This window comes from Lactuca serriola, chromosome 2, assembly GCF_051521515.1.
Source record: "Lactuca serriola cultivar US96UC23 chromosome 2, Lser_US96UC23_V15, whole genome shotgun sequence".
Taxonomy (NCBI): domain Eukaryota; kingdom Viridiplantae; phylum Streptophyta; class Magnoliopsida; order Asterales; family Asteraceae; genus Lactuca; species Lactuca serriola.
The window spans coordinates 190,743,461-190,815,549 of record NC_136409.1 but is presented as its reverse complement, the minus strand read 5'-3'; the positions used below and the strand labels follow the sequence as shown (position 1 = coordinate 190,815,549).

The following is a 72,089-nucleotide window of genomic DNA, read 5'->3' as shown; positions in this document are numbered from 1 at the left end:
GGCTGAGCATCAGAGGCCGCATGGCAAGCTGCAGCCTCTGGAGGTTCCCATGTGGAAATGGGAGCAGATTTTGATGGATTTCATCACCAAGTTAACGAAGACGACAAAGGGTTTTGATGCTATTTGGGAGAGTTCTTTATCCAAAAAGTTGGCCGATGTGTATATTCGCGATATCGTTGCTCGCCATGGGGTTACGGTCTCCATTGTTTCAGACCGTGATGTTCAATTCACTTCCTATTTTTGGCAGAAGTTCCATGAGGAACTGGGCACAAGGTTGCACTTCAACACAACTTATCACCCGCAAACCGACGACTAAAGTGAGCAGATTATACAAACCATGGAGGATATGTTGCGGGTATGTGTCATTGATTTTGGTGAGAGTTAAGACTCCTACCTACCCCTCACAGAGTTCTCTTACAACAACATTTTTCAATCTAGCATTGGTGCTCTGCCTTTTGAGCTCTTGTATGGGCAGAGATGTCATACCCCGGTTTTTCGGGGCGAGGTTGGTCATAGGGTTATGGGGCGAACTGAGGTGGTCCTTCAGACTACGGAGATGATTCATCAGATCAGACAGTGATTGCAGACTGCTTAGAGTCGGCAGAAGAGCTATGTCGACCGGAGCCGATTTCCAGGTATGAGAGTTATCTCATTTTTGCCTGTTTTCCTCTGAAACACGACGTGGTGAAGCCTCACCACGACGTCTTGAGGAACTTTTGGGTCGCGTGTTTTTTCTGGACCAACACGGCGTGTTGGTGGGAAAACATGGCATGTTGGCGGCTGGTTGTGGAAACCCTAATTTTCAGGGTTTTGCACCCTATATAATCTCCTTAAGTCCCAAGAGGTGGGCTTTTATCAGCATCTAACTCCCCATATCGACTTTGAGAACCCTAATCATCTTTCCCTCTCATTTATGAGTTAGTGTGGTGTTTTTGGAGCCAAAGAAGAAAGACGTTGGAAAGAAGGAAGTAAGAATCCAACAAGTAAGCCCTCATCTTTTAGTTTGGCACTCTTTTAGACCATTGTAAGTGTCAAAGATCTGATTTTTATTCCTTTATGTTGCTAGATCTAGAGTTTTGTTCCTTTTTCTTGTTGTTATTGAGTGAGGGAATGGTTGGATCTCATAAAGTTAGCAACTTTATGAATCTCCATGTCTAAGTGACCTTGTAGAGTCTTGGATTTGGGGATTTATGACCTACTCTCCATGCATGGCATCTTTTTGATTTTGTTCCTATTTAGTCAATTTTTTGTATATTATATATCATCTAAATTGTTGAAATTAGGGCTGTAAACGAACCAAACGAACACGAACAAGGCCTTGTTCATGTTCGTTCGTTTAAGTCAGCCGAACAACAAACGAACACGAACAGATAAACGCACAAGATTTTATTGCTCATGTTCGTTCGTTTAACAAATTACTTTGTTCATTTCGTTCGTTTATGTTCGTGAACATGTTAAACGAACATAAACGAACAAAGAGAAAAAAAAAACACAATTGAACATATATGAACATAAACGAACATATAATATAGCAATATAATAAAAAGAATTGAATATAAATGGATATAAATAAACTTAAACGAACGAACATAAACGAACGTAATAAACGAATGTTCACGAACATAAATGAACGAACGATATCATTGTTCATGTTCGTTCATTTAACTAAATAAACGAAAAATTTTGTTCATGTTTGTTCATTTATTAAATAAACAAACTTCCCGCCAAACAGTTCACGAACGGTTCGCCGAACGTTCAGTTCATTTATAACCCTAATTGAAATTATTCATACATTAGCTTTTGTAACTTGCACTAGGTGTCGATATGTACAAAACTTTAACTAGTTAGATAATATACATCTATATAATATAAAAAGGAATAAATTAAATATTAATAAAATGAATAATTATCCTTTCGAGTCATTTTTTTGAGTCATTTCCTTTACAAAGCAAATAAAATCACTAAAATAATCATTGATACAAATATGCAATCCAACGAAACCAAATATTTTTATATAATTTAGTTATGGCTATGACTAAAATAAATTAGTATATGATTTGATGCAATGTCATAATCGACCATAAAGATTACGTACTATTTATTTGTACATACTCGTTCATAATACACCGATGTCGATGCAAACCGTCCATTTCGAATTAAATTTTTGATTGATGACAAAATATTATTGTTTGATTGAAGTAGATTACATATCAAAAAATAAATAGGATGGTGTTATATTTACCCTTCAATTTTTAGAAATTACTCTTTGTATCCGTCTTTTTTTTTTTTTTTTTTTGTCTTTAATATTTTTTTATTAGACATATTTTATGTTTTTTTTTTATCTTTTGTTTATTATTATTATTATTTTAAAAAATTAATTTGATTAGATATCTCGGTAATAGTCTGAATGAAAAAAAAAATAACACAAAGATAGTCATAATGAAAAAATAACACAATGATAGTCTGAATGAAAAAAAATAATGTATGATCAGTCCGAACGGAAAAATTACACATAGATAATAGTAATGGAAAAACAATACAATGATAGTCAAAACGAAAAAAAAGTAAAACAATGATAGTCCAAGTAAAATAAAAATAACACAAAATAATCCGAATTAAATTTTTTAATAGTAATAATAATAATAATAATAATAATAATAATAAGTATTTATTAAAAATAATGAAATAACAAAAATAAATAAATAAAACATAAGGATAATAAAAAAATATGTTATATATTTATTACAAATATTAAAAACAAAAAACATTAAATAAAAACAATAAAAAAGACAAAAAGACAAAAAGATAGAAATAATAATTTTGGGGTACATAAAAAAAACCCCTAATAAATAATATATATGATTTGATAGCCCATTAATTAAATAAAAAACTGTGTATGGTAACTATAGTTCAAGAGGGATAGTTCATGTGACAGGTTTGGGAAGAAATATGTCACGAGTGTCATTAATAAAACTTGAATGCTTAATCTCAATGAAGAAAGAAAACATCTGATAATATGGCTGTTAGTTTAAATAATGTAAAATATATTGTATTTATATTCATCCACTTAAAAGTTAGATTTTTAATTTTATGTTTCTAATTTCATTATGATATTCATTTTAGTTATAAGTTGAAAATATAAAAATCAAAATACCTTATTTTTATAATGATGATTTGATGAATCAAAACCATAAATGAAAACATGACCAACATAAAATATATTTTTATGAAATTTACGAACCAGGCTTCTAACATCTAGACATTTTCGCTAATTTTAATTTAGACCCCTTGTGCTTATTTTGGGTTCGTTTAATTTCATTGTCTTCATGACTAGGAAGGTGTAAAGACTTGTTTCAGTTACCCAGAAGGTACCGAGCTTCTCGTTATCGGTTTGCAGTTCATACGATCTCTGTCTCCAAATTCGTATGATAGTCCTCCTTGTTTTTGATGGTTTTCTTTCATTTTATGGACTTGGTACTCGTTATTCACGTTATCAATATTAATTCTCTAAGCTTTTCATGGTGCACACCATGTGTTTGTAAAAATGCCTCTAACAGCTTATCGTTCGCTCGCCCAAGGAATAGAACTTATCTAGCTTAAAGGATTGGTTTCCGATACTTAGACTTGAATACTTATTAGATCAACCGAATTAGTTCTCAGTATCCACGCTACCAAGATTAGTTCCCCACGTTTTTCATGGTGCACACCACCTGTTTGTAGAAATGCCTGTAACAACCTATCTAGCTTAAATGATTGATTTCCGATACTTAGACATGAATACTTATTAGTTCAAGCGAATTAGTACTTAGTATCCACGCTACCAAGATTAGTTCCCCATGTTTTTCATGGTGCACACCACCTGTTTGTAGAAATGCCTCTAACAACTTATCTAGCTTAAAGAATTGATTTCCCATACACATTCTCAATCCTATCAGCACCATCTTTATTGGTTTCAGGATCTGTGAAAATGCTGAAGTCATTGGTTTTGAGAGCTCGTTCTACACAAAACGTTCTCAATCATGTGCAATTCATTCAACAGGTACTAACTACTACACACTCTCCATACCCCAAAACAATGCAACAATTTGAGTATTTGACTCTGACATATAAATTAATAATACTGTTTCACCATCACCATTGATATAATAATGTCTAAAATGCCCTTATGCAAAATGCAGCGAGGACTCCACAGTAGAAACAAGATGGCAATGGAGTACATTGCAAAAGGGTGGAATGCACTTAAGGAGGTTGATAGAGTGATTGATTATTGTGAGCCCAGAGATAAACGACTCATTCCTCACCTTAACACTGCAAAAGATAACTTTGAAATGGCTCTAGAAGTTGATAACTCAAACACTCATGCCAGATATTGGTTATCCAGATTGCACCTTAAATACCATGTCCCTGGCCAATGTAAAGCCATGTAAGTAACCACTTTAAATTATCTCCCTATATAAATATAAAATAATAATTTCTTGATTTTGCAACAGAGGAGCTGCTTTATTGGTCGAAGCTGCAAATATGGGTGATGCAGATGCTCAGTATGAATTGGGTCGTAATTTAAGAATCGAGGTTCTTTTTTTTTTTTTTTTAATAGTTATCTTCTTTTAATTAACTTAAAATTTTTACCATAAACTAATTTATAAACAGAATGAAGGTGTTGACACGGATCAAGAAGCTTTTTATTATTTGGAGAAGGCAGCAGACCAGGTATGTCACTAAAGACATAATTATTAATTACCAAACAATTTTGTTTTTAATTTTTAAAAATATATTTTTGTTTAGAACTTAATCGGGTTTGATGTGTAAAAATGTTGTAGTTGCAACCGGATGCTCTATACCTTCTGGGAGCTGTCTATTTAACAGGTGACTGTGTTAAGAAAGATGTTGCCTCAGCAATATGGTGTTTTCATAGAGCTTCAGAGAAGGTATATAATAATATAACAACTCATAAGTCATACCAATCTACTTTACTATTTCTACTGAGGTAATTAAAATGTATCCATATTTACCTCAAAAGTCAAACTATAATTTTTTTTTTTTACATATGTGTAGGATCATGCTGGGGCAGCAATTGCATATGGATCCCTTCTTCTTAGAGGTATCCCCCTTTTAGAGTTTCTGTTTTCTTTCCATTATTGTTTATGCTAATTCATATGTTTTTTTTTTTTTTTTTTTTTTTTTTTTTGTGTGTGAACAGGCTATGAAGTTCCTACATCTCTAACAAAGTTTAATCTAATAAAAAACGGGAGGAAACTAAGGAAGAAAACAGGGGAAGCTAATCCAATCCAATTGGCAAGAGAACAATTTGAAAATGCTGCAAGATTAGGAAGTGATCTTGGATTCAGATGGTTAAAAAGACTTGAGGAGGAAGAGAAGCGTCTCCTTGCTGCATAAAACATATGTACCTTATGCATAAACGCTAGTACACACATGTTTTGGAATAAACATAGTTAATGAATGAGAAGTATCTAAAATTTTGTATTTTATATAATCATCATTAACTATTTGCACCGACTGGGTTCATATGAATATGTCCAAAAGATCAGTTTACTTTTTTTGGGGCTTGAATTATTTAAAGATATGTTTGTTGTAATTAAATATTTGAAGCATTGCGTTTATGATATGGATTAAAAAAGATTAGGAAAACATTAGGATCTTTGGATGACAGCATGATAATGGTTACAGCCTGCCAATACTAGGGATACAGAATTTAAAAGTCCCTTTCTAATCTTATTTTTTTGTTTTTTTAATATTTTTTTTATCATAAATTGTCTGCAAATAACTTCCTGGAAGCAACAACAATAATGCACTAAGTGTTTAGTTTATAAGTTATAATATCTTTGACTAAACTAAAGCTTCATATTTTAATTATTAGTGTTTTTCTTGTTTTAAATGCTTAACCAAATCAAACTGGGTCAAAAGAAGCGAGAGGGTCAGAATGAAAATATCGTCGAAAATGACCATCCATCTACAGTTGACTTGCATATTGCATAAATTGAGAACTGAATTTGAGGAGAATTGAAAGTAACAAGAAACTGGAACTTGATAACGAGATAAAATTTGTCATTCTCATTGATAAGTTAGAAGAAGAATAAGTGAAACAATGACATACGTTCCCATGTAATCTAAAACCATTAGATTACAAAAAACTAAATTGACTAAAATAATGATGACAATAACATGATTTAATTATGAAAAAGAAACATAATGCAATTTTAATATAGGTACCAATTAAAACTTCCACTTAATTTATCTAGGAAAAAAATCAACATTCATATATATATATATATATATATATATATATATATATATATATATATATATATATATATATATATATATATATATATATATATATATATATATATAATATGTTTTCTTTTTAATATCAATAACATTTGTATCGCATTAGTATTACAACAATGGGGTTATTCAAATGTAACTAACATATGTAACTTTTATACCACCTCATGTGAATAACCTACAAGCGATAAATAAAAATTGGATATATAAGTTATTTATATGTAAATAATACACATGTCAAGATGGAATAAGTCTAGTTCCTATTAAAGTGAATGTCTTGTTCCTCACAAGTTATATGTGAATAATACCGGATGGAATAGTTTTATTCCTATTAAAGTGAATGTCCTTATTTGTAGGATTGTGATGGATAGGTCTCCAACTCGTTTGAATTTGCGGGATAAATGAATTGCTTTGGAGTTCATGCTTTGCTTTGTTTGTTTACAAATTTGGGGATTCTTCTAGTCATATTTTTGCTAATTGCACTTTAATCGCATCGATTTGGTCCCGAGTGGCTCTTTGGTGGCAAGTTTCATTGCCTTAGGTTCGGTCGGTTGATACTTTGTTATCTTGGACAGAGTCGTCTTCATTACCTACAATTTCTAAACAGACGTTTGAAGCGATTATTATGTCATCTTTTTGGGTTCTTTGGAATTTCCTGAATAAAGACTATTTTTGGAACGGAGAAATTATTTTTGATAGACATAGTTTCTTCCTTTATTTTGGGCTTGTAATAGGCGTAAAAAGTGCAAATTGTTGTGAGATTGTTAGCTTTGTAATCCACAATTGAGTGTAGCTTCCTTGTAACTTTTCTCTAGCTTCTTACTCGGCGTTTTTTATATATTTTACTCCACAGTTCAAAAAAAAATACACATGTCAAAAGAGAGTTAATGTAATATTAAAATTCATATTGTATATAAAAATGGTTGATGTGAATATCTATTTGTATAAAAGAAAAACAAGTCATGCTATACTTGAGTTGTTTGGATAACAATAAAGTGCCAGAGAGAAAAAGGAAAAAAAAAATTAGTGTTTTAGCATAAATTAAAGTAGCAATTAGCAAATATTAAGGAGTTTGAATGTAAATTCTAATAAAAATTATGTTTTTGATTGACAAAATCAAAGGAATAGGAACTTTTTAGATTACTATGGTAAGGAAATCGATCATTCTTTGTCTAAAAACAAAAATTTCAGATTTTATTTCATATGTTTTACTACAAGACAAAAATACATTCTCATCTCATTGTTATTTTAATCATAATTTCTCAATTTTAAAATATTATCATCGTCTCAAAGCCAATTTTCAATATTAAAAGTCTTTTTTTTAGACTACTCGGTACGGGCCCGTCGATGGGTGTTATTGCCTAGGTGGCACTACCTCCATGACGTTACCAAGGGGGGACCCCCCGGGTCGTTATGTGGTGCTTCGTTGTGGTTGCAACGGACGATTACGCGTTTCCATTTTTTCAATTTATTCACTTTATAGTTGACAAATGGTAATATTTAAAAAAAATCATATACTTTCAAAACATTTCAAAAAAATATGAATCTGTTCGATGATAGTGATGACGATGATATGTTTGTCTCTATGATGTACGAGTATTGCACGAACGTGCTACTACAACCAAATCCAGCTCCTATATTAACCAGGCATGCAACGTTAAATAGAGATCGCGAAGAAGGGCACAGACGTTTAGTTCATGATTATTTTGCAGATGATTGTGTCTACCAGCTACGCGATTTCAAAAGAAGGTTTCGTTTGCGGAAAAATGTTTTTGTTCGGATAGCCAACGCCTTGGAAAACAGGTATTGTTTCTTTCAAATATAGCTTTTACATTATTTACGTAGATTGTTTTTTTTTTCAAATATAGCTTTTACATATTAAATATACGTTTATGTATGAATTTTTCCAAACGAGAGATGCTAGACGTAAGCGAGGATTCACAGGGTTGCAGAAATGTGTTGCTGCAATTAAGCTTATGGAAATGAGAGAGTCGCCTCATTCGATTGACGATTATATGAGAATGTCTAAGAGAACTGCAAGAGAAAGTTTGTATAGATTGGTGAGGGGTGTTGTCGAAACCTTCGGTGACGTTTATTTGCGCAAACCTTCGTTGAATGATATACAACAACTATATGCGACGCATAAAGAAAGACATGACTTTCCGGGTATGCTAGGAAGCATTGATTGCACACATTGGGACCGGAGAAATTGTCCCGTGGCGTGGAAAGGCCAATACGCAAGTGGTCAGCATGGAACACCTTTGTTGGTATTGGAGGCCGTTGCGTCCCAACATTTATGGTTTTGACATGCTTTTTTCGGGGTTGCGGTTCGAATAACGACGTGAACGTTCTTGATCAGTCACCAATATTCGACGATATTTCGTCAAGAAAGGCACCAGATGCTCCTTTCACAGTGAATGTAAATGAGTATAAGTTTGGGTATTACCTTACGGATGAAATATATCCAGCATATTCCACATTCGTGAAGTCGTTTCGACACCCAGTAACATCAAGAGAAAAATTGTTCAAGAGAAAACAAAAAGGAGCACGTAAGGATGTGAAACGTGCTTTTGGAGTTCTGAAGTCGAAATGACACATAGTTGAACATGCAACACGACCATATTAGTTAGAAGTTCTACAAGATATTATGTATGCATGTATCATAATGCATAACATGGTGGTTGAAGATAAAGAACGGAACATTGCGGAGTATTCGGCTTTGGAGCCCAGACATATGTAATTTCAACCCGAGACAACGAAATATTTACATAGAGTCGTAGATATTCAAGACGCACGAAAACATAGACAACTTCGAGAGAATTTGGTTGATTTTATGTACGATGGAAATGAAAATGAATAAATTAAGAGCAAAATGTAATTTTTTTTAAATATTATGTTTTCGTAATGTTTTTTAAAATCTATGTTTAATTAAAAAAATATGTTTTATTTAAATAAGATGTTTTAATTAATTAATTTTGTTTAAAAATAAAAATTAAATCGAAAAAAATAAAATAAAAAAAGAAATGATGACATGGAAAGTTAAAAGATGTTATAACTAGTTGTCAATTTCCTCTATTTGGTATTATAAAACCACAATAACATGACATGTGAGGTGGTAATTTTTAGATGTGATAACACACTTTAACTAGTTGTCCACACTTATTAGTCTTAGCTTTCTTATACCAAGCAACAACATCATTTATCTTTGATAAATGATGTTGACAAGAATCCGACGACATTTACTAAAATCATATAGTTTTGTGTTGTCTTTTAATAAAAGCAAATAGTTATATACGTATTATAATATTAATCATTATATATTTATACATTGTTTTCAAAATATGAAAATTGATTGTTAACTATTATAAGACCCTGGCAAAAAAATAATAATTATGTTTGATATTTGGTGTTAGAACTTGCATTAGCTGATATTATTTGCGACATGACCCAATAATAATTTTTTTTTGACTTGTTTATTTATCACCTTTGGATAGATAAAATGAAGTCCAACATTATGGCATAATTTCTATAGTTATTTTCCGTGTTTGAGAATATAACCTATCTAATTGGGAGAACAACCATATGTCCAACCATAAAAATGTGTTGTATAAAGAGCTTCCAGTCTAATGGTATTTGTTCTTCATTGTTAAGGTCTTATAAGTAATTTATGAATAGTTTAAATTTGTTGTTTCAAAAAAATATGAGTAATTTAAGAGTAGATTAAATTTATCGTTTATAAAAAAATATGTTAGTGTTTTGATTTAGGCATTTAGTTTATTTAACAGTATTAGCCCTTGTTTCACATATTCTGATTGAGATCTTATTTCTTTATTTTTGAGGAAAACCTATATATTATTAATTTATTGCTTTTCATATTAACAGTTTACTGACTGTGATGTGGCTATGAACAACTTAATGATCACATTGCAGTTTAGTTTCCTTATCAATGTATCGTTGCTTTCATTCTATGTTAAATTTATTTGAAAATGGTACGTACATGTGACACTATGTGTGTATTATTTTCCGCACATGTTATCGAAGTTGCATATTTCACTAATGTATCATTAATGTAAGATTTTGTCATGTAACGGCAATATGGGAATTCAAGTTAAAAAGGTAATCTAGAGTAGCACCAAAACAATAAATGTGTGTCACATGTCCTTTATCATTGTTTTATTTCTAAGAAATATAAAATTATCCAACTGTCAAATCTCCAAAAAAGAAAAAAAATAAAATAATAACCATGTATCCTTTTTCCCGATTAGATTTCAAGGGTAAGTTGATGTTGATGATGTTGTTTTCCAAATTACACGTGGACATGATCATTTATGTGAAATAACGATGATGATCATTTATGTGAAATAATGATGACTCTACATTCGTAGAGACATGAATGACATGGTAATCAATCTTTTGTTACCCCATTTTAATCGAGATTACATGGTCTGTTCTTACTCTCTTTTTAATCTTTCAATCATCTTTATCATATATATTATCAATCTAACTCAATTTATTTATCAAACAAGAATTATTTAAGAAAATCTAAGAATCTTGACTCCAAGCCGATCATTGAGAATAAACACATTATGAGGCATACTCCATCAAATGGTTACACCAACATTACAACTTTCTTCGTAAATTATGTGGTCGCTAGGGGTGAGCCAAAATGGTCAAACCTTGTTCAATCCCATTGGAACCATGTTAACCCAAAATACCATCCGTGGGTTGGATCCCAAAGTAACCGAGTAGGAACATAGTCTTGTCCAATCAGAAAATATTGATTAGAATACAACCAATTAGTAGTTGGGCATATAACATAATGGAGGAACATGTCCTAGTAACCAGACCACCCGGGGGTCCATGCCATGCGACCCTGCCCTTTTCGTCTCTATCCCCAACTGCACTGATCGATCCATTGTTTCATTTGATTAGATTTGAGCATATCTTTTAAATGGTATGAAATGTAAGGTGTCCGGTAGTTATTTAAAAGAAACATAGACACATTATTTGCATATGTTTGCACACATGTGATGCAACTTATCATTATGTAGTATGTGTTGTTTTGAGTTGCTTATAAAATCTACCATTATTTCTTTTAGTTTCCGTATAACAAGTTTAAGGACTTCTTCACAAATACCACACTATATGACGGGGATTGTGGTTCATTGTTTTTTTTTTTTTTCAAAAAGTTCGTCCCTAATAATAAAAAAGAAACTCGAATTAAAAAAATGTTTTATCCTGAATTAAATCTATTTTAGAACAACAAATTACAATAGAAAAAAATAGCTAACATAGGGTTGCGTAGCCGTCCAACCCCATTAATCCGACTTCTCATGTTTAAAGACTTGAAACTTTTATTTTAAACAAAAAAACACATGATTTAAAAGTTACTTCAAGGTTAGAACGGCACTGGCGACGTCAAACCCATAAAGAGGGAGAGGGCGTGGCATTACTTCCATTGGCCTTGTAGCTTAGGCTTGCAATGTTACCAAATAGAGGTGCACAAAAGTCCGATAAATCCAAAAATGTTTTTTTTTTGGATCTAATACGTATTTGAAAATTTAAATTTAACCCCAACCAAATAAATTCTTGAATTATATTTATTTAACATTTTCTTCATGGGTGTATTCTTCTACGTGTGATCAAACTAGTCCAGAAACAATTTTGTATCATTTCAACGACATCTAAATAATTCTTTAACAAACACATACTGTCATTGATTCACTCGTGAGTCGTGAACTTGGTTTCGATATACCCTGCAGCTAAGAAAAAAATGAATTTCATAGCTACCGTAGAAGTCATGTGGACGATTAGTAAATCACGGGTCATGATGGCTAATTGGAAATTATTGTTTATTTATATCCACCAAGTCAAAACGTCAAGGTTTTAAAATTCCTTACCTCTAAAACGCATTAAAAAGTTTGATGTCATATGATATCTAGTTCGTTATTTCTTGGTGTTTACTAGCATTCTCCAATAAAGCATTACAAAGTTGGTAATTCGCATCTTGGTCATTTCTAATTCTAGATGATTTCCCTATCGTGCCCTTCCTCATGCTTGATTGACCATATTGGATTGAATAATGGTGAACTAACTTCTGCAAAGTTTTATTCAAAAAAGATATTTGTGTTTGGGATAATGACTTGATAGGGTAAGATACTTTTTGAAATGTACACATTTAGTCATTATTCTTTTTTTCTTGTAAAATAAACCCTTATACTTTATTAATATGTACACATTAGGTCCTTTTCACCGGATTCTACAGGTTTTGCTGACATGGAAGAGTTTATTTTACAAAAAAAAAAGAATAAGGACTAAATGTGTACATTTCAAAAAGTATCTTACTCTATCAAGTCATTTTCCCTTTCTTTTAATTTGTTGAAATGAAATACCCATATGGCATCCACATATCCACAACGAGATTTTTCCAACTTTTATTCATCATGAAAAAGAGGGAGAACCCCGATCTCCGGCGACTCCTTTGTGTGTTCCTACACATCACTGGTAGCAAGGAAGAATGATGGCAAAAACAACAAGGTTGAAAAGGGAGACAGGAGGAAGTAGAGACGGTAGTTGGCTGCGAGGAGCTGCTCTGGTAGCCCCCTCGTCGATTCTTTCTTCTTTTCTGGTAACATATCTCAAAGATGGAGGCAAAGAGAGACAGATCGGAGAAACATAATAGGTAAAGAGTGTTTGGCTGTTGTTGTTCGACCGGAAGGAAGAGAGACAAGAAAGAGAAGGGTCGCCGCCCTTTTCTTGTTGCTAGAGGATCACCCATCTCCGGTGACTAAGCTAATTAATTGCTATTTAGTGCCACTTGTGCTTCCATATCAGCAAAAACTGTAGAATCCGGTGAAAAGGACCTAATGTGTACATATTAATAAAGTATAAGAGTTTATTTTACAAAAAAAAAAAAGAATAAGGACTAAATGTGTACATTTCAAAAAGTATCTTACTATATCAAGTCATTTTCCCTAAAAGAAAATTCGTATATGACCGGTATACCGGGTATAGCCGGTCACAAGGACTGCATTGTTACAAAAAATAAAGTATAAGGGTTTATTTTACAAGAAAAATAGAATAAGGACTAAATGTGTACATTTCAAAAAGTATCTTACCCTGTCAAGTCATTATCCCTTTGTGTTTCAACAAATCTTGATTCGGTTTGGTCTATATTTAAATTCACGACGAAATTTGAAATTAATGTTTAGATACTGTCAATATTTATAAACGATTTAGGACGACACAAGTAAAAGCCAAAGAAAACTAATGCAAGTATTTTATTTTTTTTAGTTTCAAAATAGTGACTATATAAAAAAAAAACATGATATTATCTGACATTTTCTATTGGGCTAACTATTCTGTCACTAAAACAATTTGATTGACAACCAGAGATTTTGTAGGGTAACAAGCCCTTGATAATAACGACTATGTAAGAATAAGAAATTTCATGGGGGCTGTCCAAACATCGTATGTCAAATAAATGAAATGATTATTGTTTTTGAATCCGACAACTATTCAAGATTTTGCTTCAGTCCAAAATCCTTTTTTTTAATATCCCAAATGTCAAACCAAAATTTTCATCTAATACTAAAAGCATTTGTTCCAATTATAATTTCAAAGATCTAAACGAAACCATTTGATTCAAAACATTTATCATAGTATAAAACTCAATAGTTATTAAGTGTGGAAATACCCAATAAATATGACACATTCAAGTCACGCCCTTCCTTCAATACAAGAAAACCTAAAACAATTTAAACTTAAAACCGTATAAAGCTTAGTATGTTCTTCAAGATACAAAATAGAATACATAGTGTAACATCCCATTTTCACAACAAAAAAATTTTCATTTTTATTAAGGTAATGCCTCCCAATTTATTAATTTAGTGATTAAGAAAACCATTTATTCCGAATTACATTTATTAAAAATTAGAGTATTGTAGAAACGCGGAATCTTCAATGTTGTTGATAAGTGTGTACAGTCCCGCCTTTGCCTTCCAGCAATAACCAATGTTATCTGAAACCATAAACAACGGGGTAAACATATAGCTTAGTGAGTTTCCACCATATAAATAGATCACAAATACAATCAAACATGTTGGGTACAATCAACCATCGGGTTGGAATACCCCAGGCCCAGTCAACCTCCGGATCCGGTCATCCTCAGGATGGAATACCCCATGTTGGAATGTCAATATACAATAGGTCCAAACAACCATTGGGCTGGAATACCCAGGGTTTGTTGGCCTACTGGTCTTCCTGGGCCTCCGCGCCTACGATTTACAACCGACCTGCACCGGGTATCTTGACCTACCGCACAAAGCAGCACCGCCTCAACCCAAACCAAACATAGTATGTCATCATATAACCAATCAGGATCAAGTAGGCACATAATACATGCAAACAGTAATCATACAACTCACTACTTCCTACCAATCCTCTCACAACATGCAGTCCTGCTACCAGCTAATCCTCATAGAATGTGTAACCACAAGTAACCATAGGTGAGATAGCCACCCAAACAAATGGTCCTATTCTAGAGCCAAAACCAAACAAGGAACATGCAAGAGAGCCTGGACCAAGTGTTCTCAGGCTATCCTACATGACAACAAACAGTCCCTAAGGGTACACCATGAATGATAACCAGCAAGCACAGATAACATACAGTTCTACATGTTGTTACCACAAAGCTACATACTCAATACCAGGAGACAGTTCTAACCGATCACTACAAACATAACAACATACTCAATACCAGAACACAGATCTAACAGATCACTAACAACATAACAATATACTCAAGTATCAACAATCCATGGAATGCATGGTCGTATATACTCAGAGGTGAGATAGTCACCCGGACAGGGATCCTACTCTAGAACCACAACCAAACAAGGAACATGTAAGAGAGCTTAGATCAAGAGTCCTCAGTCTATCCTACATGTCCGATCATTGTCCAAATAGAGTTCCCCGATTCTAGGGTTTTTCACATAAAATGATAACTAGGGTTAGTGTTCCACACTTAACCCCTTAAGGACTTAATCCATTAAGTCCAATATTGCATTAAGTTAATTGTAGGGGAATTATTAAGTATTATTTAAGTTTAATTAATAGTTTTAATGTGGGTCCCGACTAACTACAAAATCAGGGTTTCTTAACATTAGGGTTTTCCAAACCCTAATTAGGGTTTCCAACACCTAAGTTATATAATTAGTTAATTTAATAAATATATGTGTGTTTATAAATCGGGCACCACCCACTGCTACCTCGGGCAGTGGTGTTCGGTGACGGTTCATGGTGGCAGGAGGCAGAAACCACCATTGTTATGGCGGGAGTTATAAGTTTTTAGGTCCAAACGCACACACATAAGCACACAACCACCTAAGGTGGCGGCATAACGATGACATGAGGTGGCAGTGAGGTGGTGGTGGTTGCGCGAGGGGGGGGGGGGTCCTTGATTTTTCGGCCATAAATCGCTCCTACAATCATCACACATTACACACACATATTTACACCGTATCACACACACAACCACCTCTCACGGTGGCTGGTGGCGGCTGAAGAAGAAGGTAACATGGCGGCAACCACCATGGTTGGCAGCCATTGTGGTTATTCACATATTCTGGCCATCTACACCCACCCATCGACTGAAACATGCATCCATACGCATCAAAATCACACACAACACCGAAACTCGAGCATCAATTACCGAATACGCACCTAATCTCAGCCACCCTTGCAGTGGCGTGTGGCAGTCGGACGGAAAGGCGACAACGGAACAGCCGTCGGAGCGGCAGGGGCGATGTAACACCGAAACAAAAATGGAGAAAGAGAGAGGAGAGGTTTGTACGACCTTAACCACGAATGGCAACAACGACAACCACAGTTTGTCGTTGGTGGCGGCAATGGAAGCAATAGTGATGCTACCCGACGGCTTGCGATAGCGATGTGGTTGACGACGGCGGCTAGAGATGAGGGGGCATAAGGGTGGTGGCTAGAGTCTTTTAGGGTTAGGGTTTTTTTAGGTGTAATGATGCTAAAATGAGGAAACACGGGGAGGGGGTGACGGGTTTTAGCCCCGGCTCCTCCAATTCAAACTTTTTGCCATTTTAACACTTTCAGTGCCTGCACCTCCTTTCTTTTCAAATTAAGCACATTAATTACCAAACAGGTGCTTCACAAAATCCTTTACATTTCAAGTCCTAATGTTACAATATAGACCCCAAATTCTGGAATTTATATCATTTAACTCCTTATCGCTAACACTGACAAATTACTAAGGATTTAGGCTAAAATAAAATAAAATAAAATATAAAATACATCTCGGGATTTTAGGGATTATTATTTATTTATTATTATTATTTTAACATCTACAAAATTCATGAAAATTTAAAACTTTTTCAAGCATCCAAAAACCATTAATTATTACAAAATGTTTTCAAAATAGTTTCATATCAGAGTATCCCAGAAATCAAAATCATAAAATGTGAGGAGGCGCACGATCAAGCCTTCGCCTTCCCGCGATCATCCGAAGTACTTGAAACAAAATCCAAAACTGTAAGCCCAAAGCTTAGAGAGTTCCCCCAAAATATCAATGCCATACAAACCATAACAATATCATAACAAAGAGCATGCATATAGAGTCTACAGTATGATTGGACCGCCCTCATTGGGCCTTCAGTCTGTCTGGCCCACTCTCAGAACCTTCAGCATGTCTGGTCCACCCTATCAGGCCTTCAGCCTGTCTGGACCGTTCTCCAGGCCTTCGGCCTGACTGGTATGCACCATTGGGTCTGCAGTCTATCCGGTCCGCCCTGGGTATGTTGGCCTATAACAAAAAGCAGGTCAGCCTCAACCCACCCCCAAGCATACAATCAGCGCATAAATTACAAATGCTAGCATGTACAAATAGTCAGACCAATCTAAGAGATCACTAATCATAGCATCATCCTATATACTAGGATACCGACCTAACATGTTACTAAACATAGCATCATCCTATATACCAAGATACAGATCTAACATATCACTAAGCATATCATCCTGCTATAACCAGGATAACAATCCAAAAGGGTCCAAGCACAAACACCTACAACCACCATTGATTTCATTCCATAAATTCCCAAATTACCAAGATACCCTCAGAAGTCAAACTTGGTCAACCCTTGGTCAAAGTCAAAGTCAACGGTCAAGGTCAACAGTCCATGCTGACCCAACTCGTCGAGTTCCTTCAGAACTCAGAAAATTGCGAAAACCCGAGTCAACTCGCCGAGTTACCAAACAACTCATCGAGTCAAGGTAGTGTCCAGAAGATTTGGGAAACACCTAACCAATCCGTCGAGTTGGCTATGCAACTCGTCGAGTTCCTTCAGCCATTTTCTCATTCAGATGCTTTTAAGAAAAACCAAGGCTCCAAACTGTAGATCTACCCTCCTAGGGTCTAGTTACCACGTAAAGTTTCCAACTTTACGTGCATGCAAGGATTTAAGAGGCTAAAACACCTAAAACTAGTCTTAGGAAGAGGTTTAGGGCATGGAGAAGGGCTAAAGCTTGATAAAGTTGAGAACTTTATGTCCATGAGGGCCTATAGGAGTCCAGATCTAAACTCCTCACTTCAAAACATGCTCAATACCAGAAATGCTTCAAGAATAAGCTAGAAATGACCCTAAACTCTTGAATTGAGAGATCTAACAAGAAAATGATCAAGGTAATGACTTTTTACCTTCAAATGAATGCCAAGGCGAAGTAGATGTTGGATCTTCAAGCTCCTTCTCATTCCAAGCTTCTCAATCTTCAAGTCTCTTCAAGAAATGCACCAAATACCACTCTTTAGCCTCACACTCAAAATAGGAGGTTAGCTCGATTAGGGTTTGTTTCTGGACGTGAAGGTGGTAAGGGAGGCTAGAGAGAGGACTTAAGGTCCTTTAAATAGGGTGCAAACCCTAAAAATTAGGGTTTTCAAGCATAGCCTCAACTCGTCGAGTTGGGTCCTCCAACTATAACACCCATAAATTTTACACCAATTTAAACTTTTTCAATCATAAATAAAACCCAATGGTATTGTTTACAGAAAATGTTTTCAAATCATTATTCAATCAGAGTGTCCCAAAAACCAAATCATAAGGATGAGGAGCAGTACGGTCACGCCTTCGCCTTTCCATGATCTCCTGAAGTACCTGAAACGATAACTGAAAACTGTAAGCCCGAGGGCTTAGTGAGCTACCCCTAAAATACCAATACCACACTGACAATACAATATGAGTAATAATCAATCAATCAATATGCATATTGGGCCATCGGCCTGACTGGACCGCCCTACAGGGCCTACAGTCTAACTGAATCTATACCGAGCCTTCAACATGACTGGACCGCCATGTGGGCCTACAGTCTCCCCAGACCGCTCATAGGGTATGTTGGCCTTCAACACAAAGCAAGACCGCCTCAACCCAACCAACGAGCAAATAATCATGTGCGCATAACATAACATATACTGGCATATACAGACATCAAATATATATATATCTTACTGATCATCAATCAGAGTAATCCCTCATAACTAGAGCACCGGCCCAGCATGCCACTAACATACCAATCCCTAAGGATCATAAGAACGTAATATATTGTCTATCCTGATTCCGATCTATCAGATCATAATCTCATACATATCATATCATAACCATAACAAGTAAAGGGCTGGCCTTGGTGCCTTAGATCCTTTTGATACAATGAGGATAACTCACCTTGCAGATGTCGACTCGATAGATAAACTCCAACTCTCGCATCCCTTGCCAAAGACTCCACCACCTATTACCATAATACGAATATACCCATACGTTCTCAACCTTAAAAAGTACTCCATAAACCAACTAGTCAACCCTTGGTCAAAGTCAAAGTCCTCAGTCAAGGTCATCCATGTTGACCCTAACTCGCCGAGTACCCTCAGCTACTCGCCAGGTTCCTTGAAGTACTTGCCCACTCGCGAGAGTCACCGGGGTGACTCGCCGAGTTTCCTTCATGCAACTCGATGGATACGCACACATATATAACTTGGGGGAATCTCATCCGACTCGCCGAGTTGTTTATACAACTCGTCGAGTCTATGGTAATCTCCAACGGACTCGTCAAGTTGTTCTTCCAACTCGCCGAGTTCATTCCTATCTTCATATGACTCGCCGAGTCCCTTCAATCATTTTTGCCATACATACTCATTTGAGTCATGCAGCGACTCCAAACTACAGATACAAGCTTCTAAGGCATGCTTTTCACGTAAAGTTGCAAACTTTACGTGCATGCATAGCTATAAAGGCTCCAAACGTCAAATACAAACCCGAAATGGGGTTTCCTACCCAAGGGAGGTTTCATTCACATCCAAACCAGAAACTTTATGACCCTAGGACTTAAGAAGGGTCCAGATTTGAAGTTACAACTTCAGATCTAGTCGATAGTCCACCTTATCAACTCAAAGATCGATAAAAGCCCTAGATCTCAACCAAAAGAGGTCTAGAAGAAAGATGAGGTAAAGGTGACGACTTAATACCTCCAGATGATACTATCTGAGGTAGACTTCTGATTTCCCACACCACTTTGCCCCTAGCCTTTTGTCCTCCAAGCTCTTCTTCCCAAAAGATCCCCTCTCCAAAGCTTTAAACACAAAAGAATGAAGCACCACACGAATTAGGGTTTTTAGAGCTCTCAATGGAATGCAAAGAGGCCAAAGGAGGCTTATCCTTCCTTAAATAGGGTGCAAAACCCCAGGATTTAGGGTTTCAACTGCCAGCTCCTACTTGTCGAGTCCTTTAATGAACTCGGCGAGTAGGTCACTAAACATGCGATCCCACCCCGCTGCTACTCGACGAGTAGGGCAACCAACTCGTTGAGTAGGAATTAAAATCAAAGAAATTCTTATTTAAATCAATACCTGAGAATCGGGGCGTTACACCAACTCGTCGAGTAGGTCCTGAAGTTCACACGGCCAGATCAATTTCTACACGACGAGTTGGGGCAGCCAACTTGTCGAGTAGGTCTAAAAATATGAATATAGCTTTAAATTTTATACCTGGGAGTCGGGATGTTACAATTATTATCCTTATTTTTTTATTAACTTATTTTATTTCATTTTTTTTATTTTTAAACGGAATGTTACACATAGCCATATACATAACAATAAAACCTATTTTAGCCAATGAGTCTGTTTTAACCCATGTGAATGTTGTGGTCCTCCCATAATCTTATAATCACTTTCGTTGTTGCAGTCCACCTACAGTCTTTCCTGCTATGGTCCTCCCATAGTCTTTCTAACAAGTTCCATGGTCCTCCCATAGTTTTTCATATAGTTGGTATAGTCCTCCCACAATTTTTTATATAGTTGTTATGGTCCTCCCATAGTCTTTTATGCAAAAGTCACAAAAACAATCTAGCATATTACATAACATAGTGAGAAGACTCACGTGAAATAAACAACATAAGCTTTATGTGACATCCCCAAAATCACGGCCAGAAAAAACCGATTTAATTTAATGTTTTTAAAATGATTTCAGAGTAATCATTTGATTAAAAGAGTTACGGAATTTGTTCCTAAAACAAAATATGATAAAAATAAGATTTACCAAAGCATTTCTTAAAGAAATGTATTTTTCATTATATTACAATACTCAGGATGTCATGTTTCGATAAACAGACCAAAAACATAAACATTTCAATGCAGACCTTACAGCAGTTATTTACAACAACAGGTCTATAATCCAAAAAAATAACTTGACAAGTCATCCAACTTATGCTCTGGCGCCACTACCTGTAATACAAAGAAAACTGAGTGGGTCAGGCTTGGGAACCTGGTGAGCATATAGGGTTTTCAACCCACAATAAATAATTATATTTAATTCCACCAACCAACAATAACCCAATTACCCATTCTCGTTTTTCTCACTTTACATCCCTAAAACAACTAACACAAGGGACCTAGTCTTAGAATATTTCATCGGGGCGACAACACAAGCATTCGGGGGTTTCCCAGCAATATATGTCAAATAAGGCAACCATGAGGGGATGGAGTACAGCGAATGAACACCCAAGTTCATTAATGTTGGATATAGTGTCTAAGTCCATAACTATATTTGGTATGTACTTGACCTGACCCGACATGGTCCATTTGGGTTGCACTTCACCCGAACAATTTATGGATAATCTTTTGAGAATAGTATAAGTTATGATTTATTAATATATTATAAGTTCTAATATATTAATATAAAATCATATTATTTAATTAGTATTGATCTATAATTAATTTAGAGATCACAAGTATGACTAATTAAATATGGGCTCTTGTATTTATATAGTGTGGGCTAATGTTTATTTGGAATGGGCTAGCCTTGCATGGAAAGTCCATGGATACTCCATGGAGCTTTAACCCATGGATCTCATGGAAATGAAAAGACAGGGGTATTAGGGTTTACATGGATGTAACCCTAATCCACCACACTATATAAAAGAGGCTTTGGTTCTTGAAATGACACTAGTTGTGGTGAGTAAAGTAAGAGGGCCGATTTCAAGAAAGGTGATTAATATTCTCTCAAAGTTCCAAGTTTGTGGTGACTTGTGATTTCCATTTGAGGCATCCATACTATTGGTGCCAGGCTCTAAAACTCCAAGCAATCAACTACAACTACAAGGTAAGTAATTCTACTAGCTTTATTTGATTCAAGTTCCCCATGCCATGCTAGATAGGATAAGAACCTTGGAAAAATAATTATTTGCATGTATCTTAGTCAAACATAGATCCAAGGTTTCTAGGGTTGCATGTACACCATAGGAGTCTTAGAATGCTCAAAACCTATCAGTAGTATCAGAGCCTAGGCTTGTTTACTTGATACTTGATGCAAATAGCTTAAAAATCGGATTTTTTTGTTCACTGCCGTATGAACTCGTTGAGTCCATGGAGGGACTCGAAGAGTCCATGAAGAAATGCATGCTACTAGTCGAGTCTGTTCATGCACTCGACGAGTAGAGGCTGCAGTGTCCAGTTTTTCGAGTTTTGCTGTTGGAAATGGACTAGAAACATTACCCTAAACTGTTTTGGTGTTATAAAACTTGTTTTAGATGGTGTAATGTTTATTCTAATCCATTTACAATGGCTATTATCAAAATTACAAGTTTTATGAGTAATTTATGATTCTTGAAATGTTCATATTCATGTTCTTGAACTTATGAAGATTAGATGATCATAGGAATTGTATGTAACCTACTTGGTAGTTTAATTCTTGATCATTATGTGTTTTAATGGTGTCCATAACTTGTCCTCAAGTTATGGAAAACCAAAGGTCATACTTTAATAAAAACCATTAAAAGAACACAAGAGTTAGAAAAATGAAGAGTCTTCATTTTTAATACTAAATTAAATCCAACCCTTAGAATTTTAAAAGTTAAAATTCAACCCTTATACTTTATAATATTATAAGTTAATAATATATATATGTATAAGATCAAGTCGTCTTACCGCTAGTACGCCTCATTCACGAAGCCGGTCTATAAGGGGGGTATAAGGTTGTTGCCTATAAAATGGCAACTTAATGGGTGTCCACTCTCACCCACCGCTTCCTTGATCGGTGGATGGTCATTAGCCTAACGGGTAGGACAAGGACTTATAAATTCTCATTAAAAGTATAATGATAATACTAAAGTAACTAAAGCTTATTAAATTCCCAATCTTAGTTATTTTAGGAAAAATGTGAATAAGGTGCTAATCCATGAAATTACACTTTACACTTTGTTTAAGTCGTTAGTGGAGCGTGTGTGGTTAACCAGCACACTAACTTGAACTTAACAAGGTAGGTAAAGGGTGAATTAATGTTTATCATAGTATCAATGGAGCGTATGTGGTTAACCGGCACATCGATTGAGGGGTAATACATTAAGGGTACCAAGTAATTTGCATGGTTACTTCATACCTTGTTTTGTGATCCTCGACATCCCAGTCACAAAACTTGAAGGGCACACTCGAGATTGAAACATGCCATTGAAGAAAGTTCAATGAATCTCAAATAATCTCAAAGAATCTAGGAGTTTCTAAACCAATTAAAACCTAATTAAATATTCCATTTTTTCATGGTGGAAATTGGTGAATTGTCATTCACCTACCTTCAAATATCTTATAGCTTAGATTACGACATCCCTCTTCTAAGTTATAAAAATATTGTGTTGGGTCCTAGCCTTAATATTACATTTGGGTGTTTTATTAAGGACTATCTCTATATCTAATCTAATCTATTCCCTCTTCTTTTCAGATGTCTTCCAATAACAATGCTTATGGCTCAAACCTTACTAGCTCCTTCTCTCTCATGAATCTGTGTGGGAGTGTCATCTTTGATGGGTCCAACTTTACTGATTGGATCAGAAACATCAGGATGGTCACTCGGTATGAGAACAAAGAATATGTTCTCGACAAGGAGCTGAAGGTACTCGAGCCAACTGCTACTCCTGAAGAGCCTGTTGAATATGAGGTACATGAAAGAGATGCTACAAAAGTAGCATGCATCATGATGGCCACCATGACAGCCGAGCTCCAAAAGTCCTATGAGGACTATTATCCTTTTGAGATGTACCAAGACTTGATGGACCGCTACTATCAAAGTGCTCGTCAAGAGCGATATGAAATAATCTCCTCCATGATAACAACCCGAATGAAGGATAGTGAACCCATCACTGGCCACATGAAGAAAATGCAAAGGTATGTGGACCATTTTCTGAAGCTGAATGTGAACTTCCCCGAGGAGTTAGCAATATACATCATTTTGCACTCCTTACCATCGTGTTATGATCAATTCCGCATGACATATCACATGAACAAGGAAGAAGTCACCCTCAGCAAACTTCAAGGACTCTTGAAGACCACCGAAAGTGGTCTAGAGGGTAAGTCGGTTGTTACTACTCCTACTCCTACTCCAACTGCGGCCAATGTCTTGGCAATCGTTCATGGAAAAGGGAAGAAGAGAAAGAACCCTTCTAAGGGTACCAAGGGTAAGACCCTTGAAGGATCCTCTTCAAGCAAAACCAAGAAAGGTTTTGTCACTCCTTATGCTAACCCTAATGAGGCTGAATGCTTCGATTGTCATGAAAAGTCGCACTGGAAGCGAAACTGCCCAAAGTACCAACAAGATTTGAAGGATGGGAAAGTAAAATCTAACCATGCAGGTATATACACTATATTGTCTAATAACTCACCTCATTCTAAGTCTTGGGTCCTTGATACAGGTTGTGGTATTCACATACGTTGTGATTTGCAGGGACTAAGAAGAAGTGATAATGTGGAGCAGGGAAGGATAAACTTGATCATGGGAAACATGAAAGCTTCACCTGTCACCAAGATAGGATTTTATTCCTTAGTGCTAAATAGTGGGTTTACATTAGATTTGAATAAATGTTATTGTAACACCGAAAATTTGAAAACAATTTTTCATTTAAAAATAATCATTTAATTCTTAAAAACACTTTGCTTAAAATCTCATTCATAATCTAATTACAAAACATAACTCCATTTTCACTTGCATAATAAACCAAGATCCTCAAAACATGACTCTTTCTCTGGTGTGTACAATCGAGCCGGTGCCGTCCCGTGATCCTGAGATAAACCTGAAACACATAACACAAAACACTGTAAGCACGAAGCTTAGTGAGTTCCCCAAAATACCACACATAACACATATTAGCCACTCGAGGCTATAACTCTGTGGGTCCGTGGACCCTACTCTATGAACCCTCTGGTTCTAACTCTGTAAACATGCACAACATAAATCACATAGAAATAATGCAGTACAACACATAGCATACAAATACTCTGTCACATAACTCTGGTTACCTACTCAAGGTAAAGTATAGTGAGAAGACTCACCTCACGTATCTCGATAACTCGCAAATCCCGGAAATCACTCGCGCTTGATCCTCCGAGCTATAATCCTCCTATAACACAATATATCTCTAATTAACACTTTCACAACTAAGGTTGACTACCCCTATCAAGTCAACACTGGTCAACTCTGGTCAACGGTCAACGGTCAACTTTGACCGGACTTGGCGAGTGCACTAGAGCGACTCGGCGAGTCTATATGTGTTCAATGACTCCCTAGGATCCTTTCTTGACACATCGAGTACTTCCCTGACTCGACGAGTTCCACCTGGCATGAATCGCGGGGCCACCACGACTCAACTCGCCGAGTCTCAAGAACAACTCGGCGAGTTCCAAATTGACTCAGTCCACCTGTCAACCCTCTCTGACTCTCCCTGAATCACTGAGTCAACCCTTAACTCGGTAAGACCACTCGCTGAGTGGTTATGGACAATCTTCATGCTACTCGCCGAGTCTATTCTTCGGACTCGGTGAGTCTAAGCCATGCATGAACTCAAACTCACTCCTGAGGTCAGATCTGTTCCAGTAACTCATAGATCCAGTCCTTCCAAGCACATTTATCACGTAAAGTTACAATCTTGGTGCTCATGCAATGGTCCAAAGGCCTTATTTTATGATATGGTCTCTAGAATGCTATTCTCGGCTCATGGCCTCCATTAACACTCATAAAGCTTGAGGGAAAAGAGTCTCTGGACCTCTTTGGGTCCAGATCTAAAGCATCAACACAAAAAGAGGCCAATTACTCCATGAATCATTCCACAAAGAAGCCCTAACTCTAAGATTTACACCAAGGGCTGAGAAAGGAACGAATGGTTACCTCAAATGAAGTCTCTGGACTCAGGAATCACTGGATTAACACCTTCTTTGGTCTCCTATTGCCTTGATCCCCTTCTATATGCAAAATCACCCACAAATAATCAAGGATCTTCCTCTTTTCTCTCACAAAACGCTCAAGGACTCTTTTAGGGTTCTCTCTGGGGTTGGTGGCCGCAAATGACGGCCATAAGCCCTTTTAAATAGGTCTCATACCCTAAAATTTAGGGTTTCATTAAACAGCGTGGACTCGCCGAGTCCGGACGCGAACCTTTTCCCAAACTGCGATGATACTCGACGATTTTGAGCTCCAACTCGCCGAGTCTCCTCACAAAACGCCAAAATTAAGAAGAATAAATAATACCTGGGAATCCGGGCTGTTACAATTCTCCCCCACTAGAAGTAGACTTCGCCCTCGAAGTCTCGCTCTGCAAATAACTCCGGATGCTGCTCACGCATCTCAAGCTCCGGCTCCCAAGTCATCTCGGACCCCTTATGATGCCACCACTGAACCAAAACCAAGGGTATCTCCTTGTTCCTCAGAACCTTGATTTTCCGATCTCTAATTGCCACTGGTCTCTTAGCATAATTCAGGCTCGCATCCACCTGAATATCCTCTAATGGAACCACTGCCGACTCATCGGCTAAACATTTCCTCAGTTGCGACACATGAAAAGTGTCGTGAATATGCCCCAACTCTGCTGGCAAATCCAAACGATAGGCTACCCAGCCTACCCTCGCGATCACTCGGAATGAACCAATATATCGGGGCCCCAACTTGCCCCTCTTCCTGAATCGAATCACTCCTTTCCAAGGAGAGACCTTCAGGAGTACAAAGTCACCGACCAAAAATTCGAGCTCGGACCGGCGCCTGTCCGCATAACTCTTCTGGCGACTCTGAGCGGTCAACAACCTCTGCCTGACCTGCTGTATCTGCTCTGACGTCTGAAGCACGATCTCTTTACTTCCCATCACACGTTGCTCTACCTCTCCCCCGCAAATGGGTCCGATACCCCCTTCCCTACAACAACTCAAAGGGTGGCATACTGATGCACTAATGATGGCTGTTGTTGTAGGAAAACTCTGCCAAGGGAAAATACGGGCCACAATTTGCCCCCCGAAATCTAATACACATGCCCGAAACATATCCTCGAGCATCCGAATCGTTCGCTCGCTCTGAAGTGTCCGCAGACATCACCATGGTAAACTCTAGCTCATTTCTCGTATTCATCTTCGATATCGAGCACCAGGTCAGCTTTTGGCCCCACAGCTGAACCCCCAAAGGTCACACATAACATGATCCAAAACATCTCACTAACTTCCTCCCCGTGACCACTGTCACGGCCCAATGACACGCAAGTCACGAAATTCTCTTTTCCTCATAAAAATACAATCCAATCGAAGATCGACTCAGCTCTAACCTATGGCATCTGCTGCACATATTTTCCCGCGCACCTCGCTGACTCACCCGACAGAGACCGAGACCCCAGTCTCGCCCCGATTTAACCAATAGGCTCCAAAAACTCAACACTAGGGCTACTCAAGCCTAAAACTCTTCTGCATCATGCACTTATCGGAGAACACTCCATCATCACACTCTCTTGCCGTCTAGTGGGTACTATGGCTTCCCGCAACATTACGACAACCTCTGACTAGTGAGTACTACGACTCCCCGTAGTATCACAACGCCAACTAACTAGTGAGTACTACGGCTCCCTATAGTACCACGACTCCCTACCTCTAACTTGTGAGTACTACGGCTCCCCGTAGCATCACAACACCCTCTAACTGGCAAATACTACGGCTCCCCGTAGCATCACGACTCTCTCTCTCTCTCTCTCTCTGACTTGTGAGTACTATGGCTCCCCGTAGCATCACAACACCCTCTGACTGGTGAATACTACGGCTCCCCGTAGCTTCACCCTATACTCTCATTCTCATTACAACGCCACACTATGTTCACTAACTCATGCACTGAAGACTATCATAGATAGTTACACACACACTTGCCCCGATATGCATTACAGACTCTGGCGGCAACCGCCATAACACAGAACCTACCTCTGCGGAGATCCACTTCCTTAAATAATCCCTCTTGATGACAATACACGATGGGCTCCCACTGGAACCGTGGATACATGATACATCACTGGTCATCTTAAACCCAAGACTCTAAATAACTCTGAAATCGGGACGCTATACGCGGAAACCACAGAACACCCTAACAGAGCATCACAATGTCCTGCCTCTACCACTGATTCCCTTACTCCCAGCACCATACACATACAACAATACATTTCCTCTGAATCCCATAATAATTTCTTATATCACTCGATGCGCAACTTCAGTGCATCCAAACACTCAATTGGAATACAAGGAAGGCGCTAACCCTTCAGAACACACTGATGATCTTCCGAAACTCTTTCCACTACTGATCAAAATCCAAGCGAGAATACACATCCCAGCCCGGGAATTGGCTACTCGACAATCTTCTACCCATATTTCAACCCTGAAGTTCTCAACTGCCCATACCATCATTACGAGTCTTCTACTTGAGACGACACTGACCACCACCAGATTCCTGACCATTGATCACCCGCCGTGGAGACACCCATCCTTCTTTCAGACATATACCACATGCATTATCTCGCCCTGCACCTTTCCTTGATCACCAATGACCCTGATCTCATGAATTCAAGCCGTAGGTTTCTGCATCCAACCCCTAACCACTCTTGCACAAATCTCTGGTTTTCTTAATAAACCACCCGGTTCTCCCCCACTTAGGGTTCGAACCATCACTATCTGACACATCAACAACCTTACGAACTATTTTCACCAGCAATAACGCACCTGTCCCTGGAAAGTGCTACGCAACGCCCGATAATCCCCTTTAAGGAAATCAATCGATCTCATAACTCTGAACCTCAGATGAAACCCTCAAGAACTTCTCGTCACGACTGCCTCTAGTCGTTCCAAGTCTCATACCAATCCAATACCAAACAACTCAACTGTCCAATAACATCACTGACTCATAGACTGGACCACGAAATCATCATACTCCCCCACCTCGACTCATCAACCGACGTTCCAACACATGGATCATCCCAAGAACAGGGACCCACTCCCATATTTAATACCCAACATAAATAGAAAAAACCACTGCACTGATTAACTCGACTGGACTCCCCACTGATACCTCTACAATACGCCCTACTATACTCAAATAGGTGTAACGTGGTCCTCGACTATCTCAGTCCCAACTGACTATCTGCTCATGGTAAATCACTGTCTCGCAGCACACATGCTACCTGATACTCTGATGGAAAATCATCATCAATGACAACATGCAGGGTTTTACCCCCAAACCCAAAACTTAAACATCAGGCCTCTCATGTTCCGCACACGAACATAAATAGCACCACTCAGGTCATAGAAGGTGACATCTCCTCTATCGACTGATTGCTCAACTCAGACCGAAATTCTCCCCTCCCTCTAACTCCTTACCAAAAATACTCTGATAGGCTCTCGACCTCCCTCTCAAGGGACGCCTCTTCGAACTCAATCATGGCCCACATGCCTAAAACCCATAGTGTCCAATCTCTACCTCATCAATCGTGACCGGATAACCGGAGAACCACAAGCATCATTCACTACGAACCATGGTACTCATCCCATGACATCTCTTCTCAATATGCTCCGGTGTATGGTACTCGAACCATAACATCACTCCTCCATCTGTTCCGATGTATGGTACTCGAACCATAACATCATTCCTTCATCCGCTCCGATTTATGGTACTCGAACCATAACATCACTTCTCAACCTGCTCCGATGTATGGTACTCGAACCATAACATCACTCCTTAATCTGCTCCGATGTATGGTACTCGAACCATAACATCACTTCTCAATCCGCTCCGATGTATGGTACTCAAACCATAACATCACTCCTCAATCTGCTCCGATGTATGGTACTCGAACCATAACATCACTCCTCAATCCGCTCATTAGAACCTTCAGAATACTCCCTGTATCAAGTATGGGTCCTCTGCTTTCAATAGTACGAGCCCATACTACCTGCCACATCTACCCATACTTTCCACACGGACTATCCCAGAGCTCCTAAGTAGCTGCTCGACCTTCTCGTTCACCAATTCCGTCGCGTGCTCGCTCCCCAGCGAAATTCTCTACTCTGCCAGCGCACTCATCTGGCTAAGGTTACTCCCTAGGCTCTTCCTAGATTCCCACACTTCTCTGCTATCAGCTGCTGAAGAGCTCCTAATGATGCCAGCCATTTACCTCCTGAATATCATCATATTCGCTTGGTAGCTGACTCCCATCATCGAGAGTTCCACAAAGCACAAAGCAAGCAGCATTCGAGCATCGAAGAATATATATGACTCACTCTGGGTTATAACTCCGCTTGCTCTGCTCATCCTCGAAAATACCACCGAACTCTGCAACTCTTCCCCTTGCGGGTTCTAACTATTCTTTCTCTAAGTACCACGGTACTTATCTAGGTATCTCCCCTAGGTTACTCCTCTACTCAAATCCCCTAAGGATTCCAACTAAATATTCTCACTCATCACATACTCAAAAGCACATCGCATATAACAGCAATTCCTAGGCTAAGGCATCACAAATCAGGCCACTCTAGTCCTAAGATCTGGAATACCTAGCCTGTATCTAGCATGCAATAATATCTCATAAAGTGCATCATAAATATCTCATAACACAAAAGTAAGGGTATTTTGGGAAATCACCGTTCGGGCTCTGGCTGATTGTACACACTGCTCTTTCTCGCTTTCTCTTTGAACTCATATTCGCTTTAGAAAATTATTTCTTTGAAAACTATTCTTACTTCCTCAGTTTGAGTCCAGATTTACCCGAAGGCGCATCCGAATCCCTCGAACCAAGGCTCTAATACCAACTTGTAACACCGAAAATTTCAAAACAATTTTTCATTTAAAAATAATCGTTTAATTCTTAAAAACACTTTGCTTAAAATCTCATTCATAATTGAATTACAAAACATAACTCCATTTTCACTTGCATAATAAACCAGGATCCTCAAAACATGACTCTTTCTCTGGTGTGTACAATCGAGCCGGTGCCGTCCCGTGATCCTGAGATAAACCTGAAACACATAACACAAAACACTGTAAGCACGAAGCTTAGTGAGTTCCCCAAAATACCACACATAACACATATTAGCCACTCGAGGCTATAACTCTGTGGGTCCGTGGACCCTACTCTATGAACCTTCTGGTTCTAACTCTGTAAACATGCACAACATAAATCACATAGAAATAATGCAGTACAACACATAGCATACAAATACTCTGTCACATAACTCTGGTTACCTACTCAAGGTAAAGTATAGTGAGAAGACTCACCTCGCGTATCTCGATAACTCGCAAATCCTGGAAATCACTCGCGCTTGATCCTCTGAGCTATAATCCTCCTATAACACAATATATCTCTAATTAACACTTTCACAACTAAGGTTGACTACCCCTATCAAGTCAACACTGGTCAACTCTGGTCAACGGTCAACGGTCAACGGTCAACTTTGACCGGACTCGGCGAGTGCACTAGAGCGACTCGGCGAGTCTATACGTGTTCAATGACTCCCTAGGATCCTTTCTTGACACGTCGAGTACTTCCCTGACTCGACGAGTTCCACCTGGCATGAATCGCGGGGCCACCACGACTCAACTCGCCGAGTCTCAAGAACAACTCGGCGAGTTCCAACTTGACTCAGTCCACCTGTCAACCCTCTCTGACTCTCCCTGAATCACTGAGTCAACCCTTAACTCGGTAAGACCACTCGCTGAGTGGTTATGGACAATCTTCATGCTACTCGCCGAGTCTGTTCTTCGGACTCGGTGAGTCTAAGCCATGCATGAACTCAAACTCACTCCTGAGGTCAGATCCGTTCCAGTAACTCATAGATCCAGTCCTTCCAAGCACATTTATCACGTAAAGTTACAATCTTGGTGCTCATGCAATGGTCTAAAGGCCTTATTTTATGATATGGTCTCTAGAATGCTATTCTTGGCTCATGGCCTCTATTAACACTCATAAAGCTTGAGGGAAAAGAGTCTCTTGACCTCTTTCTCTTTGGGTCCAGATCTAAAGCATCAACACAAAAAGAGGCCAATTACTCCATGAATCATTCCACAAAGAAGCCCTAACTCTAAGATTTACACCAAGGGCTGAGAAAGGAACGAATGGTTACCTCAAATGAAGTCTCTGGACTCAGGAATCACTGGATTAGCACCTTCTTTGGTCTCCTCTTGCCTTGATCCTCTTCTATATGCAAAATCACCCACAAATAATCAAGGATCTTCCTCTTTTCTCTCACAAAACGCTCAAGGCCTCTTTTAGGGTTCTCTCTGGGGTTGGTGGCCGCAAATGACGGCCATAAGCCCCTTTAAATAGGTCTCATACCCTAAAATTTAGGGTTTCATTAAACAGCATGGACTCGCCGAGTCCACCTTTTGGACTCGCCGAGTCCGGACGCGAACCCTTTCCCAAACCGCGATCATACTCGACGAGTTTGAGCTCCAAATCGCCGAGTCTCCTCACAAAACGCCAAAATTAAGAAGAATAAATAATACCTGGGAATCCGAGCTGTTACAGTTATTATTCGCCAGAAATGGCAAGAAATGTTATTTCCTTTCATGCATTGTATAAATAAGGTTTTACCTTTTATTTTGATAATAATAATGGTAGTATTGATGCTTTCTTTAATAATGTTTTTTATTTTAAAGCATTACCTTGTGATGGAGTGTATGAAACTATATCTGTTGTAGATAATCATGGAAATAATGTATTGTGTATTGACTCTTCCACTAGCTTAGATAAAGCATCTTTATGGCATTATCGTCTTGGACATGTAAGCAAGAAACGCATAGGCCAACTACAAAAGGGTGGAGTGTTGGAGTCATTTGAACTAAAGTCAGATGATAGTTGTGAATCTTGTTTGCTTGGTAAAATGACAAAGTCACCTTTTACTGGCACTTGTGCTAGGGGTGAAGGTTTGTTGGACCTTATACACACGGATGTGTGTGGATCCTTCAGAACCGCCACAAGAGATGCTAATCGCTTCTATGTGACTTTTACTGATGATTTTAGTAGATATGGATATGTCTACTTAATCAAGCATAAGTCAGAAACCTTTGAGAAATTCAAAGAGTTTAAGCAAGAAATGTAATGCCAGACTGATTAAAACTCTGAGTCTGAGTATAGAGGTTGAGATAGCTGAAATGAGTCGAGTACCATACGCTTCAGCTGTAGGCTCGATCATGTATGCTATGACTTGTACTCGCCCTGATGTTGCCTTTGCTTTGAGCATGGTCAGAAGATATTAGGGGAATCCTGGAAAGGCTCACAGAACAGCGGTAAAGAATATTCTCAAGTACCTGCGAAGGAATAAGGACTGGGTCCTTACCCTTCGTGGGAGTGATGACTTGAGAGTTGTAGGGTATAATGATGCTAACTTTCAGACTGATAGGGATAATTTCTGCTCTTAGTCAGGCTGGGTCTTTACCCTAAACGGAGGGGCAATTACTTGGAAAAGTTCCAAGCAGGAGACAGTGGCTGATTCCACTTGTGAATCAGAGTATATAGCAGCAAGCGAGGCAGCAAAGGAGGCTACATGGCTAAAGAACTTTATCGGAGACCTTGGAGTTGTACCGGCTATAAAGGAGCCAATGGAGATTTTCTGTGACAGCAATAGTGCGGTTGCCTTAGCCAAGGAACCAAGAGATCATGGGATATCCAAACACATTGACAGAAAATATCACTTCATCAGACATTGAATAGAATCCAGTAGATCCCCTCACGAAGGGACTGACTCGGGTTAAGCATCTCCAGCATGCTCGGAGCATAGGGCTGAAGGATGATATTAGTTTTAGTAGTTAGATAATCTTGAAATACGTAAAATGTAATTGACATTTGATGATAAATAAAAGCTGTTATTTATGAGTAAAGTGTTGCTATCTCTTGTCAATCGTTTACTGTTGTTTCTTTTTATATGTTTTGACTTCCAGAATAATTATGTTATGGTTTATATCATATTATTCAAACTCTCCATAGTCGGTCATATATGGGAAGTAGATATGAATCATGACTGTCATGGGTTGGCTTGTAGAGGTCTAAGATGTTAGACAAAGCGGGGCTACAACATTCATGAGTGCTCATAAGTTATGAGTATTGGATTCAACCCACACTCACTTGTATCACTTCATGGAATTTATCTCGAGTGATCGTGAGACGGTAATATCATATAAGTCTTCAAACCTAGAGATATGATTTGTTGCCTATGAGTTGTTATGCATTGATTGCACGAAAACGCATTGGTAACTCGATGTTATAAACCGTGCTTTTGTGTGTAATTCAACAAGTAGTAGAGCAAAAATATGAGTCAAAGTTTATCTGTTCCTGTTAGGATTAGAAGCGATATCTGGGCCCCTCGATGATTTTGTTTTAACCTATGTACCGGGCCCGGTCAGAACTAAATTGATGTGTTCAGTGAAGTTCTATGTCAAACAAATCGGAAATCGGGAAACAAATGTTGGACAATAAGCAAGACCATGTTCCATGTATTTGTCCGGCTGATATCTAGAACAGAGGATTATATGATCACTTATCTAAAATGGCGCTTCATAGTTCAACAGAGTTTAAAGAGCTACGATTGCTGATCGGTTCCTGAAGTCATACTTGCAACTATAGTTATTAGACTTATCCAAGTGGGAGACTGTTGGATATAATGTCTAAGTCCATAACTATATTTGGTATGTACTTGACCCAACCCAGCATGGTCCATTTGGGTTGCACTTCACCCGAAAAATTTATGCATAATATTTTGAGAATAGTATAAGTTATGATTTATTAATATATTATAAGGTCTAATATATTAATATAAAATCATATTATTTAATTAGTATTGATCTATAATTAATCTAGAATTAATTTAGAGATCACAAGTATGACTAATTAAATATGGGCTCTTGTATTTATATAGTGTGGGCTAATGCTTATTTGGAATGGGCTAGGCTTGCATGGAAAGTCCATGGATACTTCATGGAGCTTTAACCCATGGATCTCATGGAAATGAAAAGACATGGGTATTAGGGTTTACATGGATGTAACCCTAATCCACCACACTATATAAAGGAGGCTTTGGTTCTTGAAATGACACTAGTTGTGGTGAGTAAAGTAAGAGGGCCGATTTCAAGAAAGGTGATTACTATTCTCTCAAAGTTCCAAGTTTGTGGTGATTTGTGATTTCCATTTGAGACATCCACACTATTGGTGCTAGGCTCTAAAACTCCAATCAATCAACTACAACTACAAGGTAAGTAATTCTACTAGCTTTATTTGATTCAAGTTCCCCATGCCATGCTAGATAGGATAAGAACCTTGGAAAAATAATTATTTGCATGTATCTTAGTCAAATATAGATCCAAGGTTTCTAGGGTTGCATGTACACCATAGGAGTGTTAGAATGCTCAAAAAACATTAATTAACACCTATAGGTGGCGAGCCTGCTAGCGTTCCACAGGACTGTCTAGAAACGTCTGTGGTCGTCATCTAAACTCTGCTAGATGACTGAATCCAAAACAACATCGCGGCCTCTAATATGTTTATCACACATCAACTATATACCCATGTTCTACCCAACATATTAGTAGATAAAAATATATATTTTTATACATAGTTTAAAACCTGTATAGCATTCTCATTCAATACATATTCCAAACAACAGATGAGACACATACACATAACACATATTTCATAGAGAATAAATCATATCTATGAGATAGAAGAAAGTGAATATACATTCACACATATAACAACAAAATATACACATAACACGTATTTCGTATAAAATTCTTCATAATTATGTGTTAGAAGAAAGTGAATACACACTCACTTGATCAGAAGATGATCGGACAACACTACTGCTTCTAGAAGTAGTATTCTTGGTAGATCTTCACAAAAACCGGGCTCCTCGCGGGCAGAGCTTCGGCTCGGGATCTTCGGGGCTTCGGGACTTGCTTCGGGTCTCGGGAATGATACCGGGGCTTTGGGATAATTCTTGCACGAAAAACGAGGTAAAACGAGAGAGAGAAGAGAAAAGGAGCAAAAAAGTCGGCTGCCTCGCATCCTTTATATAGGGGCAGAAGCCTCGCATTACGCTGGGCGTAATGCTCGGTACGCGGGGCGTACGCTTCGGAAATAATCACTACTTACGTACTTCGGAGCACTCGAGTACGAGGCGGTTCATGTTTCGCTGTACGCTGGGCGTAGTTCGGATAGGATCAGTGACTCCTTCGGATATTATCCGAAATTCTTAATTAAATATATATTTTAATTATTTATAAAACTTCCAAAATTCATATCTTCCTCATACGAACTCCGTTTTCGATGTTATTTATATCCACGCGTAGGTGAGACTATGCTCTACAACTTTCGTTTAGACTCCCTCGGCTAATTTTGACTTTATTTGTTATTATTTATTTTTAGTAGGTCGGGACAGGAAAAATCCGTTATAAATTCATAACTTCTTCATCTGATGTCCGTTTTCACCTGTATTTTTATCGTTTCACTACTACTAACGAGATCTTTGATTCTCATTTAGATTGTTTTGGCTAAAACCGCTTATTCGGGTTGCATACTGCTAAGGCGAAACTTCGGAAAATCATAACTTCCTTATACGAAGTCAGATTTGGACGATCTTTTTATGCAAACTCTCGGTTTAACGAAATCTAGAACATTCGTTTATATCACTAAGGCTAAATATCGCTCTAACGTAAATTTCACTTTTTACGTCATTCAGCGTCGCCGGTTCTGTCGCTAAACTTCGACAGGTCATAACTTCTTCGTTATAACTCAGATTCCAACATTCTTTATATCTCTGGAATCCTTGTTTCAACCACTACATCTTCATGCAAAGATATCGGACTTATCTTACACTTTAATTTTGACGCTTATTTTATTCTTAATTCATTAAATTATAATAATTAAGAAAATAAACACATAATTCACATAATACTCAAATATTTTATCATTAATACTTCAAAAAGAGTTAGAAGGGTTAACCTAGACTATTACATCAACGATAATGCCTAGCCTGGAAACGCGAGCGTTACACTTTACAACAATCTCAATAACAGAATAGCTAACCCGAGCTAGCTAATTCCAAACCGAGACTAGTACTTAGTCAAATACTCAATTCCTCCAAATTTTGAACAAAAGTCCAATTGGCCAAAAAATTTAACGGTCAACCAACCATTAACCACCACGTTGCGGCCAATCCCTTTGGTCGAACGCCTAAAACAACACATTTCATTAAGCTTTAAACCACTAAGCCCAGAACCCTAAGGCTCATATTTGATTCTTCTAAAGAATCTCATGGTTAAATTTTCCTACTTTATCCATTCCAAAGGCTCAAAACAATGAGATCTCTAACCCTAACTCTCTAAGGGACCAAAAATATCACAAAGGCCATGCATGACACTCAAATAAAGATGAAGTTCAGATCTTAGAACCACAATGGGTCAAGAACACTTAAAGATTCGACCTTTAACCCTGGAGTTGTCCAAAATCTAACTCAATTCCATCAAAAGGGAAAAAAATATTATAAAGCACTAAAACTCCAAATACTCTTATATCCAAAAATGAAACATAATAAAGCAATGGTCTTTATAACTTACAAGGGTCCAAAAGAGTAGAGTTGGAAGAGATCCACAAGCTTCAAGCTTCCAAGCACAACTTTTCTTACTTTCTTCACCAAAACACCCAAAACATGCAACACAAGAGTTTTAAGGACATAGAAGGAGCTCAAACTATGAAAAGGGAAGCTCGGGTTTGCTCCCAATGAACTCTTGATGAATTGGAAGTTGAAAATGACCTAAAACATAGAAAAATGCCTTTAAATACGAAGAAAACCCTAATATTTTGGGCTTGGGCTGCACAACTCACCACGCCATGATGAACTTCTCACCATATCGTAGTTACGAGCTTTTACTCATTCCATTCCAACTTTAAACAACCATAACTTTTTCGTCCCCCGTCTATTTTCAGTGATCTTTATATGCACACGAAGGTATTAAAAAACCCAATAATCTTATCTAATTGCTTTTGAGTTAAAACATACCAAACTAGATTCATCAATTCATGCAAAGAGTTCAAAATATCACTGTTTCCCATTTTAACCTTTGGCTCCAATTCACACTTTCATGGGTTTAAATTACTTAACCAACATTATCAACATCTAATAAGGTCTAAAAATTATTCGCTTGAAGCCTAAGACCTTCACTTGATCAAATTACGATTCGCTATCTCAAAATTAGAAACATTATGAATTGATTAATTATTATACTTTTGAAGTATTAATATTCTTTTACTTTGGGAATCGTGGTTTCCACAGATATAACCTAGTAACTTTATAATCGGGTAAGAGATTGGGATCATCAATACCATCCGATTGCCATCCTTACAAAACACTTAAAAGTAAATAACGGGTATCTTTTCACATAACAGATCAAACCAAATTTTCAAATGAAAACCCAAAATATTGGAATTCTAGTGATTTAGCCGCATAGGACTAAATCGCATATGCAATTAACGTTTAAATGATAAAAAAACGAAAACGGTTTACAACTATCAAAACTATAATTTTTTTAGGTTAGGAATCCATTCTTTGTGGAAAAGAGCCGATGATGTTTAGAATATGCTGCTTGGCTAATTTTACCAAAAATTATTAAAACTCCAAAAATTCGTGTTTCAAAAACGGATGACGTGATCATGTCATGTTAACCTAAAAAGTGATATGGATGTGTCGATCAAATCAATAAAATTATACATCCTCACATGGTAACACCATGCAAAGACCAAAATATCTAATTGTTGTGTCACTAGTATGTTGACCTTTTAATAATAGAGATTTTATAAATTATGGAGAGTATTCACATGAACGTTTATTGGGGTGGAAGCATGGATTATCAACTAAATGAAGAAAAGACTCTTAACAAAGATGATGAATGTTTTGGAGTTGGAAGTTTGTCTGCGACCAATTTACAAAATCCTTCTCTCAAAATGGATTTGATATTGTTACAAGAACAATATAGCACAGTGTCGAGTTATTAAATCTATTCACGATGAGGAATGCTTTCTCAACCCCTAAACTTAAAACGTGTTGTGTTTAAACTTATCAAGTTGTATGTTAATGGTTTGGAATCGTGAAACAAAGAGATAGGTGAAAAAAAATATACTCACTTTTTAGATCGGTAAGTGGATAGGAAACGATTTTCTTAAGGACCATTTCCCTATTTATTTTCACTCGATAATTAGCCTTATTGTATGATAGCTTCTCGTTGGATCCTTTTATAAAACCTATTTACCAGGAAACGTTATGCACGAGTCTTGTTAATACAATATGTGTAACATCCATACAAATCATGCCAAATTTGAACTTTTTAAAACATTTAAAATCATTCAATTATACAATTCGTTTTCAAAATAGTGTCATATCAGAGTTCCAAGAAATCATAATCATAAATCGAAGAAGTGTACGATCACGCTTTCGCCTTCCTGCGATCATCCGAAGTACCTGAAACAATAATCGATAAATGTAAGCTCAAAGGCTTAGAGAGTTACCCCCAAAATACCAACGCCATACATATATAACCATCTCATATAAACATATAAGCAAGTCAGCATGCATGATGGGCCTTCAGCATGACTGGATCACCCCGCAGGCCTTCAGCCTATCTAGACCGCTCTCCGAGCCTTCGGTACGTATGGATCGCCTCGCAGGGCCTACAACCTATCCGGACCGCTCGTTGGGCCTTCGGCCTAACTGAACCCCTTTGCAGGGCCTTTAGTTTATCCAGACCGCCCTGGGTATGTTAGCCTTCAGAACAAAGCAGGGCTGCCTTAACCTAACCCCCAATCAACAAGCATATGCACATACCTATCATACGCTAGCATATATAATAGTCAAACCGATCTAACAGATCACTAATAACAGCAACATCCTATTACCAGGATACAGACCTAACCAATCATTAACATAGCATCATCCTATATACCAGGATACCGACCTAACCAGGTCACTAAGCATATCTCCATCCTAACTACCGAGATGTAAATCAATAAGCATATCATCTGATAAACCCGGGTACAAATCTGATAAGGGAAGACATTGGTGCCTTAGACCCATTTGATATAGTGAGGATAACTCACCTCACAACTGTCGCGCTGAAGTGATAAGCTCAAATACTTGGCTCACCGCCACAAACTCCACCACCTATATTCACCTTAGAACCATATCCGTAAATTTCCAATTTCCCAAACTGCCCCATAAGTCAACCAGTCAACCCTTGGTCAAATTCCAAGTCAATGGTCAAGGTCAACAGTCCATGTTGACCCGACTCGTCGAGTTTCCCTGCAACTCGTCGAGTTCATGCATGTTCCAAAAGTCGGGAAAACCCTAGCTGACTCGCCGAGTCCTCATACTGACTCACCGAGTCCATGCAGAAACCCTTGCACGACAATCTTCATCAGACTCGCCAAGTTGACCATGTAACTCGTCGAGTCTTTTCAGTTCTTTCTCCATTCAGATGCTTTTTAAGCCATTCCAAAGCTCCATAACGTATATTTAAGCTCCTAAGGCATACTTCTTACGTAAATTTGCAAACTTTACGTACATGTAAGGTGATAATGACTTAAATCAAGCTAAAGAAGAGATTCTAGGCAAGGGAAATTCACTAGCATGCTAAAGACTGAGACTTTATGATTATAAGAACCAAGATGAGCCTAGATCTGAAGTTGCAACCTCAGATCTTGGTTCATCACTCGAAATGAAGTACCAACACACCAAAATGGCCATAAAACTCAAATATAGAAGGATCTAGCTAGAAGAAGATCAAGGTAACGACTTGATACCTTCAAATGATGCTAAACTGGGGTAGACTTCAGATCCACACACGTTCCTTTTCTCAAACTTCCTGATCTTTAAGTTCCGCTCACCAAGATCCACATTCCAATGCTTAAAACACACAAGTATGGAGAGAAAACGACGATTTAGGGTTTTTGGACTCACAAGGGGCTATAAAGGAGGCTAATGACCCTTTAAATAGGGTGCAAAACCCCGAAAATTAAGGTTTCATCCTCTAGCTCCAACTCGTCGAGTCGTGTCTTCCGCCTCGGCGAGTTGGTCACTTAAGTTTGCGGTCCAAACACGTTCCTACTCGACGAGTCAGGGTCTCCAACTCGTCGAGTAGACTTTTCAATATGAAAGAATAAAACTGAAAATTAATACCTGAGAGTCGGGGAGTTACAAGATGTATATTTTTAGCATCAATAAAATTTTAACTAACCAAAGAGTCTATGGTCTAACGGTAATGATTGACTCTCTTAAATAAGAAGTCATGAGTTCAAGTTTTTTAGGAGACATGGATGGCATTTAGGACTATGTTAGTTAGTTTGTTGTTTCAAAAAAATAAGGGAAAAACTTAGAAAACCCCTGCTTAAAAAAACACCATAGTTTTTAGTACGTTAAAACCCTTATATTTTTTAAAATGTCTAATTTAAGGCTTTGAGTTTGTTAAAATTTTAGATAGTCGGAAATGCTAGGTAATCGATTCTCAACAGTTTGATGATGACAATCCATTAGATTAATTTTTTTTATAAAATATAAGAGATTTGATGCACTAAAAAAATAATATGGTGGTTTTTTAATCCTGAAAATAGATTGGGTTTTTCTAAGATGAGAAAGACTTAAATAAGACTTTTATAAAATATAAAGGTTTTAATATACTAACAAATATTATCGTGATTTTTTAAAAAATGAGAAGAAAATATGTTAGAGATTTTATAAGGTTTTTCCTTAAAATAAATAAAACTTTAACCGTTTTTTGATTTAATCTATATTATAAAGTTTAATAATCTCTTTATCTTATATCGTGTCTTCATCTTCGAAATAAATACATTTATATTTCATAAAAACTGAAGTAGTTTTCACGATGGAAAGAATAGAGCAACGATGGGGGGCCCGGAAGAAGTATCAATTTCTGATTTTAATTCGAAAGGGTCTTTCTTTTACAGCCTTTATCGTTAAAATTTAAAAATAAAGTCTAAAAGAAAAAGAAGCCCCAAATGTCTTTTAAACGATTAACACGTAAAATGAATGATGATAAATATCATAATCGAAAAAAAAAATGTTTGTGAACATATGCTTTACATGCATGTACACCAAAGTGTCATTATTGAATAAAACGATCCCAATGGAAAACAAATATAATTTATTATTTGGTGTCATGAAAAGTGTCCCATAGAATTAAGGGTTATGATTCATATTTTAAAGGGTAATGTCAAAAAAAAATATCTTTGTTGGTCGTTTTCGATTTTGTTGATATTTAAACTAGTGGATTTAACATTTTATAAGGTCACTTCTAGGAGTTAGACATTTCTTTTCACCATAAAGCCATATTTGTTCTAAAGCTATTGGAGTGACAGTTCTTTTTTGAAAATAAATCCATCCTTTATTTTTATTTCCTAATCAAGCTATATTTGATTTTTTCTCGTTCAGCTAAAATTATGGGATTAAGGATTACAATTATATTTAATTTATTAATAAATACACACAGATATATCACTTCAGTATAGTCCAACTTGAAACTCAATCCACAAACGAATATCAAATATGTATGACTTTGTTCGAATTTTAGATTGTTGAAACCATCTCTTTGAGTGTATTTCACGTTGAAATAGAAGTAGAAATTTCATAAAAAATGTAAACCCTACAAGACATATTTTTTTCGTCCAATTTTTTAAAATCTAAATTCGTAAAATAATATCATACGTTATATATAAATTCTAATTCATGATAGAGATGAGTAAAAACCAAGCTGTAAACGGCAAAACCAAAAAAATACCCAAAAACCAAAATCTAAATATTGCATAAGTACAAATAATCGATAATGTGATTTTTTATTTCATAAAAACCAAATATTTACGATACGGTTCGATTTTGTATTAAATACTTCAATGCATATGAAAAACCGCACTATATACATATTTTTTAGGGTTTCAAGCTTATACAATTTTTTTCAAAATATTCATTTAATATCATATTTTTATGTAAATCCTAAACCCTGAAATGTGGTCATACTCCCTTAGACTATCTCTAACTCATTTTCATTTTTTTCCCTAAAAATAAAATAAAAGATGGGGTAAATAGTGTTTCATCTCCAACCTTACTTTATTTTTTATCCCAAAAAGTATATTTCTATTATATTTCATTCTTCCAACTTACATAGATTGTCAAACACACTCATTCTACTAATTTGGTTTTAACAAATATATAATCTATATTTTTTTTAAAAAATAAATAAGATTCTATTTATAACACACATATAAGCTTTTATAAAATCCGTTATCGTTTTTTAAAATTTCAATATATATTTAACTTTTTATATGAATTTGATGAACAAAAAACAAACTTTATATTTATAATTAATTAATATAATTTAATATATAACAAAATATTATAAGTATTAAATATTACATTCAAATTATAATTAGTAGGTAAAAATAAACTAGAAATATATAAATATATAAACAGGGGGAATAAAACCGACAACACAAAGTTCATTTCCATTTTGAAAGAAATGAATACTATAACACCATATGTAATACTATTCATATCCCCAAAATAGGGAAATAAATAGGAGAGGATTGAAGATGCTCTAAGAGCATCTCCAACCCACTTCTATTTTCCATTTTTCCCCGATTCTCCTCCATTTATTGCCTAATTTTGGAGAATATGAATAGTATTACATCAAATATGGTGTTATACTATTCATTTCGTTCAAAATAAAGATCAACTTTGCGTTGTTGGTTTTAGTCCCCCTGTTTATATATTTATTTGTTTTTAGTTTATTTTTACCTACTAATTATAATTTAAATGTAATATTTAATACTTATAATATTTTGTTATATATTAAATTATATCAATTAATTATAAATATAAAGTTTGTTTTTTGTTCATCAAATTCATATAAAAAATTAAATACATATTGAAATTTTGAAAAACCATAACGTATTTTACAAAAGCTTATAAGTGTGTTATAAATATAGTCTTATTTATTTAATATCATTATAATGAAAAAAATATAGATTATATAGTTGTTAAAACCAAATTAGTATAAGGGTTTTGTTTGACAATCTATATAAGTTGAAAGAATGAAATATACTAGGAATATATACTTTTTGGGTAAAAAATGAAGTAGAGTTGAAGATGAAAACGTTATAATACCCTTTAGCCTTATGTATATTGCTTTTGTGGTAAGTGATCTCAATAGAACCAAACATAAAAAATGATGTTTTTCCTAGTCGACCCTTAAAATCCATTGTTGTCTTGTTTAACCTTATTTATTTTATTTTCTACTTGTTTATTTCATTTAATCTTAGATATTATAGTAACAATTCAAATACAAAACATATATTACACTATGATTATTTTAAGCTTAATAATTCTTTTATAAATAAAAATAGCTAAATATATGATAATTATTTAAGTACCAATGAGGTAGTTACTATTCACGAACGAGGGTCCTTGCCCTCTAAAACTAATCAAGGGTTAAAGCTACCCCATGCTTCCGTCTCAAACCTAAAAACATTGTAAAGATAATTCGTATATGGGACCTAGTCGCACAAGGTTTTTCATTTTATTTCATATTTAGTCATTAAACTTTTCACATTTAAGGGTAATAAAATACGTAAAAAGTTCAATGACTAAATGACACTTTTATGTTCTCCATTTCAAGATTTCTTAATAAATTTCATTATATTATATTATTTGGATGTAAGGTTTAACTTTTAAGATTTAAATAATATATTTTTTCACTACAAGATTTAAGGGCATAATGTGTGACATACACCGTCGCCAAAGGTATTAAGAGTTGCCGCAATTACCATTGATAACCTTCGTTGGAACAATGTTGAGTTTATTCAAAATCATTTTCACAAAAATGCTAAAAATGACAATAGAAACTTTAAAAATAGAATCCACTTAAAACTCTTTTACATCTACTATAATAAATGAAGGTTTTTTTGCCACATGTCCTCTTCTCATTCATTTGGACACATGACATTTTCTAGATTTTTTAAAAATTTATATTTTCCACTTGTCATTTTATTGTAATTTTTATTTTATTAAATTAAAATTCTACATTTAATGTGTAAGGTAATATATATGTAAAGTATTTATTGGAAAGAGTTTATATATGTAATGTATTCAATACATTAAAGTCTCATTAATTTTAATAATTCAAATTTTTCTCATTTTTCTTATAAATTCAAATTTTCAAATTATTAAAATTTTATATTTATTTTTTTTAATTAAACCCATGTAATACATGAGTCTCACACCTAGTGAATTAATGTATTATGTGGTTGGATAAAGGATGTCTCCTTATAAACTATAAAATTAAATTATAAATAGAAAAATAAAGCATGAAATGTATAAAAAAACTTTAGTTAAAAGTTTATCGGATTGGTTAGGATTAAAGTCATGAACCACAAAATAATTATGTGGTATACATTGTATTTTATAATATCACAACACAAATGAAACGTTGTAACTGAAATCAAAATTATTAATATAAATAATTGTTACCAACAGAAAAAAAAGATAATTACAAAAATAGATAATGACTTGACATTAAATCGATACATATATATATATATATATATATATATATATATATATATATATATATATATATATATATATATATATATATATATATATGAATTCCATAAACTTTAATCTTTAGATGATATGTCGTTCAAAATAATAAAACTAATAAGTTATATAGTACTATTTGTATGTTTTCATAAAATAGTATAATAATGAATAAAAAAAATTGTAAAATATATGTTGTCTTAATGTGCCATTGACATGAAAAAAAGGCAACGATAAAATTATCGTTTTTATGTTTTTTTTTTTCTAAATTAGGGATAAAGATGTTTTTAGACAAATATAACTTTACATTAAAGATGCAAAACAGTTGATCAAAGTTATGATGAAATAAAGAAACCTGATCTTTAGAGATAAAAGGAATTATAAAATAAATACTTATACTTATAATAAATAAAGAAGGGGAGAAAGTGTATGAAGGTCACATTATTCCTCTGCTTTTAATCATAGGTGTAGGAGTTGGTGGGTCAACAGTTTGTTTTTAATTTTTTGGGGACCAACTCTCACTTTCATAAAACACCTCACAATTTTTTTTTCATTTTCATTAAACCCCAAAACCTATCTTTAAATGAATATATATACACAAACGGTAAAAATGAAATTTTCGTAAGAAATTAAAAAAAAAATACATATTTTTTTGACGAATCAAAAAAATGAATAATTAGATGAATAAAAAATAACATGTTTTACAAAAATAACATTTCCGAAAATATATCTGATGGTTCATTTTTACGATAATTTTGTTGTTATTCACTAAAATTGTCATAAAAATATATTTTTGCTTGATTTACTGAAAATGAAACATGATGTGTTTTTTGGGATTTTTTTTCTTGTGGGTCATACTTTTGATTCATAATAATTCATGCATATAAATTTTTTTTTAACTTTTCTACCAAAAATTTTCTTTTTATTTCATCTAGATTATATATAGACAAAACTGCAAAATTAGTCCTTATGGTTTGCGAAAAACGTTGGATAGGGTCCAAAAAGTTTTCAACTTGCATGGAAGGTCCAAAATCAAAAACTTTCTGTGATTTTGGTCCAAAAAAACTTAAAAAGACGGTCATGCCATTTTATTTTCATTTTTATATTTTTTATAATTATCTTAATACTATTTACTTTAAAAATAAAAAGAAAAGAAAAGAAGTATCCCCTTACCCCAGCCACCCCCATCGTTCTCTCTCTACCCCCACCGTTCTCTCTCTCTCTCTCTCTCTCTCTCTCTCTATATATATATATATATATATATATATATATATATATATATATATATATATATATATATATTGGAAATAACACCGTCAAAAACAAAATCAATAAAATAATACAAGGATCTCTCGTTTCAGTGTAAGAATTGAAGAAATCTTAAAACAAAGGACCTCAATCCATCACCACAGGATCGCCACTGCCCTGAAGCCACGACCACCGCCACCCTAAAGCCACTACCACCGCTGCCCTGCATGTATCTTACTTCTTCAAACTTTTTTCTTGACCAAATTGCAGTCATTATCACTATTAGAAAACGGAAAAATTACGACTAGAACAGATGAAATCACTCAGTTGAGTGATGGTAACGAACCAACGGTGAAAACGACGTCTAAGGTTCCATCAATGGTGGTTCACAACAGTGGAATAGGAGGAGTCGGTATTTCAAGTTAGCAAAATTGAGAATGAAGGTTATTGGATCAACTTTCATCACTAGCAACAAGACCCGTCTTCTCCACTCTGATTCAAAAGGTAACCTCGATTCCGCCATTCCAACCATTGGAATCAGGAGAGAAAATAGGGAATCAATGATAAAATCAATCTTCTCGAAATCTCTAGTGATGTTTTGATCAATTTCGAAAGAAAACAACTAGAGAAAGAAGTAGAGATGTTTCGATCATTACTCCAGAAACCGGTAAAATCATTACTCCAGAAATTGGGATGGAAAGGAAACTCCAGTGTCACGAGAAGGTGCAAGGGACATCGTTGAGCTGACACGGTGGCTGCCGGCGAGATTTCCATGAGGGCAACAATGAAAGCCTTCACCACACCCGTCAGAAACCCACCTTAATGGATTATGCCCTTACTCTTCAGAACTAAGCTTCATACTTCTCATATACACTGAAAATGTCCTTTTAAGGGTAAAGTTTACAACTTTACCCCGTTAATACCCTCACTTAATGGGTTTAGCTCAACCCCAAACTCTTTAGGAACTAGATCCTGATCCTAAAGCCATCAATTCTCTAAACCAAGGCATATAAACTGAGATTTGGACCCTAGACACTACATTAACACGTAAAGCTTCCATCTTTCTCTCCATGCATGACCTTTTGGAGCTTAAAAGGCTAAAATGACATCCTATAGCTTGGATGGGGCTTTAATGGCCATAAAGTTTGCACCTTTATGCCATGAAAGCCCTCCATGATTCCAGATCTGATGGTTTACTCACTTGGGACGTCCATATCCCAAAGATCAAGCTTCTTGGAACAAAAACCCAATAAAATGATAATAAAGAGATCTAAGAAGTTACTAAGCAAGTTTGAGACTTGCTTAACAAAAAATGATTAGAATGAAATGGAGTCTCTGGATCTACTAGCTTCTTCTTGAATCCCCAAGCTTCTCCATCCTTCACAAGCTTCAACACACACAAAGTTTCACTAAAAAAAAATGGTTCACATGCTCACAGATGCATTAGGGTTTCTAAATCTAGGGTTTGGGACTTGGAGGCTGGAAATGAGGCCAACATATAGGTATTAAGATGTTTAAATAGGGTGCAAAACCCCTAAATCAGGGCTTCATTATGGCAGCCCTACTCGTCGAGTTGAGGGCTCTCAGCTCGACGAGTAGGTTACTTAAAACTCGCGTCACTTCTGGTCTCTACTCGATGAGTTTAGGGCTCCTAACTCATCGAGTTGCTCTACAAAAATGAATAAATTATAATTTAAATGTGCACCAGGAACCAGACGTTACAACACCGATCCTGTTTGTGAAGAAGAATGATGGGTCTCATCGGATGTGTATTGATTACCGGTAGTTGAATAAGCTAATAGTGAATAATAGTTATCTAGGGCTGAACATTTGGACCAATGGATCAGACCAGACTATTTTTTAGACCCCCGGGCCAGTTCCTGGTTCTAGGATTTCAGCAAAACCGGTCTGGTCCGACCGGTTCCGGGTAAAACCGTTTTTTGGACCGAATTATTTTTTTTTAAAAAAAAATTGAATTTTGAAAAATTCTTTAAACAAACATATCTCATTCGTTTTAAGTTAGATTGACATGCGGTTTTTTTTAATGTGTAATTTAGAGTTTGTAGATGATTTTAGACTATAATTCTGTTGTTTTCGGTGTTATATTTGATGAGTTACAATCTTTCAAAGATGAGATATCAACGCTGAAATATTTCAGTTTTTCAGCAAGAAATTTAAACTTTTGTATTCTGTGAAATTCTTTAAACGAGCATATCTGATATCTCAATCGTTTTAAGTCGGATTAACATGCGGTTTTTTTTAACGTGTAATATAGAGTTTGTAGATGATTTTAGACTATAATTTTGTTATTTTTGATATTATATTCAATGAATTGCAATGCTTCAAAGATGAGGAGTCAAAGCTGAAATATTTCAACTTTTTCAGCAAGAAATTTAAACTTTTGTATTATGTGAAAATTTTTAAACAAGTATATCTCATTTTGTTTTAAGTCGGATTGACATGCATTTTTCCAACGTGTAATTTAGAGTTTGCAGATGATTTTAGACTATAATTTTGTTGTTTTTGGTGTTATATTCAATGATTTACAATCCCTCAAAGATGAGATATTAAAGCTGAAATATTTCAGTTTTTCAGCAAAAAATTTAAACTTTTGTATTTATTGAAATTCTTCAAACAAACATATCTCATTCGTTTTAAGTTGGATTGACATGCGCTTTTTTCCAACGTGTAATTTAGAGTTTTTAGATGATTTTAGAGTATAATTTTGTTGTTTTTGGTGTTATATTCGTTGAGTTACAATCCTTGAAACAAATGGTGTAAAGTATAAATAATCAAAGGTTGACTGGTCCAAAGGGCACGATAAACGAAAACATATTTATTTTTACGAGTTGTACCGTATCAAACCTAAAAAAGTAGTCATTTTAACGAGTTGTAATGTATCAAACCCAACAACATATTTGTTTTAACGAGTTGTATTAAACCCAAAAACGTGTTTTAACAAGTTGTATCGTATGCATATAAAGTTATACTAGTCCAAACGGGTCCAAGAACCAGAAAAAGCAGACTTGGACACATACATAGACGTGGACCTGGTAAGTCTCTTCCGACAGCGTTCATGAACCTCATGAACCACGTATGCAGGTCAATGTTGGATCGGTCTGTGATTATATTCATTAATAATATCCTGGTCTATTCCAAGACCCAGAAGTTTCATGAAGAGCACTTGAGGCAGGTTTTGGAGACTATGAGGAGGGAGATACTTTTCGATTAGTTCTCCAAGTGTGAGTTCTGGTTGCACGAGGTGCAGTTTCTAGGGTACCTTGTCAACCAGAACGGTATTCTGGTCGATCCGGCTAAGGTCGAGGCCGTGATGAGATAGGAGGTTCCGAGTTCTCCATCTGAGATTTAGAGTTTCCTTGGTTTAGCAGGTTACTATCAGAGGTTCATTCAGGTTTCTCCAAGATAGCGGCTCCTCTGACTCGATTGACAAAGATGACATCACTTTCCGCTGGGGCCCTGAGTAGCAGGAAACTTTTGAGACCCTAAGGCAGAGATTGTGTGAGGCACCGATTTAGACCCTGGTGGAGGGTGTTGAAGACTTTTTGGTTTATTGTGATGCCTCAATCACGGGTTTGGGTGTAGTTTTGATGCAGAGGGGTCGCGTGATCGCTTACGCTTCGAGGCAATTGAAGCCTCATGAGGCAAACTATGTGACACATGATTTAGAGTTGGGGCTGTGTTTTCCCCCTCAAGATTTGGTGACATTACCTCTATGGGGTCCGCTGTACTATTTACACGAATCACAAAAGTCTGAGGTATCTGATAGATCAGCCGAATCTGAATATGAGGCAACGCTGGTGGTTAGATGTGGTGAAGGATTAATGGATTATGATTGTTAGATCCTTTACCATCCAGGGAAGGCTAATATGGCGTTCAATGCTCTTAGCCTCAAGGTGGTCATGGATCTGATCAGGGATATTTGTTTGAGGATGACCGTTATTACTCCGCTTTTGGAGTAGATTTACGAGTCTAAAGTTGAAGCTATAAAGAAAGAGCACCGGAAGAGCAAGCACATATCGGATTAGGTGGCTTCTTTTGATTATGATAATTAAGGGTTATTGACTATGCATCATAGAGTATGGGTTTCATATTGGTGTGGTGTGTATCAGGTTCTGATGGATGAAGCGCACAAATCGAGGTTCTCTATTCATCCCGGGGTAATAGAGATGTATAAAGATCTTCGTCCTGATTATTGGTGGCCCTGCTTGAAGCGGAATGTAGCTTGGTATGTGGAGAGATGCTTAAATTTTCGGAAAGTCAAGGCCAAGCATCAGCGGCCTCACGACAAGATGCAACCATTAGAGATTCCCGTTTGGAAATGGAAGGAGATTACTATGGACTTCATTACGAAGTTTCCTCGGATTGCGTGAATAGTTGATTTGATTTGGGTCATCCTGGATCGATTGAACAAGAGCGAACATTTCATTACGATTTAGGAGAGTATCTCTATGGAGAAGTTGGCGGAGGTATACATCAGGGAGGTCGTGGCATGACATAGGGTGCCGATTTTTGTGGTTTCAGACAGGGACGTCCGATTTACTTCCAAATTCTGGAAAAGGTTCCACGACGAGTTAGGCACTCGTCTCAATTTTAGTCTAGATTTCCATCCATAGACTGACGGTTAGAGAGATCAGACTATTCAGACATTGGAGGATATGCTTCGAGTGTGTTTTGGATTTCGATGGGAGTTGGGATACGTATCTTCCTTTAGCGGAATTTTCATTTAACAACAGCTACCAGGCCATCATCGATCGACCTCCATTTGAGACGCTATATGGTGGGAAATACAGGACCAAGATTTGTTGGGGTGTGGTCGGTCAACGAGTTATAGAGAGTACCGAGGTGGTACTCAAGACTACTGAGTTCATATAGCAGGTTCAGAGTAGACTCCAGACAGCTCAGAGTCGGCAGAAAACTATGCCAATAAGCACTGACCAGATCTAGAGTTCTAGGTTAGGGACATGGTTCTTTTGAAGGTGTCACATTGGAAATGTTTCATCCAATTCAGGAAGAGGGGCAAATTGGGCCGCATCTATGTTGGTCTTTTCAGGGTTATAGCACGGGTAGGCATGGTTTTGCATCGTTTACATCTTTCGAAGTAAATCAGTTAAATTCATAGCACATTCCATGTCTCTCAGCTGCGAAAATGTTTGGTCAATGATTTCTCAGTGTTCCCATTGAAGGATATTCAGGTGGATAATCACCTGAATATGTTGAGAGATCGATGGCGATTCTTGACAGGTAGACGAAAACCTTGAGGAACAAGGTGGTTGAGTTGGTAAAAGTTCAGTGGCAACACCACAAGTGATCAAAATGGACATGGGAGTCGGAGGATGAGATGAGAGAGCACTACCCGAAGTTATTTGGGGCATCAGACTTTGAGGACGAAGTCTGATTCAAGTGGGGGAGAATTGTAACATCCATAACCCTAAGGTACTAAATTCATTCATTTTTATATTGTGAGGGTCCTAACGACGTGAGATCTTAGGGATCATGTCATGAGTGACCATTGACCTGTGGACCCACATTTTGGAGTCTCGCGACGTGAGACATAAGGTCTCACGACGTGAGTGTGGCTTAATGAGCCCAAACCTTAATCTTTGGGTATTTAATGGAAAGAGAGGGCTAGGGTTGCACAACATTAGCCTCCTGCACTCTTTTACCTCTTGAAAGCCCTAATCTCGACACTCTTGAAGTCCTTATACATTTTTTAGATCTTTGAAAAATTATTTGGTGGTTTTTGACTCTTTGAAGTGGAAGAAGACCTTGGTTGAGCAACTTCTTGGTGTTTTGGCTCCTACCTTGCAATCTCTTGGAGCTTTTGGATCATTATAAGTCTTAAAGCTTGGACCTTTCTACCTCTTGCATGCTAGATCTAAGTTCTAAGCTCCTTTTTGCATTTTTTGATTTGGATTGCATGCATGCTTGGGATCTATAAAGTTGGCAACTTTATGGATCATTGAGTCATTCTCTATAATAAAGTCTTTGGATATGAGTTTTGGTGTAGTTTGAGACTCCAAGCATGAGTCTGGATCTCATTTTTCCCACTCTTGGCCTAGTAAGAGTTTGAGTCATGCATGACTGAAAAGCTATGATTTTTATCATCCTTTGGGTATGGGAAGACCCTCTGGAAAGTCCCAAGTTATGGCTCTGGTCAGTGCAGATCTCACGATGCGAGGATAAGATTGTCGCGTCATGAGAATACTAGCCATATCGACTATCTTTTCCAGATTAGGTCATGAAGTGACTCAGGGTGAGGTCGCGACGTGACAAGGTTTGGAATCGTCTTGATAGGCTGAGTTGACCCGCTGAGTCGGGACTGGGTCGAGTTGGTGCTCATGACGTGACCATAAGCTGGTCACGACGTAAGGATCAACTGTTGGAGTTTGGACCGTTAACTTTGGGCCTTGTTGGGCCATTAGACTTATGATTTGGGTTTTTGTTTAGCATATCAGGCTTCCTTGGATTTAGGCCCATGATGGGTTTTGGGTCCAATTTGGAAGATTGAACTTTGGGTTGACATTTAGGGTTTGGGCCTTTTAAGTAGTTGGGTTGGGCCTTGGCTTTGGGCTAAGTTAGAAAAAAGGGTAAAATGATCTTTTACCCTGATTATGGGCTAAGCATCTTAGGTTCTTGATTACGGGTCAAGATCCAATTATTAATTGAATATTATTTTGTCATGATAGTGCGGTGATTTTCTAGACCAGCAGACATATATTCGTTTGAGTATTTCAGTAGCTAGAGATAAGTTTCCTCAATGTGTTTAGCGGGTCGAAGACACCAATGTCGACCCATGGTTTTGTTATGTTAGGATGCTAGATGTCTCTGTGACTCTTGCATGTGTTATGTGCTTCCTATGCAGTTATCGCGGTCAAAATTTCAATAGTGGTCACATGCCGCTATTTGAGATCGCGGTTATCACGGTTTTTTAATATTACGTATAATTTATAATTTTATATTATATTTATATAGAATTTATATGTTTGAGTATTAATACTATAAGTCTATATAGAATTAGTATCATCAAACCTACAAAGTCATATAAAAACATAACATAATATTCTATTATAGTAATATGAAAACTAGGTAGTGTCAAAGTGTCAAATAGAGTTTAATTGCATTGCACGTGTTCAATATCGTATTAGTAGGTTGTGGTTTATTTAAGGACTTAAGTTCCAAGTCGTAGCCTCATAGGTGTGGGTCGATTTACAAAAATCATTAATGGAGTCCGACCATACCATCTCAAGTCGTCGCGAGAACAGAAAAAGAGTTGTAGGTAGGCGTAGTTGCTTTGAATGATTTTAATTATGTTAGTTGTTCGGTATTTTTAAAATGAAAGTGTAGTGAGATCATTAAAACCAGTTTTAGTGACAAAGTAACCAAATGGCCCAAAATGTGAACGAAAATGGAATAGCGCCCGTAGCACCGCTATAGCGGTTATTGAAATAGTGGTGAATAGCGCCATAAATAGCGGTATCGCAAAACGAAAACACTAAAATGAAAATAGCGGCTCTTGACCATCGCAAAGCGCTATAGCCCCATTATAGCATGCGATTGATAGCTTAGTGTGCTTGTATGCTTACCGGGCAGGGCCCGATGACCATTTTGTATGCTATTCATCTTTGTAATTATCGCATGTGTTATGTGTTTATATGCTTATATGTTTATATAATTATATGTATACCGGGTTGGGCCTGATGACTGATAGATTTGTATACCGAACGGAGCTCGATGGCCGGCGGGGCCCATTATATGTTTGTTAAGTATGGTATGTGGTATTTTGGGGGAACTCACTAAGCTTTGTGTTTATGATTTTCAGTTTATGTTTTCAGGTACTTCTGGATCAAAAGGGAAGAGTCTGAGATGATTGCAGTGCACACATCACCTCATTCCGCATTTTATGATGTAGTTGATACACTTTGTTCAACCATGGTTTTATGATGATGTTTTGGATAATAGTTTTATTAATTTAAACATGATAAAAAAGCCAAATAAATTCATTAAGGGTATATTGGTAATTTTACATAGGCTTAACTATAAAATTTAACAAGTTAATCAAAATGACCAATAGCGAAACAAATTTAAAATAGGACTAATGGTATGTAAAGTTTTCTCCAAATGAATTATCCATGCAAAAAATGTTTCACAAAAACTATATTAGAGAAAATCTAAAAAATATTAGGACCATTTGTGAAATTTTGTGTAAATAATTAAACAAAGAATTTGTTTTTGAAAAAGCACCTTATGATTTATTTTGTTTAGTAGATAATGCGAAAAGAAAAAAAATCAAACAATTTTAATGAATAACAATAAAATTATTGCAAAACAAATCATCAAAACATTTTATCAGAATTTTTTTCTATAAATCAAGTTATTTTTATTAATCTAACGATTTACATTTTTGGTTCGTTAAAAACATTTTTCCTTCCTGTATATATTAATTAAAAAAATTATTAACTTTTCTAAATTAATCATTGGATTGACGGGTGTTATTGTGTGAATGTCTAGGGGGTGATGTTCAACTCAGGAGTAAACTCATGCAACACATTTTTTAAAGAATATCTTGTTAATTCGTTAAATTATAAATAAATCTGTTTTTTTCTATTTAATTAAATGGTTTTGTTTTCCATGTTGGTATTTAAATATTGGGTTTCTTCTATATAAATGTGGTGGTTTAGTTTTTGGCTTTGGTAGGAACTCTTCCATATCTTATTTCTATTGATTTAAATATTGTTGTTGATAATGATGATAATATTTTATCGAGCAATACTTTTATTTATATAAAAAAAATAGCATCAAATGGTTATAAAAACAATAACCTTTTAATGAATATCAACTTAAACCCGTTTACTTTATGGAATCATATTTTCAACGATATTGTTTGATGCTTTTCAAAATGTTGAATAATGTTAAAATTCATTGTTACCATTCACTCCGCCTTTATCTTTTGTCAAAAAGTTAGTTTGAAATTTTAACATGTATTTTATGATAATAATTATAATAGGGTGTGTGAACATAACTTATAAAACTATATTAAAAACAAAAAATAAAATCAAAATAACTTATAAAATATATGAAAATAATCAATATTTATATGTTCATCTATAAATATATGTATGTTCAATTATTAACATAGAAAATATTTGAAAATAAACATATACATGGTTTTATAATTTTAGAAGTTTTATTTGATCCATCTCAATTATAAATAAATAAACAAAATTAAACAAAAAACAGTTTTGATGCGAATAAAAACGACATATAAAATCTACATCAACACAATTTATAAGGAGTTAGTAGACATTCAGAATCTAAATAAACCAAGATCTGATGAATTCTTGCTCCACAACCATTTTCATTTGTCGTTACTATGGTTATATTTTAAATAATTTTATAAAAATAACTTGAATTATTTAATTTAAGAAAATCTCAGATAAAGAAGCAATTATATTAAAAAATTTAAGAATTGAGAAAAAGACATTTCTTCGTTGTTTATTTTAGATGATTTGCATAAACAAAAAGGGGTACGAGACTATGACAGAGAGAATCACATTCACCCTCTTCTTCCTATGAATTCTCCCATTTAGATCCTTAAACCCACAGTTTCATTCACCAAATATGATGGATTTGATCTCATGCTACAGTCAATACGCAGTACAAGTCTCTGAATCATCGTCATGTTCAAGCTATACAACTGCTTCTTCATGTATAATTTCCCCCAATTTGATCCCATCCACCCAAACCGCCGTCTGTTGTTTGTATAAAACCACCCTCTCCACCGGTGAACACCACTTCATCACCGTCACATGGTACCGGAACGCCACCACCCAAGGCTTGCAGATCAATTCCGGCGACGACTCCACAACGGCCTTCCGTCTAAACACGCATTCCAGACTCTTCCGTAAGAAAAAGGGCAACAAGTCGTTCGAAATCAACGATTCGAAATTCGAAGTTTACTATGATCTCTCATCGGCTCAGTACGGCGCCGGAGCAGAGCCGGTAGAAGGTTACTACGTTTTGCTCATGGTTGATTCCGAACTCGGATTGTTAATCGGAGACATGCCTGAGGAGTCCACCGTTAAGAAACTCAAAACCAATAAACAGATGGGGAAATTCTCTTTGCTTTCCCGGAAGGAACACTTTTCCGGCAACACCCATTACACAACAAAAGCTCAATTCTCCGATACCGGAAGTTCGCATGATATTCTGATCCGGTGCACCGGAGAAAACGAAGGGTTGAAGTACCCAGTTCTAGTGGTTTACATCGACAAACGGGTCGTGATTCGGGTGAAGAGGTTACAATGGAATTTCAGAGGGAATCAGACCATTTTTTTAGATGGATTGTTGGTGGATTTGATGTGGGATGTTCATGACTGGTTCTTCAACACAGAATCCGGGTCCGGGTCGGGTCATGCAGTGTTCATGTTCAGAACCAGGAGTGGGTTGGATAGCAGGTTGTGGTTGGAAGAGAAGATTGTGAAGAGTGATGATGAACAGAAAAAAGGATTCTCATTGTTAGTTTATGCAACTAAAAGCTAAGTTCATATTTCTCTTTGTAGATTTTCTTCTCAATTTGATGTGAATTTTTGTCAAATTATCATATAAATTATTTTTTAGACTAATAAAGCTTACAATCAACTCATACCACATGCAATAAAACTTGTACATCCTCATCATCGATCTGATCATGTGTTAACCCATTTAAATTCATATCATTTTTATCATTTCTTTTATGGGTTTGATAAGTTTCACATACTCTTGAAGACTTACTCACATGTTCTTTTGATTATTTCATCAATCAAAAAAGTTAAGAGAGAAAACGTCAAGAAAGCAAGAAACTTTATGTTGTTTATCAACTGACCCATTTCTAATAATTGAATACGAAGATCATATAAGTGTACTTTTCATTAAATTAAGTTCATATGGGTTCTATAATGGTCCCTTTAATTCAATTGAAGGCTATTATGATTTATGAGTTAACCAAGTGCAACTTGTTTTATTGAGTATGGTCCAAAAACTCAAATAAATCCAACTAATCAAATAATTGAATTGAATACACAAAAATATTGTGTCGTACAACCTTATAAAATATAAATTGTTGTTTTTGGAGACAAACTATTGTTTAAGAATAATTTCTCTAATACATAACTAGGAAATTCATTGTAAATGTATCAATAAACGAACTTAAAAGTTTTTATATCGAATTTGCGTAACTTTAGGTGGGATTTTTCGAATCTTCGAAAGGGTTCAATTCCCTTTACTTTTCAGAATTTCATCCATATCTTTTCAAAAAGATTGTTATTTTGTGGTTAAAGTGACAACAAGAAAAGTAAGAGGTGATAGAGAATTTCATGTATTTCTATCCAACTAGTATATTATATTTTTCTTTTTGTAATTTGGTCCCTAGTTTTACTCGGGACTTCATTTTTTCCCCCACTAATTGATGGAACACGTTCATATCATGAGTGTCTTCACCTTTTATATTGATGAGGATCATGGTTTTGTGACATTCACAGAAAAGTACATTCTACAAGATTGTCATAATTTGACTTTATTTCTATGACAGTTTATGTCCCTCATTCAATTTAATAATAGTCAATGCTAACTGCTAAGGGATTGTTAATTCATGGACACCAAAACTACGGCTAATCATGTGTTTGCTGGATTGGCTCTTAAAATACACATATCACACAAAAAGAAAACACAACTAAGGACCACATGCAAGCATTAAATGATAGTAAAAACAAACTACTTCTTATGTATAGACAAACTCTTTACACAAGGTGTATTACAATGATGACATTTTTCATTGAAAACGACGATAATAAACATATTGGGAGCACTGCGAAAATCACTAGTTGATGCAAAATTTACTTTTTGTAAGGTTTCCACTAAAAAGTATTACAAACTAAAAGATATTGTATCATATTCTATGAAACTCTTCATATTATTGAGGAAGTCGTTTTTTTAAATTAATTTCTTTGTTGCGGTATCCTCTCGAAAGAGATATTCACGATAAAAATACGTTTCATAGTGCGAAAATGAAATATTCGGCTGAGAGAAATTTTTGAAAAAAATTGATGTAAACAATTAAAAAAAAAAATCTAAAATCACCATAAATGGGAAATCTATTTCATAATGTTGGTTTTACAATAAATCTGTGTCGAAATCGATGGTTTATAAGAAAACCATAAATGACTATTTTATTAAAAAATTATTCTGAATAATTCTCTAATTTTTCATCTTTAAATATCGAAATAATGATCCTACAAAGAAAGACATGTTATATTACGACTAGTATTGGTTCTAATAGGCTGTTGGCTCAGTAGTATCGTGGGATGTTGTTTTATAAAAAGCGATGGTTCAAACACCATCCGAAACATATACACGAAAATAAAAATAATTTATAAATTGAATAGAGTGTTTTTTAATCAAACTTGATTGCATTTGTTAGATTGCTTTATACATCCATACAAAGCAAAACACGTGTCTTAGACTACCCTATTCTACGTCTAACAATAGGCACTTGTATCATCCTCCTTTTGGTCATGTAGTATTCATGATTTCATGAGACTCGTTCTCATATGCTTAAAGTAACTTGTGAGGTTGTGCCCTTTTTTCATGCCTATATATATGTAATATCCATATTTTGCTACCTAAGAAAGTGGTCCTTCTCACATTCACATCTTTTGAACCCACGAATGATCACACCATACAACAAATCCTCAACCAAAGAGAACACACACACACACACACACATATATATATATATATATATATATATATATATATATATATATATATATATATATATATATATATATATATATATATATATATATATATATATATATATATATATATATATAACCACTCACGACTTAATAATGTATAGCATATATTTTTTTCAATTTCAAAGACCAAAATAATTAAACTATAAAAAAATTATAAAAATGATTTAATAAAATCTTCTCTTGTTTCCAAATCTTATTGGTTTAGTTTTGGAGCGAAATTGGTCGAGTCATAGCTTGGTTTTGTTAAAAGAGTTAGCGACCAACTATGGGCTAACTTTGTTCAAAATTTTCCATTCTTGGTGTTTGATGAAGGGTTTCGAAAAGATGATGAATGAGTCCTGGTTATAGGTTCGGAGGGTTGGAAAATAAATTGGATTTGGGTAAGAACTATTGACTTTTTAAAAGTAACCTTAAAGTTTGGCACACATAAAAGTGGAATATTCTAAAGGCTACTAAAATGGAGATTCAAAAAAAGTAGTCAAGATAGAAAATCATATTTGTGGTAGCTTGTATGATCGCTTCTAGGACCGAGATTGAGGATAGAGTTACTTTTCTCAAAGACTTCGGGAAATTTTGAAAGAAAATGGCAAGTCACACCATCTGAATAGCCCATGTAAATCTATCCCAAGTTTCATGTGGGAGATAAATCACGGAACACTAACGATATTTTAGGTGTGCTAGTGGTTGAACCATAAACCTTTTATGTGGAATTCACACATCGACCATTAAGCTTCCCACGTGACAGCGACTTAGATTTTAGGAGACTTGAAGCTATAGATTTAGCTAAAAATGCCAAAATTCTATTGACTGATGGGTATGAGCGCTCTTATTTTAAAGATTTTGGTATTAGGAAAACTTAATTCATTCAATAAGAAAACGAGTTTATATACAGGAGAATCTAGAAAGCATAATGGAAACTAGAATCCTAGTTTTAAATAAAGAAGTTACCTATAAGGAAAGTAGATAAGCGTTGGAGAGCAATGCGTGATCCGATTTCTTTACCCCCCCTCAAGTGGAGGATGAAGGTTTCGAATGGAAAAACCATTGAGTAAATCTTGAAGGTGACACGTTCATAATGCTTTGCTTAAAAGGTATGCCAATGGAGTTTTAGAGTTCACTCGTTTATTCACGATCTCCTGTGATTCCACCATCTCTCGGACAAAATAATAGTCCATTTCAACGTGCTTAGTTTGTTCATGAAATATCGGGTTATTTGCTATATGACATGCAACTTGATTGTCACAAAACAAAGGAGTGGGTCTCGAAGGAGCTTACTCCAAATCCTTTAAAATCAATTGTAGCCAGAGAACTTCACTAACTGTAGTGGATATGGCATGATACTCAGCTTCAGCGGAAGAACGAGAGACGACCGACTGTTTCTTAGTTTTCCATGATATAGGGGCACCTCCCAATAGAAGTAAATACCCACTTCTAGACCGTCTAGTGTACGAACATCCAAGCCAATCAACATCACAAAAAGTAACAACATTTAAACCTCCTTTTTTGGGAAAGAAATACGTTGCCGATGTGTCCCCTTTAGATAACGAAGGACACATATTGTTGCATCCATGTGATGTTGACGAGGATCAACAAAAAATTGGCTGAGAATGTTGACATTGTAGGCAATGTCCGACCTGGTGACTTGTAGATAGATAAGCCTTTCAACAAGACGTTGATATCTACTTGCATCAATTTTAGGAATGTCTTCATTTTTCTCAAGTTTTAAGCTTTGTTCCATAGGAAAAGAACTTGGACGACACCCTTGTAACCCACTATCTTCAAGGATGTCTAGTGTATACTTTTGCTGACTTAAGATCATGGCACCAGAAGTGCGAGCAACCTCAATGCCCAACAAATATTTTAGAACTCCAATATCTTTGATGTTGAACTTTTTATTAAGATAATCTTTGGTTTCTTGTATCTTATCAGTATTATTACCAACAATAATTACATCATCGACATAGATAAGGGTTGCTACATATGCATTTTCACGTTTATAAATAAAAAAAGAATGATCAACATGAGATTGCTTATAACCAATGCTTAGTAACGCTGAAGTAAATTTTTGATACCAATTTCTAGAGGCTTGTTTGTGCCCGTAAAGTGATTTTCTTAACCGGCAAACTCTAGTCTCCTATTTTCTAGAAAAACCTTAAGGAATTTTCATATAAATTTCTTCATCAATATCACCATGTATGAAAGCGTTGTTGACATGTAATTGGTGCATGATCTAATCCTTCTTGACAGCTACAACATGTAGACTACGAACGATAATGGCTACAACATGTAGACTACGAACGATAACCAACTTAGCGACATGCGCAAAAGTGTGATGAAAATTGACTCCTTCCATTTGTGTGAATCCCTTTGCAACGAGTCTCGCTTTGTATCTTTCAACTTCTCTGTTAGGTTTGTATTTTATTTTTTAGACCCATTTTGAATCAATGACACGTTTTCCTTTGGGAAGTTCTTCAATAGGATGGCCACGACATGGAAGCTGTTGCAGCCCAAGCCCATGATTTCTAGCGTTTCCTCAAAGACGTTAACTCTAGGGATTGCTCATTTCTCTTAGCCTTCATCCTCCTATTTCGAAACCCTAGCCTCTCCTCTTTCCTTTTGAGCTCTTTAATGGTGTTTTGAGTACTTGAAGATTGAAGGAAGGATTTGTTGAGCCATTGACCAACTAGCAAGCTCATCTCTATCTCTTGGTGCACCTTCTGGACTTGTGTAAGTCTCCAAGTTCCATTTTTTAGTCCATCTCTTGTAGATCTAAGTTTTGGGCCCTTTTCCTTCATGATTTTTGGTTAAGAATGGTTGGTTTGGATAAAGTTGGCAACTTTATCACTCCTTGAGACCCCTTGGACATCATATATTCCAGATCTAGACTTTCTTGTTGTTTGGTGCAATGCATGGAGTTTTAACTCCATTTCTTACCCTTTTTGACCTAGTTTTAGGAGAGAAATGCATTGGAAATGCATTCCATAAAGTAAGGATTTTTATGGTTCTTTAGAAGGAAAGGAAGCCTTCTGGAAAGTTGGGGGCAAAGGACCTAACAAATTAAGTCCTTAATGTGGAAATATGGCTTCTGGTAGTCGCCACGACGTGGCCAAAGAATGACCATGATGTGGAGGAGCCTAACACCATGACTGTTTTGTCCTGGCATTCCCACCACATGGCTAAGTAGGGTCCATAACATGGTAATGTCCTTCATATGGAATAATTTTGTGGTCATACCCACGACATGGACGAAAGGTTACCACGTTGTGGTAGCCGTTGACTTTTGACCAGTTTGACTTGGGGTCAAACTTGGAGGATTTGGATTGGTGATTGAGTACTTATCTCTTTTCGTATTAGACGGTTCGCGGAATTGAGCAATGCAAGGTGTAAGAGTCTTGTTGAGCTTATTCGGTTCTTCAGTCCAATTGAGTTTCTCACTAGGCCACGTATCATATTGTATATTCTTTGCATGGTAGGATAGAGGTATTGTTAGAGTACAAGTATTCTAGTTTTCTAGGATAAGTTCTTGTTATCCGTTGTAGTTTAGAACACTTTGTGCTTTGGTATGCTATACTGATAGAGTCTTTCCTATTGATTATATGACACTGTTATGGATTATGTTGGTAGGGTAATTGGGGAAGGCCTGTTACCATGATTATGTATGAATGACCAACAAAGGACTTAATTGAGAAGTGGTCAATGGAAAGGTAACCAGGGAAGGCTAGTTGTCAAGGGTATGTAATATGCTAGTATATGTTATGTGTTTATAGTACATGATTATGTGGTAGTGATAGTTTGGGTTCTATATAGTCTAAGTTGGATAGCCTGAGAATCTTGGTTTAATTCCTTATTACGATGTTCTTGTCTGATTGTTTTCTCTCAGGTGGATCGTTCCTTCGACTGTTTATATGAGTACTCATTACATATGACTTTATTGATTATATGGGAGACCAGGATTTGGCCCCTGGAAATATACGAAAGACCAGGATGTGGCTCTTGGAAGTGGAGTCTGGGATGGTCCCGTTTACTCCCGCCCATTATGTATGGTTGGGCGGGGATCGACATGTGGTTTAGGTTGGCCCATGAACTCCTGGGTTGGACCCGTTGCATATGATACATTTATGTGGATATGTGTTTTGTTTGGTCGACGCTAGAGTCGAAAACTATATGTGGATGCATTGTATGTATGATGGAATATGTGGTATACTAGGGAACTCACTAAGCATTGTGCTTATAGTTGTGTGTAACAACCCAATTTTCACGTCCAAAAATTTCATTTTTAAATCAATACTTTGGAAAGCATTTGTAAATAAAACATTGTATGATCAAATCATTCCACAATCATATATCGTGTTTGAAAAACCAAAATACGAAATCAATTGAATATCAGAGTACAAGTCCGAGAACAATCTCGTAAGGCGGAAAATAGTGTATGTGTATGATGTATCGCTACCCCACCAGCTCCTTCCCCTTTGATGAAGAGGTACCTGAAACCAAAACTGAAAACTGTAAGCACAAAGCTTAGTGAGTTCCCCCAACGTACCACATACCATACAATCATATAACATACCATACTTGTCAAGCATTTCTGGGGTGCCCGACCTATCCGGTACGACCATTCTGGGGTGCCGACCTACCCGTGCGGCCATTCTGGGGTGCCGTCCTACCCGTGCGGCCATTAGGGGGTGCCGACCACCCTTCGGTCCTAACCGAACCTCGGGGACTGTTTCACCCCTACCACTACTACTATCACATATCATAACATAACATACTATCAGACATATCTGGGGTGTCTGACTACCCTTTGGTCCTAACAACCGAACTCGGGGAATGTTCCCCTCCTACTACCCCTAAGACATATCTCAGATCATGCTAGCATATAATCATGACATCACATACTGTCAAACGTATCTGGGGTGTCTGACTACCCTTCGGTCCTAATAACCGAACTCTACTACTATAACACAACAAGCTAGCATATAACATATCAGGTAGTAACAAAACTAGATGATATCACAAAGACAATCAACTAACACACAACTCCTACTGGTGGGTCGGCATTGTGGCCGTAAACCCACCGCTACTGGAAGGTAACTCACCTCGAAGTAGCTGCTGATCTGCGCGGGAACTGTCTGTCTGCTGCTGCTGCTACTCCAAAAATCCTCCGGCTGTAATTCCCACGAAACACTCAATCAAACACTGCTAACTGTCCTTAGGGTAAAATGACCATTTTACCCCTGACCAAGTCAAAAGTCAAAGTCAAATTCAACTTCCAATTGACCCGACTCGCCGAGTTGGCTTGCTAACTCGTCGAGTCCCTATCCAGTCGATTGTCCTCACTCCCATCCCTACTCGTCGAGTTAGGCATTGGCTCGACGAGTTCTCTTTCTATACAGATATCCAATAGTCCTTCATTCGACTCGCCGAGTTGTATGAACAACTCGTCGAGTTCATCTTCATCCGATGAACACTCTGGTCTGTGACTCACCGAGTTGTATGAACAACTCGTCGAGTCTGTTCTTGAGGCAAGAAGATTGCCTTGGACTCGCCGAGTCAGGGCATTGACTCGCCGAGTCCCTCCATTACTGAGTCTGGCTTCCGACTCACTGAGTCCACTTAAAGCTCACTGATCCCACTCAGCGTAACTCAAAAGAGAAAAATCGGGAAGTCGCGACTCGACTAGCCGATTCCAAAGAACGACTCGCCGAGTCGCATGCATGCAATTACTATATACTCGATTCTGCCCGAATCCAATGTATTCCATTCATAGATCTGGGTTCTTAGGGTAGGTTTTACACGTAAAGTTTCCAACTTTACGTGTATTCATGCATCAAAAGGGAAATAAGAGGCTTAACAAGGACTAGAAGAGTAGATCTAGGACTTATACACAAGTTAGGCTCATAAAGGAAATAGATCTGATCTCCTAGAGCTCAATCATGCCTAGATCTGAAGTTCCTTAACACTATAAGCTCATTACTCAAAGATCAAGACTAGAAGAGGCCTTAAAATGACTATCTTAAGCTCTTAATGAGATAATAATGAAGGAACAAAGAGGATTTCGAGTCTAATACCTCTAGAAGCTCTGAAATGGCAGAAAGATTCTGGATCTTCTTCCTCTCCTCTTGATCTACCTTCTTCTTTTCTCCAAAACTTCAAGGAATTGCACCAAAAGCACTCAAATTACTAAAAGAAGGGTTAGGGCTTCATGAGGGGTGTTCTGGACGTAATGGGGGCCGTTAAGAGGCACAAAAAGATGTTTAAATAGGGTGCAAACCTTTGAAATTAGGGTTTCATCTAGACTGGTGGACTCGCTGAGTCCAGGATATGGACTCGTCGAGTCACCAACTTAAATGTGCTCGATATCTTGTCTCTACTCGGCGAGTCGGGCCTACAACTCGCCGAGTTCCAGCTAAAAATGCAAAAATACTTAGATTAAAATACATACCAGGAACCAGGTGCTACATTGTGTATTAAACATTTGCAGGTCGTTCATGAGAAGGGCTCAGTGGGACTGTACATACACATCGACGATATTTATTTCCGCGGTTTCATAAACTTAACTCTGATAATGTATCATGTATGGTTTTCAAAAAATCAAATGTTATTCAATGGTTTTTGAAATAAAGGTTTAATTGGTTAATTGTTTTTTAAAGAAAAATCTCTTTGTAATTTTTGGGATGTTGATGTGTGTAAACTCACTTAGTTTTAAACCTACTTTTAATTATAAAATAAACACATAAAGGCAGTGGACCTATCAATTGTGGTATAGCTAAATAAGTAGGGTATCGAACACAGGGAATGGTAAATTAAAACTAAAAGCTAATTTTATCTAAATTAATTAATAAGTAGGGGTTTTCTCTAGTTTTACAAGACTAGAAACTTACTAATTATCACTTAATCTAAAAGCTAGAAAAACAAAGAATTAACTAGATTCAATAATGGGAAGGACTTCTGTTTAGTTCAACTCAATTGATCCTATGGTTGATATTGTGGTAATATTGCAATGGATTAACTCTTTTGTTGGCTACCGGCTCAAATGATTAGCTTCGCATTCGCTACACTAACTGTAACGACCCAATTTTCATGTCCAAAAAATTTCGTTTTAAAAACATTACTTTTAGAAAATATTAAAAGTTAAAACATTGTCTAAAAGCCAATTCATACATTCCATCAAAATATCAGAGTACAAATCCCAGTGAAGCTCATAAATGCGGAAACCGGAGAGTGTGTGTGTGACGTGCCGCTACCGCGCCGACTCCTTTCCCCTAGCTGAGGAGGTACCTGAAACCAAAACTGAAAATGTAAGCACAAAGCTTAGTGAGTTCCCCCATAATACCACATACCATGCAACATATAACAACCACTGTTCAGCTAGGAGTTACGGGCCTTGCCCACACTCGGGAAGATACGGGCCCTGCCCACACTTCGCTAGCCGGGAGATACGGGCCTCGCCCACACTTGTGAAGATACGGGCCCTGCCCACACTTCGCTATCTGGGAGATACGGGCCTAGCCCACACTCCAACCTCGGAGAGATACGGGCCCTGCCCACACTCAACCGCTAACCCATAACATACAAGTATCACGCAGACAACAAGTATAAGCAATTCTATCATATTGTATAAGCAATTCTATCATATTAACACATATATCATACTTGACTAAACCCAGAGATACGGGCTCGGCCCACACTCTAGTACTAGCATCTCGTCTACACGGGTCGGCCTTGGTGCCTTAGACCCGTTCCTACTAGAAAGGAAACTCACCTCGAAATAGCTGCTGGTCTGTGTGGGAATTGATCACCTACTACTACTGCTGCTGCTCCGGAAACCCTCCGACTGCAATTCCCACGACATACTCAATCAAACACTGCTCACTGACTTTTGGGTAAAATGACCATTTTACCCCTGACCTTGCCCTAAGTCAAAGTCAGAGTCAACTTTCAGTTGACCTCGACTCGCCGAGTTGGCTTTCCAACTCACCGAGTCCCTACGCAAACGACTGCCCTGAATCCTGGTCCTACTCGTCGAGTTAGGCGACGACTCGACGGGTTCACCTTCTTAACCAATATTCAAGTCCTTCATCCTACTCGCCGAGTTGTATGAACAACTCGCCGAGTTCATCTTCATCCGATGAACACTTATGCGAAGACTCGCCGAGTTGTATGAACAACTCGTCGAGTCTGTTCTTGATCTAAGGAGATTGCCTTGAACTCGCCGAGTCAGGGCATTGACTCGCCGAGTACCTCCATAGATGAGTTAAGCTTCCGACTCACTAAGCCACACCCCGTGACTCACTGGTCACTCGACACTACGAAAAGGGGACAACTCGGAGACTCGCGAATAGACTCGCCGAGTCATATGAACGACTCGCCGAGTCGTTGCCATGCACCTTCTGAATACACGGATTTGCTCGATTCCAGTCCATGCCATTCATAGATCTGGACTTCTAGGACACGATTCACACGTAAAGTTTCCAACTTTACGTGTGGATATTCACCAATATGGATTTTAGGGCTCAAAATGTCTCAAAAGGGGTAGATCTAGGACTAACAAGCAACATGGGGCCAAAAAGCTAACAGATCTGAGCCCCTGGAGCTCAATCTTGCCTAGATCCAAAGGCCAAACGCCTTATTACAACATACAATGCACATACAAACTTGGGGATTAGACCAAGAAGGACCCAAATGAAGTTTTAAGCATAGATTCAAGGGGAAAACAGGTTATACCTCAAAGGAACTGCTGGAAGAACACAAATAATACTTGGATGGCTTCTCTTCTTCTGGATCTACTTCCTTCCTCTTTCAAAGCCTTCAAAAACACACACACTAACCTCAAACTCTCAAGGAATAGCTTAGAACGAGAGATACAGGGCTTTAAGGGTCAATGGGGGCCGGCTTGGGGCTGATAAGTCCTTTAAATAGGGTGCAAACCCCTGAAACTTAGGGTTTCATCCAACAGCTGTGACTCGCCGAGTCCAGGATATGGACTCGCCGAGTCACCAACTTAAACATGTCCCGGGTCCCGCATCCACTCGGCGAGTCGGACCTATGACTCGCCGAGTCCAAGGCTAAAAGAAAGGAAATACTCAAATACCATTACGTACCAGGAACCGGCGAGTCGGACCCATGCGGTCTCTGATGTTCGGCCTTGACCTTCCTGCAGGTCAAACATCGCTCGACATACCATGCCACATCCCGCTTCATGCAGGGCCACCAATAGTCTAGACGAAGATCCCTATACATCTTTGTCGCCCCGGGATGAATAGAGATCCGGGACTTGTGCGCCTCCTCCATCAAAATCTGGCGCACGCCTCCGTGATACGGCACCCACACCCTACGGTGTAGTGTCAAAAGTCCTCGGCTATCATAATCAAAGGAGGAAACCTAACCCACCACTCGCTCGCTCTTCCGATGCTCATCCTTGATAGCCTCCTGTTGAGCCTCCCGAATCTGCTCCAACAGGGGGGTCACCACGGTCATCCTCATACAAACGTCCCTGATCGGCGCCGCCTTGCGGCTAAGCACATCGGCCACCACATTGGCCTTCCCCGGGTGGTAAAGGATCTCGCAATCATAATCCTTTACCACATCCAACCACCGACGCTGCCTCATGTTCAGATTCGGCTGATCCATGAGGTACCTCAAACTCTTGTGGTCCGTGTAGATGGTACACCGAACCCCATAGAGGTAATGTCGCCAAATCTTGAGGGCAAATACCACCGCCCCCAACTCTAAATCGTGCGTCGGGTAGTTCGCCTCGTGAGGCTTGAGCTGCCTCGAAGCGTAGGCAATGACATGCCCCCTTTGCATCAGCACCGCGCCCAACCCAGAAATGGACGCATCACAATAAACCACAAAATCCTCCACGCCCTCTGGCAGGGCTAAGATCGGCGCCTCACACAATCTCTGTCTCAGCGTCTCAAATGCAGCCTGCTGCTCGGGTCCCCACCGAAAGACCACGGCCTTCTTCGTCAGCCGCGTCAGGGGCACGACTATCTTGGAGAAATCCTGGATAAATCTCTGATAGTAGCCTGCCAATCCCAGGAAACTCCGAATCTCAGATGGAGACTTCGGAACCTCCCATCTCATCACGGCCTCGACCTTGGCCGGATCGACCAGAATCCCGTTCTGGTTGACGAGGTGTCCCAGAAATTGCACCTCGCGCAACCAAAACTCACACTTGGAGAACTTGGCATACAAGCTCTCCCTCCTCAGGGTCTCTAATACCTCTCTCAGATGCTCCTCATGTTCCTCCCGGGTCTTGGAATAAACCAAGATGTCATCGATAAAGACTATCACAGACCGATCCAACATCGGTCTGCATACACGGTTCATGAGGTCCATGAACGCGGCAGGAGCATTGGTTAGCCCAAACGGCATCACCACGAACTCATAATGGCCATAGCGCGTCCGAAACGCGGTCTTCTGCATATCTTCCTCCCTGACTCTCATCTGATGATAACCCGAACGCAAATCAATCTTGGAGAACCAAGATGCGCCCTGAAGCTGGTCAAAGAGGTCATCAATCCTCGGAAGCGGGTAACGGTTCTTCACCGTTACCTTGTTCAGCTCCCGATAATCTATACACATCCGATGCGACCCGTCCTTCTTCTTCACAAACAGAATCGGGGCTCCCCAGGGCGAACTGCTCGGACGAATAAATCCCTTATCTAGCAGCTCCTGCAGCTGCGTAGACAACTCCTGCATCTCGGGAGGAGCCAACCGATACGGTGCCTTGGCTATCGGAGCCGCACCAGGAACAAGGTCGATCCTGAACTCCACCTGTCGCTCCGAAGGTATCCCAGGAAGCTCCTCTGGGAAGACGTCTGCAAAGTCTCGGACCACCGGAACCTCGCTCACTGTCGCCTTACCCGTCTCCCGGGTATCCATCACATACGCGACGTAACCTGCGCATCCCTGCTGAAGGTAGCGCCTAGCCCTCGCTGCTAAACATACAGCGGGTCCATACTGGGGTCTCTCACCATGAATCACTAACCCTCCCCCGCTTGGGGTCCTGACCCGCACTAGCTGCTGCGCGCAATCTATCACCGCCCCATTAGGGCTCAACCAATCCATGCCTATAATCACCTTGTTCCCACGCAACGGAATGGGAACCAAATCTACCAAATAGCGCTCCTCAAACAAACACAACACGCAATCTCGAAATACCGTCGATGCTCGCACCGATCGATCGTCAGCAATCTCCCCCTCCAAAGGGCAATCTAACTCATCCGATGACTCATGAAACTTCCTGCTAAGCGCAAGGGAAACAAATGATCGGGATGCACCCGAATCAAATAACACCTGAACTGGGAGGCCATTCACATGGAACGATCCTAATACATACATATACATACAGAGCACATATCAATAACATAACATCATAAAAATAAGATAGAGGGAAAGAATTATACCCGTCACCACATCGGGTGCGGCGCGTGCCTCCTCGGTAGTCAGCTGAAATGCCCGGCTCCTTACCATTGGAGCCTCTGCCTTGCCCTGCCGACCATCCGTGATCCGCAGGGTCGCTGGAGCTGGCGCCTTCACTGGCACTGAAACTGTCAACTGGGGGCAATTGGCCTTCTTGTGGCCCCTCTGGTTGCAGTGAAAACACAGCAACTCCGATGTCTGAATAGCTGAAACTGGAGCAGTACAATCCCTGCTAAAGTGCCCTGCCTTGCCGCACTTGTAGCAGCCTACTGAACCCATCCTACATGCCCCCACATGCGTCCTGCCGCATTTCCCGCAGCGGCTCGGTCCTGACTGGCCTTTCGGCCTACCATCCGATCCCTTGGGCTTCTTCCCCGAAGCCCCTCCTGCCTGACCCTCCTCTAGTTTCCGTTTCCGGATGTGCTCCAAATCTATCTCCCTCTCCCTCGCCCTGGCAATCATGGAGTCCAGGGTAGGGCAAGCCGAAAAGCTAACATGCTCCCGGATGTCAGCTCGTAGCATATCATGGTAATGAGTCCTCCTCATGTACTCGTCACCGGCATACTGGGGCACTAACAAAGCCCTCTCCCGGAACTTGGCGGTGATCTTCGCCACAGTCTCCGTCGTCTGCCTCATGTCAAGAAACTCCCTGGCCAGCTGCTGAAGCTCGACCGCCGGCGCGAACTCTGCCCTGAACCTGGTCACAAAGTCCGACCAGGTCATAGCCTCGATAGCTGAGGCTCCCAACGAGTCACCCACTGACTCCCACCAATCCCGGGCTCGGTCCCGTAAACATCCTGCTGCATACCTCACCT

General features: G+C 37.5%; 3 protein-coding genes across 4 annotated transcripts; all 3 read left to right on the top strand.

Annotated features, from left to right (window-relative positions):
• Positions 1 to 3,205: 3,205 nt before the first annotated feature.
• LOC145087867 (binding protein) lies at positions 3,206 to 5,580 on the top strand. 2 transcript variants are annotated; one of them, XM_079025965.1, is made up of 8 exons: positions 3,206 to 3,368; positions 3,957 to 4,039; positions 4,179 to 4,423; positions 4,491 to 4,572; positions 4,651 to 4,710; positions 4,821 to 4,928; positions 5,056 to 5,101; positions 5,201 to 5,580. In XM_079025965.1, exons 2-8 carry the CDS (start codon positions 3,968 to 3,970, stop codon positions 5,395 to 5,397), a joined length of 810 nt encoding a protein of 269 aa, XP_078882091.1. In that variant the 5' UTR covers positions 3,206 to 3,368; positions 3,957 to 3,967; the 3' UTR covers positions 5,398 to 5,580. The 2 variants fall into 2 exon arrangements, with proteins under 2 accessions (XP_078882091.1, XP_078882090.1); XM_079025964.1 differs by having other exon boundaries at positions 3,206 to 3,423.
• Positions 5,581 to 7,846: 2,266 nt separating this feature from the next.
• On the top strand, positions 7,847 to 8,899 carry LOC145089885 (uncharacterized). Its single transcript, XM_079028271.1, has 3 exons — positions 7,847 to 8,074; positions 8,175 to 8,573; positions 8,666 to 8,899. Exons 1-3 carry the CDS (start codon positions 7,847 to 7,849, stop codon positions 8,897 to 8,899), a joined length of 861 nt encoding a protein of 286 aa, XP_078884397.1.
• Positions 8,900 to 56,556: 47,657 nt separating this feature from the next.
• LOC145087866 (DUF868 family protein (DUF868)) lies at positions 56,557 to 57,679 on the top strand. Its single transcript, XM_079025963.1, has one exon. The coding sequence runs from the start codon at positions 56,672 to 56,674 to the stop codon at positions 57,590 to 57,592; it is 921 nt and encodes a 306-aa protein (XP_078882089.1). The 5' UTR covers positions 56,557 to 56,671; the 3' UTR covers positions 57,593 to 57,679.
• The last annotated feature ends 14,410 nt before the right edge of the window (positions 57,680 to 72,089 follow it).

Excerpts from the sequence above, each read along its gene's own strand:
- LOC145089885 (XM_079028271.1), top strand. The coding sequence starts at position 7,847 with ATGAATCTGTTCGATGATAGTGATGACGATGATATGTTTGTCTCTATG. Across the intron at positions 8,075-8,174 it reads GGTTTCGTTTGCGGAAAAAT|CTTTTACATATTAAATATAC; the intron begins GTTTTTGTTCGG and ends TTTCAAATATAG. Across the intron at positions 8,574-8,665 it reads AGCATGGAACACCTTTGTTG|TCACCAATATTCGACGATAT; the intron begins GTATTGGAGGCC and ends GTTCTTGATCAG.
- LOC145087866 (XM_079025963.1), top strand. The coding sequence starts at position 56,672 with ATGATGGATTTGATCTCATGCTACAGTCAATACGCAGTACAAGTCTCT.
- LOC145087867 (XM_079025965.1), top strand. The coding sequence starts at position 3,968 with ATGCTGAAGTCATTGGTTTTGAGAGCTCGTTCTACACAAAACGTTCTC. Across the intron at positions 4,424-4,490 it reads CCTGGCCAATGTAAAGCCAT|AGGAGCTGCTTTATTGGTCG; the intron begins GTAAGTAACCAC and ends ATTTTGCAACAG. Across the intron at positions 4,573-4,650 it reads GTCGTAATTTAAGAATCGAG|AATGAAGGTGTTGACACGGA; the intron begins GTTCTTTTTTTT and ends ATTTATAAACAG.